The sequence below is a fragment of the Poecilia reticulata genome, linkage group LG1, assembly GCF_000633615.1.
Source record: "Poecilia reticulata strain Guanapo linkage group LG1, Guppy_female_1.0+MT, whole genome shotgun sequence".
In the NCBI taxonomy this organism is placed as follows: Eukaryota; Metazoa; Chordata; class Actinopteri; order Cyprinodontiformes; family Poeciliidae; genus Poecilia; species Poecilia reticulata.
Window position 1 is genome coordinate 19,099,071 of NC_024331.1, and position 71,509 is coordinate 19,170,579.

The 71,509-nt window shown below is 38.4% G+C and overlaps 3 protein-coding genes and 1 non-coding gene across 8 annotated transcripts; 2 read left to right on the top strand and 2 right to left on the bottom strand.

Moving 5' to 3' along the window:
- Window positions 1-15,237: 15,237 nt before the first annotated feature.
- klf3 (Kruppel like factor 3 (basic)) lies at window positions 15,238-31,736 on the top strand. 2 transcript variants are annotated; one of them, XM_008412568.2, is made up of 6 exons: window positions 15,238-15,529; window positions 23,601-23,661; window positions 24,116-24,575; window positions 25,552-25,687; window positions 28,515-28,681; window positions 29,301-31,736. In XM_008412568.2, the coding sequence occupies exons 2-6, from the start codon at window positions 23,620-23,622 to the stop codon at window positions 29,480-29,482; spliced, it is 987 nt and encodes a 328-aa protein (XP_008410790.1). In that variant the 5' UTR covers window positions 15,238-15,529; window positions 23,601-23,619; the 3' UTR covers window positions 29,483-31,736. The 2 variants fall into 2 exon arrangements, with proteins under 2 accessions (XP_008410790.1, XP_008410782.1); XM_008412560.2 differs by lacking the exon at window positions 15,238-15,529 and having other exon boundaries at window positions 23,566-23,661.
- Window positions 31,737-32,518: 782 nt separating this feature from the next.
- On the bottom strand, window positions 32,519-32,590 carry trnap-agg (transfer RNA proline (anticodon AGG)). The gene has a single exon. It is a non-coding gene; the product is annotated as a tRNA-Pro (tRNA).
- A 401-nt stretch (window positions 32,591-32,991) lies between these two features.
- On the top strand, window positions 32,992-44,191 carry fam114a1 (family with sequence similarity 114 member A1). The gene is made up of 13 exons (XM_008412581.1): window positions 32,992-33,068; window positions 34,865-35,182; window positions 35,479-35,563; window positions 36,591-36,820; window positions 36,982-37,116; window positions 37,273-37,425; window positions 37,507-37,693; window positions 39,148-39,233; window positions 40,783-40,980; window positions 41,098-41,237; window positions 41,426-41,498; window positions 42,246-42,299; window positions 43,102-44,191. Exons 2-13 carry the CDS (start codon window positions 34,871-34,873, stop codon window positions 43,225-43,227), a joined length of 1,779 nt encoding a protein of 592 aa, XP_008410803.1. The 5' UTR covers window positions 32,992-33,068; window positions 34,865-34,870; the 3' UTR covers window positions 43,228-44,191.
- A 1,885-nt stretch (window positions 44,192-46,076) lies between these two features.
- Window positions 46,077-52,606, bottom strand: LOC103466771 (uncharacterized). 4 transcript variants are annotated; one of them, XM_008412593.1, is made up of 8 exons: window positions 52,216-52,606; window positions 49,700-49,996; window positions 48,570-48,863; window positions 47,904-48,008; window positions 47,271-47,818; window positions 47,099-47,137; window positions 46,979-47,011; window positions 46,081-46,279 (listed from the first exon to the last, which is right to left on the bottom strand). In XM_008412593.1, exons 1-5 carry the CDS (start codon window positions 52,301-52,303, stop codon window positions 47,739-47,741), a joined length of 864 nt encoding a protein of 287 aa, XP_008410815.1. In that variant the 5' UTR covers window positions 52,304-52,606; the 3' UTR covers window positions 46,081-46,279; window positions 46,979-47,011; window positions 47,099-47,137; window positions 47,271-47,738. The 4 variants fall into 4 exon arrangements, 2 of the variants coding, with proteins under 2 accessions (XP_008410815.1, XP_008410824.1); XM_008412602.1 differs by having other exon boundaries at window positions 46,979-47,028; XR_533984.2 differs by adding an exon at window positions 46,558-46,605 and having other exon boundaries at window positions 46,077-46,279; window positions 46,979-47,028; window positions 47,271-48,863; window positions 52,216-52,603.
- Between the last annotated feature and the right edge of the window lie 18,903 nt (window positions 52,607-71,509).

Below are 71,509 nucleotides of genomic sequence, written 5' to 3' on the forward strand. Positions count from 1 at the left end.
TTCTGTAGATTATTTTCCTCATGGGGGCAGGAGGGAGGCATCGCCCAGGGCCCCATCTATGTCAAGAACCACCACTGGTTATAGATAATATGTTTTATTTTCAGGAATAATTTTTTTGTTTCTGTTTTGAATAGAATAGATTAGGTCATGCTATATACTTTGGTCACTATTGGGTGGCTTCTTCATTTTTGACTTTGCAGAATTAGCAGCAGCATTGAGAAGTTTTGGATTTTGAAGCACTGTGATGCACATGCCTGACCATGTAGAGAAACCCTTTAATCTAAACACAGATCCAGTTCCTATTTGCTCCTGTGACTCAGGAAGTTTATGTTTGAATACATGGATTGTTTAAAATCGCCCTTAACATCATGCAGTGAACAACAGATTAAAACTGTTCCAGCATCAACATAAAAATAACAGGAATGCAAACAAAATATGCACTGCATGTCAAGAACAAGGACATTTGCAAAGGTTACTCCTAATATAGTACAGTTTTATCAAAATTATATGAAAATAGACAATTTCTGGATTGGCAGGAAATGTTCCAAAGCTTCACTCTGTTGCAACACCAGTCAATCTGCTTGAACTTTTTCATGTTGCAATCTAAAATTTACCTTTTATGAGATTTTATGCTATAGACCAACAAAGCGTAGCACATAGTTTTTCCAAAGGGTTATATTGGTTTTATTAGTTTGCATTTGTTTTCAGCTCCAACCATTTTCCTTTACTCTCAGACTATCTTCCCTGTTCCAGCTGAAGAAATGCATGCTGATGACATAATGCTGCCACCACCATGCAACTCTCTGTAAAAAATTATCCAAAAACAGTAGATCACACAGAAACATTGATCACGCTTTTTCTGTCGTTTGACAACCACAGGTAAACAGATCGTGTATGAACAGACACCTGCGTGAGTCATTCTTATTCACAGACACAGAGCTGCTTTTCACAATCTGGACTGAATGACTTCCCTTCAGGCTGCCTTCATCGTTGCATTAGTTTGATTATCACCTCGAGGCAAGCTCTGTGCACCACTGGGTATAGAAACAATCAGGCGCTGCCACGGCAACAAACGTGCGCTCGGTGTTTAACGTAACGTGATCTTGGAGGATGGAGATTTTAACAGTCGCAGATCATGACTTCACATGCGCCTCGGTGGCCACTGATGTTTCTCACATCTGCAGCTCAGCTGTCGGAGAAGAAAAGGCATTGTGCTCTCTCGCTCCTGCAGCCTGTTCGGTGACGCTCACACAAGCATTTTACAGGTATGTCATCAGAGCTTCTTCACCTGTGCTCCAGGCCTTTCATCCTCATGGATCTGTCGCTGGGAAACAGGTTGCATCAACACAAACCAGTGTTTGTAATTCATTTCAATCATTGTTATCAGTGTGAGATCAAATATAAGTAAAAAGAAAAAAAGAATAAAAAGGGAGGGCTGAGAAAGGGTGTGTCTATAGTCTGAGTTTTACAATTTATGTTGTTATTCTGAGATGGGAGATTTAACATGACTGGCCTCAATGAGACGTTCATTTGTTGCTTTAAGGGAGGATTAATTTCCAACAGAGATAAAAAAATAATAATAAAGGCAGCCGTTATTTGGTCTCAGTGCAAAAGGAGTTCTGTCATACATGACAGTCTGCAGGCAGAGTGTCATGTAAAAGCATCCCAGCCTGTGACTGCAGCTCACAATGAAGTGATTACTGGGGTTTATCTTTGCTGTCCAGCTTCTGCCTGAACACAACTGTCCTCTGCACAGGCAACACCTTATGTTGTCCTTTAATTAAACTGCCTGAAAGCTCATAAATCTCTTCCTAATCATAGAGCAGGGATCCACCTATCTTATGGCAACAAAAAGCATGAGGCCAATTAACATAAATCATTCAACTCTTTCTAAATGATGGATGGGTCCCATCGCTATGATTAATAATGGCCTGGCACAGTTCAGGTAAAACACAAGGCTGGAATAGTTTCTGGAATCCTGTGTTCTGTCTCTAAAACACACGGTTTTATTTATAAGTTGCACACGTGTTCATGTCATCTGAACTTTTTTGCATTTTGGCAGATTACACTCACAAACATCAGTTCCTTCTACTTGCATGTTATTTTGAAAGAGCAGCATGAAGTTGTGCGTAGTGGCAAAGGGAAAAGAAAATGACACGTGGATTTTAAACATTTATTTGAAAATAAAAATCTAAAAAGTGTGTAAAAGTGTAAACTTTTACCACTTTACTCTAAATGAAATCCAGTGCTTCTTTTTAAAAGTCATTTAATTAGTAAATACAGTCAAATGTGTGTAATTTACACACAAATGTTTAAGTATGAATCAAGGAGTTTTGTAAAGGTCTGAGAAGTTTGCTAGAGAACATCATGAAGACAAAAGACGACAGCAGGCAGGTCAGGCACAAACCTGTGGAGACGTTTTAATCCGGGTTGGATTATGAAACAATACCAAGCTTGGAGCAAATGTTCAATACCTCATGGGAAGTGGAAGCTGCATGCCTACCAAGACAGGAGCGCCCAACCTCTATCTGAGAGGTCAAGCAAAGAAAGTAGTGATCAAAGAAGCTCTGGTTGAGCTGCAGAGATTCACAGCTCAGGTGGAGGAATCTGGAGGTCCAGAGGATCACAAATCTGGCCTTCAATGCAAAGTACTGAAAGTGGGGAAAAAAAGCCATGGTTGAAAGAAAATCTGCAATATTCCCAAGTGGGGAATATGAAGTTGCATGCAGTAAATTTATCACTACAATGGTCCAGTCAAAGTACAAATGTTTACCTTATTGAGAGTTCATTCTAACAGATATTTTCTATCCAATCTGACTGAGTTTGTGCAAAGAAGAATGGAAAGTTTTAGTTTGTTCATGTGTAAAGCTGAACATTCCCCAAAGCTCTGGCAGCAGTGATGGCAGCTGCTTCTATGTTATATTGAGTCCATCTGCTGCAAGTCTGTGACTGGATGCATTCTCCTGCGTTTCCTTATATAGAAAACATTTCTACCAATTTCAATAACAAACTGAACTTGGCTGCATTGTTTGACAAGAAGGATCAAATAGAAATCATGTAATTGCCTTGAGACTTTATTTATTGTGATTTGGACTAAAAGTACGGTAAGCTGAAATGAATTCAGTTCTACTTCGGTTCTGGTTTGTGTTATAAAATCACCCAAATACTCACAAATTTGTGGTTCTACTTTGATTCTGCATGCAAAAGGTTGCAAAGGAAAGGACAAGCATAAATGTTTTAAATGTTCAACTCCACAGGTGTCATGTTAAAACTCTGAATTGTTGAATTTTCAACAATCAAAGCAAAATCTTGAGTTCCTATCTCATCTCTGAACGAGACACCGATAGGTATGATGTTTTTCTTTAAGCTACAAAACTAGTCTGACACCCACTCAGTCTCAGAGTGACAGCCGCCTGCTGGGTTCAGTAAAATCCCTCAAACATAAAAATAAAAAAAACTGTGTTTAAATTAAAGGATGATCACACATGATTACTCCAGCAACACTTTGAAGACCTACTGAAAGTTTTTGCTTTCTATTTTACTTTTTTTATTATTATTTGCTGGATCTGAACTGCCTTCAACTTAAAAACGGCATCATATGAACTTCTTCTTGTTGTTTCCATGAAAAGGGGGTATGAGTTTGAAGAAATTTATCCTTCGTGCCCGTTGCTAGCATGTGCTTGTAAATGAAAATCCACACTTTCTTCTTTGATTTCCAGTTTTGACTTCCAATGATTCACTTCCGGCTAAAGAGCCCCCTGGTGGTTGAAGAAAAATCCACAGAAAAGCCGCACCGGGCCGCATGGTTCAAAGCGTGGGGAAAAAGTAGCGGCTTATAGTCCGAAAAATACGGTAGATAATTTTTGGTGAAGGAAACAGATAAACACTTTTTAACATCTGGTGAAAGCGCTGCTTATAAAGGTGATAAACATTTGCACTGACCTCCTGAAAACAATACGTGTGTTTGCTGCACCTGGCAGCGTCAGTGCAGCCTAAGAGAGATAAGGAGATAACTTTTTTGCGTCTCTTCATTTAAAAGCGGCAACAGAGAAGACAATGTTATGACAACGTCAAAGCAAGTCAGACAATCATTACTGGCATGCAGAGTGCAATGATCATCAGGAAGGAGCTGATCTGTGAAGATACTCGTCCAAAGAAAACAAAACATCAGCATCCAGTTACTTTTTGGTTAGGATAGCGGGGGAGAAATGTTCAAATGAGTAGATTTTTGAGAAAATATGCAAAACTTTTACTTAAGATTGAAATATGAAGGGTTAAAAGAAACTCCACAGTCGCAAAAAAAAAAAAAAAAACTAATGAAAAGCATAAACAATTGTCCTGTATAAAAGCATAATTTGCTTATTTGCTTTTGCAGCTGCACCTGGAAGTCGTGCTGGGTGCTGTTTTGGAATGAGGTTATCACTATGTCTCATCACACCTTTGTGATTTCCAGAGAACTGATTTTCCTCCCCTCCCTGTTTTTTTTTTTTTTTTTTTTTTGCCTGCGCCATCCTCATACCTGAGCTGTTTTTTTGCTGACTAACTTTACCTGGCGAAGAACTTCATTAGAAAATTTGCATTTGCTAACAGGACAAATGAGTCTAGGTTTTCATCTGAATTTTGTGATTTCTTCAAGAGTTTTTCTTCTGTTCCAACTTGTTGTCAGTGTGGTGGATCATCCAGACATCTCAGACAGAAGATAACCGGGTCTGATGTAATTCCTTTCTCTGATTATCTCTGCAGTCATTAAAATGAACATTAAAATGTAAGTTCACTGCCAGATGCAAAAAATAAAAAGACATGGGAGTTATTTAATTAAATTTAGGAGCAGTACATAGAGATGTGTTTCGTTCAGGAAAACAATCCCTGTGCAGCAGGATACACCTTTTGAGTCAATTCGAAGATTGCATGTTTTTCTTTCAACGTAGGGTGTGATTTACCTTGGGGACTGCAGCTTTCTTTAACTCTGACCCAGCCCAATGTTGGTATGCCTGCATGTCAGTTGCACTTTCATGAACTTAGCGCTTCACATGTGAGCCAACCTATGCAGAGTCAAGCTCAACCTATAAACTACAATCAGTCTCCACCTAACAATTATTAGCTCTTGCCAAAAGAATTCATTTCACAAACATTGTGTGCAGCACCAAACTGCCCTGTCGGTACGTTTTGACTCTGCTGTCGCTCCACACTCCTGCCAAATACACACATATACAAAATTATTAGCACAATTAATGGCCAAATCACCCGCAGTTCCTGACCAAAGTGTCCACAGTGGGGCTTGAAACTGATAAAAGTAACAATAAAAAATACATGACTGAAAATTAACCAGTGAAAATCAGAATTGCTTTTGAAATGTGGTTCAACAGAAAGACAAAAAAATAAAAAAATACACTGATTAAACAAAATGGGAAATGTCAAACTAAGGTGTGTTCTCTAATTAGAATCATAGGTGTTTTCAAGATTGTAATCAGTCAGTCTGCCTTCTTAATGGGTGACAAATGCATTTGTGTTTATTAGTTTCAAGTTATTTGGTCATGAATTTGCGGGTAATAAAAATTATGTCCACATCTGGAAATACACCTAAAGTGTCTTAAATTTCATTTTTACTTTTTAATGTTGATCACTCAGTCTAGAAACCTTTATCTGATGGTAAATTACCAGCTGGGTTCACTGGGGTTTAAATGTGACATGAGACAGAGGCCCACTCTTCAAAATGGGAAAGGCAAAAGAGCATATCATCTAAATAATCACACATATGGCAGTACTTCAAATGTTTACATAACTTCCATTAAAAACATGTTTTATCTGAAACTAATTGTCTTTCTGTCTTTCGCTTTCTTTTCGGATTCTCTGGAACAAGGTGGAGTGGCTGGTAATATGGACCCTTTAGGTATATAAGGTATATATATATANATATATATGTCACACAAGGAAGTAATCTGTAATCTAGGTGTTGCATCGCTGGGTGTGGCTCCAATCAGAAGCTTGCGAAGCCCTGACATCATATCCTGGATTTTCCCTGGATTGTTTAAATGCTGTTGGTCTATCTTTCTTCCTAATAACTTGGAAACCTCGCTTGTACCGCATGCCATCACAAACTCTGATAACGTCAGGGGATTTAAAGTAATCTGGTGGAATCTACCAGAGAAACCGGGTCATCATTGGGTCTTTCAGCAGAACAAAGATATAAAACACATGATCAAAATTATTACTGAAACTGATCCTGGTTGCACGGTAAAAAATGTAGTAGATTAAGGAACCGTTCTTGCAACATTTCAATGAAATGGTTTAATATTTACATTAATCTTAATATATCATAAGGCAACAATGACTGAAAGCAGCAGAGACTGTGAGCACAAGTGACATGCTATCTGTAATACTTAGTCTATCTTTATGCACGACCTGCTTAGAAACTCTACACATTGAAATCTATGTAACTGTCAGCTACTTTCATTTCAAAATCTCAAAGCAACTCTATTTGTTTCCAACAAAACACAGTAGTATGAGGAAGAAGTGCTATTGTATCTATTGTAAAAATTCCAGTGCCATATCTGTCTTCCTTTTTGTGCGGGTGATCTACCTTAATGTTGCCTGGAAGTTTGACTTCCAGACTTTATTGGCTGCAGGCCGGGCTTTTAATGAGCAAAAGTTGGATGTGCAGGATGTGGCTAAAAGAGTACATTGTCTTTTCCTTTATGCTTCTTTAATTTGATATGACAGTTTATATTAATCCTAAATGTAATAATAGCTTGGCTACAAGTGTAGTGAGGCCTGTTTTCTTTCTGAACGGCCGGTCCCGGGTTGCATGGGACCCTGAGAAAGATTGGAGAGATTTTGGTAATTGAAAGTTTATTCACAATTAATCAGTGGGGGAAAAAAGGTTATTCCTAATTGATCTGATAACAATGTACACCGAATGTACTATGCTTAAACTCAGAAACTTTCTTCTGCTGCAGTCCAAACAGCGAGGCAACAAAATGCAAAGTTTGCTTATACCTCAGTCCAGCTCTGACTGCATGTAGGACACAGATGCAGCTTGTTTGAGTGTTTGCAACACATTTCTGTTTCTAGTTGGATTTAGTTACAAACTGCTCTCTTTGTTGGACACAGCCCATGTAAGACAAATCTGGTGTTGTGTAAAAGAAGGAGAAAATGCAGGGGTTTTTTTTCTTGCTTGCCTGATATCTGAATAATAAACTACAGACTATAGATTTAATGAATTGAGACGCATGATAATTCATGCATGGCAAATATGGTTAAAGAGAATACAAACAATTTGCTTTTATTTTTTAAATACTGATGCAGATTACTATACCGAAGACCTGGTTTAGAGTATGTCTGTGCTAAACCAGGTTTGCAAGCAAACATCTTGTGCTTTAATCTTTGATGTCATACATTTTCTTTCTCCATGATCTAATCTGTCCTTATTTACATCACAGTTAAGCGCAACAGAGACAGACCCTCACAGTGGGGCTGTTTTCAGTCGAATTTCTGGCTCTGTTTAACTAGCAAATGTAACATGATATCGCAAAGGCTGAAACTAATTGTCTTTCGCTTTCTTTTCGGATTTTCTGGAACAAGGTGGAGTGGCTGGTAATATGGACCCTTTAGGTAACAGAATGTCAGAAATGCTGTCATGGCATCATCAGTTGAGAGGCCTAAAGTATCCGTGGACAGATTCCACTTCAAAGGTCCTGTTCTTGAAAAGTGTCTGTCACACACAACTTAATATAGACATAAGGGATATTGCGTAATCAGGAAATACATTGCTGTTTGTTTTATTTTGTACATTTAAATGAATTCAAATTTAAGATTTGATGTTAAATGCAGGTGCAGATACGATGTAGATTTATTATGACTTTTATCAATTTATCTTTGAGCACTTAGTAACTCAACTTTTATATTTAATTTCTAAGTACCTCTGTATTTATAGTTGCTATTATTAGTAGTTATTACATAATTTACATCAAATATATTATTGCAGAAATTGCCATGAAATATTATACTATCATGCAGGTTTGTATATGATCATTGCATAAACGACATTTCTTCTTTCTTTTTTTGTTCATATTAATAGGTTAATAATAAAAACTTTTATAGATGCAATTATTAATCTTAAATGTTGATCATCTTCATTTTAAGCATTTTTTTACTTATTAAAAATAAAATAAATGATTTTAAATAACCACTAAGATTTTATTTTGAATAATTTTATTATTAAGACATGGACCTGTTTGTGTTTTTATTTTAAATTTTCTTGATTCATTATAGTTACAGAGAGTTACTAAGATAATCAGCTAAGTCTGGTCATCTTGCTACGGCGTCGCCTAACAAATACAGTTCTGAAAAATCCCACATGAAGGAGCTCATAGCTCCGTTTTACCTCTGCCGAAAGCAAGCATGTTTACTCTCTCAACAGAAAACAAACTGACACAATGGATTCGCCTGAAAACAATCGACAAGTATCAAGTAAGTGCAAAGTCAAACACACCCAGCATAGTCATAAGATCCCTCGCTGTCATGCATAAAGTATAGTTAAAAAAAATCTGAGAAATGAATCCTCCTCGTTCCAACAAGGTATTTGACACCAACAAACAAGCTGATGATGGATGGATCACATTCTGTGGAACTCATCTGGGTCTTTTTCTTCCTTATGTAAGAGTGACACGAGCTGATCTCTGCAGGAGATTGCTCATGATTCCTTGAGCACCATACAAATCCCCAAAAATGTCTTTGTCGCAGTCAAACTTTGTGAATTTGCGCAGCTAAGGTTTGTTTGAGAGATAATTCAGGCTGGTGGTGTGTGTCGTGTTGAGCTGGTTTCTACCTTAACTTCTGGTTTAGTGAATGCAGTTATTTACGGGCAGCACTGGACTGATGAGACAAAGTCTTTGTGATTAATCTTAAACCTTATCACCTAACCTCTGCAGCGGCATTACATTGCACTTGTGGTGTGCAACGACATAATAGTGTTTTCTGGACTGCATTTTTACTGTAAAATCTCTTTGTATCAGATGACTTCTCTTGGAAGGAAAACATGTTTTGCTTGAGTACATTAAGCTGAGAGACATGACATGGGTTTCCAGTCATGGATGTGTTTTTAACAGAGATTATCAGCTTTAGTGAGCAGATAAACTGAGAGGATTATGTGAAGTATCACTTAATGTTTAATCTAGAGTTACAGGACCTGGGGTTGTTTCATTTTTGTGGCATTTATTTCACCGTAAGGTATTATTTAGTTGTAGTTGTCACAATAGTAATCCTGATTGTCACTGCTGCTGCCAATGTGACGACTGCAGATTTTGTTAATCATTTTGGTGACTGAGGTCAAGTTTTCTGGGCTTATCCGCAGAGTTGAGGCAAAAACTTGAAAAGTCAAAGGAAAGTTCACAGGAAAACACTTTGATCTCCCGACTGCCACATTGTAATTTTATGTACTATTTTTATAGTTATACTTCTAATGTAGATGTTTCTGCGGATCAACTAAAAACAATGTGGAGTTAGTCATGCAAAACGTTTAACCTGAATAACAGGAAGCTTTGTGTGCACATTCATGTCTCTGGAAGTTACACTTTACATTTTCATATCCACATCACTGCTGGCCCAAAAAACCTGAAAACGCAGTTCTTGTCATTGATGAGTTTTTTGGTAGCATTATATATGGAGAGGTGTGCATAAGACTCACCAACTGTCATAAGTTGGTGACAACTTATGACAGTTGTCACCAAGTGTAATTTGGTAAATAATTAACCTTTTCATTCAGATTTGCTTTAGAAGTGTTAACTTTGCATTAAAAGTATCTACCAAGTAAGACATAATAACAACTATCATAACCATTCACAAACACTCCATGTTTGTGACAGCATCATGTCGTGTTTGTGACAGCATCATGCCAGTCTTAGGTGTGTCCCGTCAAAGTGTTACCAGTTTGGGTACTTAATTTTTCCAAACAAAGACAGCCCTGGAAAACTATTCATTTTTTCATGTTATAATTCCAAATTTCAGAGTATATTACTCAGATTGTATGCACTTTTAAGTAAAGATGATGTAGAAGAAAAAGTTTTTTCTATTTTTTGGGGGGTTAAACTCCAACTTTCAGAGGTTATTACTTGGATCTTATGCACTTTTAAAGTGTAGATCATGATGAAGAAGAAAAAAGTTTGTTTTTTTTAACAAACAAAAATCTGTCTCTTGAAGTTATTTTTGTGCCATAATATAACTGGTCATCTAACACAGATTCTTAAACAGACTGAGGTCTGGGCTTTGACTGGTCCATTCTAATACATGGATATGTTCTGATCTAAGCCCTTCCATGTGTGGAGTCGTTGTCCCTCTGAAAGCTGGAGCTCATCCCAGTCTCAAGTCTTTAAACAGGGTTTATTCCAGCATTGTCCTGTCTGTAGCTTGATTTGTCTTCCAGTCTGATCAGAGAACCTTCTTCTCTGTTCAGACTGGAAAGTATATTCCTTCAGCATGATATTGCCACCACACACAGCTGGGATAGCTGTGGCTATCACACATAACATTTTATGTGCAGACCAGAAAGACTTCTGGCAAAAGTTTAGTTTTCGTCCCAACAATGTCACTGACAAACCCCCGACTGAACCTCTTCTGGTTTTCTTACATCTTTCTTCTTGATGTTCTCTCATGGGGTAGATTTGTGAAATGCAAAACTCATTTCTTTCTTGTCAACAGATTCTTCCCCCTGAGCTGTGGATTGCTTCAGCTCTTTCAGGGTTACATTTGACACCTTTGGCTGGATGTCTGATTAGTACCTTATAATCTGTAATAACAGCCAAAAATAATCGTGCTGCAATTTTTTCACGTTCAGATGTTTAACTGGTCAGAGCTCTGGGAGATTTTCAAAGCTTAGAACATTGTTTTATATCCTTATCCTGCTTTAGACCTTTGTACAGCTGAGGTTTAATTATATACTGATACAATCTGTTTACTGATCAAGTGGCTTCTAAAGGCAAGAGGCTGGTCTTTACTTTATTTAGGAGTATTAGAGTAAGGCAGGTGAAGGTGAATGTACACTTTTTTATTTGTAAAATAATATAATTTTTCTCCCACTGTGCTGGTCTATCACATACAATTGCAATTAACTATATTGATGCTTGCTGTTACAGTGTGACAAATGTAAAATGGTAAGAATTGAAATCCAATTTCTATGTTTGTTTATTTGATATTTGATCACAGACAAAGAAAGTTATATTTATAAGAAAGTTGATTAGAAATTGAGCTTTTGGCATCGCGTTTTGTTTCTGACTGAAAAGATAATTGGAGTAAAATTTTGCTTTGTTTGTTCTCCTTCCTCAAACAAGGAAGTTTACCCCAACATTTCTATGATCACAAAGAAAATACAAGAAACCAAATAAGAACTTTGATTGTATCTTAGCGCATTCTCAAAGCATATAACAAAAGACATTAGAAGAAAACATAAAGAAAGAAAGGAAGCTTGTTCATTGTGCAGACTGCAGGTCGACAGTGAAGCCAGACTCACTGAAAAACATCGCCACACCCAGACCTCCATACCTCACCGACACAGAGGTTGGCCGAGGTGATGCGTTTGTGTCTTTTTGAAAGACACATACGTCGGCTACTGAAGAAGTCATCCAGAAATAACAGCAGCCTGTTTCAACATTGAGCTTCGCGTGAACAGCAGCTGCCACCTTTACTGTCACGCTTCAATACACAGAGCAGGTGAGCATGAAGGGAGCGCACGTAATGATGTCACAAGGCTTATAGTAAAAGGCCTTTAAGTCGCCGAACGAGAAATGCTAATCCAGCTCCTTGCCCAAAATCCTGTCTGACCATTTCTGAAAACAAGGGAAACATTTACATTTATGTTTGTGATAAATAAATGAAACTGAAATTATCCATTTTCTGAGACTTTAAAGCTTAAAACAGTTGAATCAAATGAACAAAGGTATGAATTTGCTTCTTTTTTTTTTGCCTACTATCCAACAAAGGTCTTTGTTGATTCATTGTTGTTTTAACTGATTGCCAAAAACAACAAAGAAAATTCATCGGAAACATTTGTCAGGTTTTGTGATGAAAGAGAGATTTCATATATTCATGCCGGCTCTATCTTTTTAAATTCTTCAAACACTTTTAGGTCTCTGCTAATGTTACTCAACCTTTTCACGCATTTTGCAGCTACTTTTCTGTATTTATTTCAAAGTGGAAATAAATCGGAAAGAACAGAGTACAAAATAAGCTCTAACAGTTTAAAATAAGCATAAAAAAACTAATTTAACTAGTACAAGATAAATACATTGTAAACATATCCAAAAAAGTGTGTTCATCAGCGTACAAATGCCTGACATTCTCACAAATCAACACTTATAACACTTATATTCAGAGAAAGACTGAATGAAACTTTTTTTTTTTACAAACTTCTTATAAATTAAAATTGTTTTAAATCTGTAAGGGCTCTGAATGATGTTGGGCTCAGCTGCATAAAGGTGCCTGAGTTGAGGTGAGATTTTGTTCATATAACTTGATTTACCGTCTAATCTTATTCTGAAATGTTTTTTTTTTTATTTCTTTTAGACATTCTTTCAGTTTCAGCATCAATTTGTAAAAGTTTAGCCATTGAGTTATTTTAAAAATGAACAAAATATGCATTTTGTTTTACTTAGATATGTAGTTAAATTGACATAAAGCATAAGCTTTAAGTTATTTACTAATTCTTCCACTGTTTATAATAAATGTAGCTTTCCAGAAGAAAAAATATTTCTTTGTCGACTGTAGAAATTTGTTTGCAAATATGTGTAAATAAAAGATAACATAAAAAAACAAGGATCCCAGGACTGAACTTTGGTGAAGAAAAAAAAAAATCTACAAAGTATACATTTTTATTGTTTCCTTGAACACATTAAAATCTATTTCTGAAGTATTTTTTAAATCAAGACAGTAACACCCCTCAGGTTCCCATCTTTGCAGCTCACCAAATAAAAACACAAGAATTACACTATTAACATTTGTTCCATATGAATTCGATGATCGTCTCTTTACTTCACTTAACTTGAAACTCTTAACTCACAAAACAATCTCACACCAAGACGCTCTCTGTAGTCTCATGCATCTTATCAAATCATCTTGCTGTAAATGTTTTGTCATACTGTACTTCTTTAGATTTTTTTTTCTTCTTCGCCTTGTACCCCCTGAAGGATTTATATGTTAAGGTTGCTTGTGCTTTTCAGGTAGTAAAAATATCTTGAATAAGTGCTAACTTGTCAGATACGTGACGCAGCACCTGCAGCACAAATCCGTGCCAACACTCTTGGTTCAGCTACTTTACTAGACGCAGAAATACTTTCACTTTATTGTACATGTCATCAATTTCTGCTGTGCAGTCAAAAAGATTTCATTTAAGCATAGCATACATGTAGCCTGATGGCATCACGCCTCTCACCCAATTAGCTACTTCACCCAATTAACTACCAATTAGCTATTAGGATGTAATTGATCCTGTATAATCTTTTCGTAACTAATTAAGCTCTGTAGTTACAACCATGTCCTCTACCCTTTGGCTGCCAACAAATTAGTGTATTTCTTGTCACAGGGACTGAATCTAAACGCTGTCTAATGTCAGCTCTTTACCTGGTAGACGTGTCTCTGCCCCTCCTTTAGACAGCATCACAGTTCCATGTAAGACGTTTTCTTTGTCGTACTTTCCAGTCATCCTCTTCCTGCTTACATCACGCTAAGCTTTTTCTGTTTGAGTTAGGATTATCAAAACTGTTTTTGTTCTCTAAATAATACCAATAATGAACTACAATGTCGGAGCATTAGATACATTTCTTTAGTTTTTGGTGGAGTTGTCTTTAAACTGTGACTTGGGTTAAACAAACGTCTCATAAAGAAGGAATTTTGGCCCATTCCTCCCAACAAAACAGCTGTAACCGGATCTGGTTTGTTTAAACTCTTGCTCTCATGCACCATTTCTGCTCTGCCCACAAACTTGGACTGATAATTGGGTTTTGTGATGACTATTCCAAAACATTGACTCTGTTGTGTTTAAGACTCTTTGTAACAAGTTTAGTGCTATTCTTAGAGTCATTATCCATTTAGAAAATCAAAGAGTGCCCCAGCTTCAGCTCAGTGATGTTCTTTCCTCAAGAGGCCGTCTGTTTTGTGAAACGCACCATGGAACGCAGCATAATGCTGCCACCCTCGTACGTCATAGTTGGGATGGTGAAATCTGTAAAAAGTTCTCCCTCTTTCTCAATATTTTAACAACCAATTAGTAATTCAAGTTATCCTAACTGCTTCATAACAAAAATGATTGGTCTTATTTAATCTGAGGGATATGTGTCCTTATAATGAAAATATCAGGGGTGATTCTTTTCTTTCTTTTTTGTACTGTTTATTATGCAAATGTTTGAAATAAATATTTTCACTTATTACAAAATATTTCACAATATCAAATAAAAACTTAAGGAAGCAAAGTAAACATAGAACAATGAAAGAACTTAACTATTTATGTTTATTTAGTGTTATCTGTACTATACCTGCCCAATTGTTTGCTGTGCAGCCACAAAGATATTATTTAAACATGTATATTATTACATGTTATAACATGTTGTCACCATGGAGATAATTTTGTTATTGAATTTAATTTATAAATATTTAACATATTTTAACTGATTATGGTCATTTTTATATTATTGGCGAAATTAAATTACAGTATATAACAAGAAGAAAAAAAATATATAAAATGAAAAATTCTCCAAAACAAGGATACCTTTACCTCAAGTAATAAAAAATTTTTAAAAATAACTAAAATGCAATAATTGAAAGATGTTTATATTGAGATAATATGCTAATACTGTATATTTTTAAAACATATGTTATCACAAAGTATTTATCTTCAACCTCAACATTTCATAACAGCTATTATTGCAGGTTTAGCTTTTATTGCAGGTATCAATCAATCAATCAATCAATCAATCAATCAATCAATCAATCAATCAATCAATCAAATCAATCAAACGTATTTGTATGGCACATTTCAGCAATAAGAAAGAACTTAGCTGTAAAGTTCAAAGTGCTTTAAAAAAAAGCCGCCATAAAATCGTCGCAGGATGACTGAATATTAACACAGGCGAAGTGTGAACCACGCGCGCGCACACTCACACATACACACGCACGCACGCACCGGACCGGGCCACCCCGCCCCGGTCCCGCCCAAACGCCCGACCCCTTGAGGCGAACAGACAGGATCATATGACGGCAGCTCAACCGGAGCGGCTCACTCACGCAGCAGCTCAGTTGTCACAGCTACACGCAGAGAAAGAAAGAGGACTTTCGTAACTTCCAGTTTTGTGGAGCCATCGACCTGTTTTTCTCCGAGCCTGATGTCAGTGGCACCGCGGGGCACCGAGCGTCGCGTTTTTTTCTCCAGAGTTGCCTAATTGAGTTCCTCCACTCACCGAGAGGTCCGCGTTTCGCCGTTCAGCAAAGCAGCTGTGATACTAGCGTCTCTCCGCAGCGGGAACGGACCGAGAGGCTGAGCGGAGAAGTAAGTCTGATGTCCCCGCAGCGGCTCTGTTGGTGTTGATGCTTAAAATCATAAAAACATGTGACTGAAGCGACAAACTGGCTAAAACGAGGGGGATGTGTGATTTAAATCTACAGCAGGCGATTTATTTGATTATTTATGTCATTTTATAGTTATTGACTAATTTCGCAAAGTAATGTCACTTAAAATATGTATTTTTTGCCTTGCATTGGAGTAAAATCCTTCTTGTGTTCAAGTTTTTTTTTCTTCTTTTAACTGGGGATCAATATGCTTTTTATTACCTGTATAATTTGAAAAGACAATTCCGAGTTTTAAAAAAATAAATATTTTTGTAAATCCGTCTATTATATGATTAAGATTCATAATACTTTATGTTGGAGAGGCTGTCCTATATATAAAATATATTTTTAGCTGCCCAATAAAAACATGCGTTGCAAATCAAGGCAGGACAAATTTTTCCTTAATTACATGACCAGATTTGGGATCTTAAAGCTTTTTATTTCAGGGATGCATGAGAAACATTAAAATAGAGTCCAATAAAAAAATATTTTGTTGCTAATCAAAACAGAAAAGTTTTTTTTTTTCCCATCCTTTCTATTAAATATCAAAGTAATATGAATTTACTTTGGTTCTATTAAAAAGCACCCAGTTTGATCGTATTGTATTCCTTATGGCTGCTAGTTTAAGAAACCCAACGTTTGTTAAATCTTTGACATTTTTTTGCTCTTAATTTATTCAAAATAATAAAAATTCACAATAAATTAGACCGGTGTATTAATGTAGCCGAGATCAGATAAGAAGGTGAAACATTAAACAGAAAACAGTGTAAAGTGCAAAGTTTACTTTTGCGTATCATCTTTTAATATTTGACATTTTTGCTTAATGGCAATCACATCAGCAATGTTAACTCAATTTGTCTGATAATTATCAATAATTAAAGTAAATTGAATGAGCGACAAATATTAAGAACTGTGGTGAGAGAATAAGACTGTGACTGTGTCACACCTGAACCGTCCTCTCAGTTCTTTAGTTTAATTAGATCTTTTACAATCTGCATCTCCTCCCCTGTTGGTGTGTGTGTGTGCGTGCGTGCGCACGCGTGTGTGTGTGTTTCTCTGTCTCTCCCTGTTTCCTGTGCTTTGTTTCAAGGCCTGGGCTTGCGTCACACATTCCACTTGGCATATGAAGCCCTTATCCTGTTTAGAGCCTGGAGAGAGAAAGAAAGAAGGGAGGAGAGAAAGAAGGGAGGAGAGAAGGATGTTGGGGGTAGAACGGGTGTAACGAAGACAACATCTCTCCTCTTTTCTTGACTTCTTTTCATCTTTTTTTTAATTCTTTCTACTCCAGTCAGGGAGCATAAAGAGAAAACTCTTCTGTCCACTCTTATTGATTTCTTATTATTTGCTGAAAATATCGGCAGCACACACACCCACACGCCCTGAATACTCCACCCATCCCAACGCCTCCTTTCCTGAATCAACATGCTGATGTTATCTGGTGGAACAAAATGCGCTGGACTGCGTGTACACACACACACGCACGCACACACACACACACACACACACACACACACACACACACACACACGGCTGCTCAAAGGCCATGTCCTAGGGAACATTAAGGCTAAACATTAAACTCCTGGATGCTGAAGGGTTGGTGGTTCTCAGTGGGAACTTACGGGAAAAGGACACTGTGCTCCTCAGACAGCCATAAACTTAAAAAGCTGTAAGTAGTTACACAACCTCATGCGTGCCAGCACACTCGCGCACACACACGTTTATGTCATGCTGAAGCACACACACGCAGACACTTATGTTGGTGTGTTTCAACCACTGGAGTGAGCCAATACGACTATCCCACCGCCTGCCCCCCTCCCCATGTCTGAGGTTTGTTGAAGTTTTGTCATATTTTGGTTGAAACCCACCTCATTTTCTTCTCATTTTCTGTCTCAGTCTTGTTGTTTCCACTTCCATTTTGACATAGTTTGGTTACAGCGGCTGTTTTTTTTTTTTTGCTCAGTTCCCCCCTGTTCCCCTCTCATTCTTGGGGCAGGGAGGTGCAGTATGTGGTGGAGGGGAGGGAGTCAGACAGGAAACCACAGGCCCCCTGCAGCAGCACCCCCCATTTGGCTTGGCTCTCCTACTCCTCCTCCTCCTCCTCCTGCTCTCCTTCACACCCCCCGACCCATCACGGAGTGTGGAAATAATAACAGTCGGCCTGAACTCTGAGGGGCTTCCGCTTCTCTCCCCGTTCCTCCTCTTCCCTTCCCCTCTGTCCTCAGTTGTCTGGAAAGCCTCAAAAACTGCGCTCTCTTTGACAAGCTCAATTTGAGGTGTGTGCACGCGTGTTTTGCCTTTGTCGGTGCTTGACAGCTCCGGTTGTTTCTTTAAATGCGCGCGCGCATTCACAGTTTTGTGTGTGGATGTGCGTGCAAGACGATGGATCCTGTTTCCTCTCCCCTGCTGATGGCCCCCTCTGGCTTCCCCCCCTGAGGTCTGCAGGCCTGTAGCCTCACAGTCTGCCGGAGAGGAGCAGAGAGGATCTGTATGTGTGCGTGTGTGTGAGTGTGTTTTTGGGGAGTAGGGCCTAGGCAGCTCCAATGGGGGAATTGGAAGCCAAAATAAGACGAGAGAGGGGCCTCAAACTGAGAGGAGTCAGAGTTTATGCTATTTGTGAAGTCAAGGAACCAGAAGTGGGAGAATAATGGTTTGGTTTGGTGCAGCTACCAGTTTCAAAACCATGTTGGCTGCAAAAGGCTTCAACATTTGAGGGAAGAATAGTTGTCTTACATTTAAAAAAAAATTGCAAGTATGATTTAAAGTTTCCTCTTGCACCACATGTCAGTGTATTCCCAGCCAAGGCTCTTCACTCTAAGCTGAGCTGTGCATCATGGGTATTGAGGAGTGTGGCTTGGTGAATTTGGCTTCAGTGTAAAAGCGCTTTGAGTGGAAAAGCAGCATATTAATTCAGTCCATTTAAAATAAAAACTTCCGCAGAAAGATTTCTAGTCACAAATAACACAGAGAGTCGTGGTTAGAGCAAAGCTACATAGCATCAGGAACACAAACAGCTGCTGAATATTGAGATTACAATAATGATTATGATAAACCCACATTTTGTTGTTTTCCTTTGTCCCCATCATTATAATATCCCTCCAGTTTTCTGTAAGGTTTATCATCTCTGGCTGTAAGAATATATAACATATGGGGGCAGTTAATCCCCATCAGAATGGCCAAGCTTATTATTGGAATATTTGGATACAAATGCATATGACTTTTAAAATATGATATTTAACTAATTATTGCATCCAATCAGCCCTTTGCATTTGGGATTTTCCTCAAATTGAATATGCAAACAGATGAAGCGTTAGCCAGCACGCTTATGACTGGAACATTGGAAAGTACCCGCGTTTTTCAGTGCTGCTGGTAAAGCTATTAAAATGTTGAATCAATCAGTCAGCTGTTTAATGTGGCAGCTGTTTAATTAAAAATGTTGGTGTAACCTGGGTTTTTCTTTATGTCTGAAGAAATTAGCAACTAAGCACTACTACACCTTATGAAGTCAACCCACCAATGTTGAGCCTCTGACCTGGAAAGCTAAGCTAAGCGACCAGCCGCACAGTGAAAACGCTTTAGGACCTTCGGTGATGCAGAGTACCACGCGTAATTTCTGCCTGTAAACACTGGACAAGTCGTGCTGAAGTGCACCTGGACAGATGGCTAGATTTCAGCCAAGTGGCTGTGCTAGGAAAAAAACTATTAAGCACTTCATGCCACTGGTGAATTTTACCATTTAGAATAAAAAGTAAAGAAGTATCTGGCCTCAGGCACTTTTCTCAGGCCCTAATCTCATCTGTATGTAAAGAGCTACCATGAAACTGTGATATTTTTGTCTTACGGTTATCATGCCATGAAAGTCTCATTCTGGCCAGGCGCCTATTTGGTGCCGAGAGACAGAGAGCAACAAAAGCCAACAGGCAGGAAGCGTCCACTTAGAAGCTCACAAGAAGTGAACCGTTGGAATATTAGCTCACCACCTGGATGAGTAAGGCAATTAAGACAATTAAAACCCTGCAATGTCAACAGCAAAGTTTGAGTCAGTGTGTACTTCAAGTTCTAGGTTTGCAGGAGATGAGGCAATATTGCTGTAAGATGTGGAGAAGAAGTTTGGCAATCTGGCATCAAAGTGACAGTCATGAGCTGAAACAGCAGAGCACTGACATGAGGTGATGCTGACGGGTAAAGGAAAAAATAGGGTTTAAAGTAAAGGAAAAGTCAGAGTGAGGAGCAGGGAACTCATGGCTTTCAGTCTGTGTGTGTGTGTGCAGCAGTGTGTTCTTGGACAAAGACGTTGTCTGGAGGTTTCTGGTCTCTCTGGTGATCTCATCATCTCCAGCCTGCTGCCATTAGAGCATGTGTGCGTGTCTGTAATAATTTAGCCCTTTAGTGATTTAGTGTGTGTGTTTTGTTGAGCTTGCAGAAAGTTTTGTGTGCTTCTGTGATCATGTAAAAATACGTGTGTGCATGTGTGTGTGCGTGTGGTTGAGTCGGTAGCCAAGGCCTGCAAGCCGCAATATTTTCCCCTTCAGTCATGTTTGTTTTATATCATTCATAGAGAAGGAGAAGAAGTAGAAGAAGAAGAGCAGCAAGGAAGTGGGGGGGTGAATTAGATAAATATGGTAGCAACATGAGTGATTGCTTGGAGAGCGAATGGAGAGGAGGTGCAGGGGAAGAGCTGGAGTCCAAGTGTGGAGAGGAGATGCAGGAAGTGTTTGCTGAGTGGGTTGGGGTTGAGTACACAGTAGCTTTACTGACCTAGAAAGACAATATTTGCAGACATGCTCAAACACACACCCACTTGTGCACAACAGGAAAAAAACAAATTTCCCTCACACCATGACTTAGGCTTTTATGTCCCACTCCTAAATTAGTTCCTTTACCTTTTAAATCATGCCTGATTTCTGTCCCGCAGAAGAAGGAGCTTAAAGTCTTTGACTCAAATCTACTTAAAGGGATCACTTTATTTTACTTTCTTTCCAAGTTGTTCACACATTTATCAACTTTTTGAAAGCAACACACATTGTCCTCAGTTATAGTAGGTTTCTGCAACTGCATGCAGGTTTTTTTCTAAGAATTTAACCTGCATTTAAGCCCAAGGCATTTTTTTTTTGAAAGACTAACCTAGATAAGTAATGAGTTTTAAAGAAAAAACCCATTCCTCAGCTTGCACACATATCAGTGAATGCTGTGAGGGGTGCATACTGGAGGTGCAAATGTCTCCAGGGCTGTTCTTGCTCAGGTGTTAAGAGATAATTGACATTTACAGTTCGTACTCTGAAATTCGACAGAGGCTCGGCGTCACATGTGTGATGTTGGTATGTAATTTTTACCTTCCAATTTTGCCTGACTTATTTTCAAAAGTTAGGTAACGCTGACATATTTCTACACAAAGCACTGAAGACAGGACAAGAACACCGTGACCTAATTTTCAAAATTCAAGAAGCAATTTCTTGTCTTGACTGTAGGTGGAGCAAATGAGCAGGTCCCCAATTTCAATTAATTTGCTTTAATTCACAAATAATTAACTATCAAACACGTGGATAAAAAACTTAAAGTCTCTTTTTTGTAAGGATTTACCAAAATCTATAGAAGTTCAAAGTTGTTAGAAAGTTTAAGACTCTAAAAAATTAGTGACCTATTTCATGTTAGGCTTAATATTGAATGAAGAGCAACTGATACTAAAAAAAGTCAATTCATTAGATCTTCTTTACATAAAAAAGAAGGATTAATCCACAACGATGGAAACACAAAATGATTCACAAATGCTAAAAAAAAAATTCAACATGGAGGGAAAAACTAAAACATAACGAAACAAAAAGATAATATTGATTTGCTAGATGGAGGTAAAAATTTCAATAAGCACATGAAATCTTGAGAAAAATGTTTAAGTGCAGTATTTTGAAAGTAGCCAATACTAAATTAACAAAATAAGAAAATAACAATTAAATAAAATCTGCATTTATTTCACATAACTGATTTGGAAAGTATATTGATCACTGCTTTAAAAATATATATAGGATAAATAACTATCTTTGAAATCTTTATCTTACAAGAAAATTGCAATAGAACCACTGGTACGTTGTGATTATTTTAAGATAAAGAGTAATTGGAAATAGATAATTGTAGTCATTACGCAAATCAAAGAAGACATTGTCTCAAGTTAGCTTTTTTTGGTTTGGATAAAATATGTGCTAAATTTTTCTCTGCTGAAATTGTGACAGACATATTTACCATTTATCTACTCCTTTTTTGTTGTTTTTTTGTTAATGTTAAGCCTAAACTTTCGACTCGCACAAAAAGTCAGACTTTAGCACATTTAAAGTTTCTGGTTGCCGTGGTAAAAAGTCCCTCTAAAGTCCTTCCTTTGCCCATTTCCTGTTGTCATGATCTGTTTGTGCTTTATACTTGCCTGTACTGTCAGCGCCTCGTGTGATTCACAACCACAATAGGAAAATAGTTTGACCTCTGGTTGAACTGCCGTACAATTCAAACCTGGATTAGAAAACATGCTCCCACAGCACGCAGACACACACACGCACACACACGCGCGCACACGCACACACACACATACACACACACCTGACTGCCAGGCTTTGTTTCCCTGAAGCCGGGCAAAGGGCGAGGCTCCACTCGTCATGTTCACACCCTTCCTGACCCAGCTAGCAAGCATCCGTCTCTCTCCCCATCTGGAACCTCAGTGTGTGTGTGACTGCCTTCCTGTATGTGTCTGTCTGGGCGTGATGGCTGGTGTTCTTACCCATTAGTTAATAATTAAAGGCTAGCCTATCTCCAGACTCTGGACTTTAATCAGGTCGTACACACACACACGCGCACACACACACACACACACACACACACACACACACACACAGAGTCCCTCAGGGTACATTCTTTGACAGTTTGTGTTGCTTTAATGCTCCAGTGAACAAACATACACACACACACACACTTACAAACAATCACACTCAAAAACTCCCATTTAGGCCCAATCAGCCAACCCAGCTGCACCTGGCCATTTGAAGCCAAGGTAACTGAAGCCAGAGTGGAAACCTCACACTCTTTTATCCAAATACCAGGCGGTTCTCAGTGTTAATGTGTGATCAGGTGTCTGAAGTTTCCAGGCACATCAAACCTGCAAAATGTCTTCTGTGGTCCCAGGAAACTTTTATTTTTAGACATTTTGAGTTTTATATCCCAATATGTATCAAAATATTTAGATGTCATGTGACTTAATGTGTGTGAACCAGTTGTCAAGTAAGGATTACATAAATGAAATATGTAGAATGAAAGGAGTGTGCATGCTTGAAATGTCAAAGTTAAATTTCATCAGACGAGAGGATTTCAAACTTTGTGTTAGAAGTACAGCCTCAGTGAACACAGCTATTTATAATAAACATTTTATAGATTAATCAGTCAGAATGACGGGATTCCTGATCTCCGGTTTTCTTATGTCTTGTCAGTTTTTTTATTTTTAGGTAAACACAAAATTATTTTAGATTTCAATATTGATTGACACGGTTGGCATTTCAGAGAAAGCCATCATCATTCATGACTCCAGCATGACAGGACAACTTCCATGTACTTCTTTACTCTTTGTTCTGGATCCATTTTTGTTTTTCAGCAAATGCTTTTGCAATAGTTTGTTTCAACCACAGATTAACATGGTGAAACAACTCGTCTCTTTTTGTGTTAAATTAGTTTAGGCACAGAGTAACGTATTGACTAAAAATAAAAAAAACGAAAGCCTAATAAAATCTTTTTTTCAAGGTGTGGTTTTCCGTTTATTTTTTTTATGGATCATTTTTATTTTTTAGAAACAATTGTGGTTGTCGTATATAATTCAGTTAGGCCTTAACAAAAACTTTAATGGATTGTAGCTTTTAAGACCAGGATTATGGCTCACAGATGTTTCTATTTTTCTGAAGCTCTTTTCCTTGAGTGCAAAAGGACGAGGATGTCTGACAGTGTGAGCAGGATAAAGTGTACCAATGCATGTGTGTTTTATTTTGTAGGAGCCTGGCCAGTGCAGCCATGCTGATGTATGATTACCCTCCAAAGACCGACATGGAGACGGTAAGGCTGGTGTGTTTTGCAAACATCATTTTTAGATGCTTTTTTGTGCTTCCATCTTGCCCAAACATGCTGCTGATGCCCCTTCTATCAGCCCACATACTCCAACACACACACACATGAAAAACAGCTACACACACTCCTGCTAAGTGTCTAGACCAACTAGTTCCCACATTCCTTCTCTTCCTGGACAAACAAGCTGCTTACAGTAGAGATTTGCATACAATGCCTGCACATTCTGCCAGGCTAATGAACACACACACATGCACTGCACTTCACAGTTATCTGCTGGTGAGCAGAGTGCTGCGTTTCAATTTTTTCAGCCGGCTGTGGTTGTTTGTACGGCAGAAACATGTTTTCCATGTTATTCAAGGCAAAGCGGAAATGTTTACCTCTCTGTTCTTTTGTTTCCCTTCGCCACTTCCTCCTCCTGCATCCTCTCTTCCCCTCCTTGCAGTCATTCCCAGAACCATACGGGGTGATCTTTCACCATCCCAGTGCCTTCTACCGGGTGCCCATGCCACACTTCACCCCTTGCAATCCCACGCAGACCCAGCAGGAGCCGGTAGATCTGTCGGTCAGCAAGCGCTCCTCCTCCACCTCGTCCACGCCTCCAGCATCTTCCCCGGCCTCGCCTCCCAGCTCTCCGTCCTCCACCTACAGCTCGGCGAGCCGCGCCTCTCCCTGCTCCCCGCACTCTCAGCTCCACTCGTCGCCCACCCACTCCCTCCAGCCGCCCACTCACATGATGCCTTACCCGTCCATGGTCATCCAGAGTCCCGGGGTGATGGTGTCGCCGCTCGTGCTCCCCCTGCCCCTCATGTACCCGTCACCAATTCCCCTGCATCCGCCGATGATCGTGAGCCCGCCGGTCCCGAGCGACGAAGGCCATCCTCCCAGCAGAGAACATAAGTATGGTGAGACCTGCTTCTGCTCGACCCTGCCTTGCAGCCACAAACATCTGGGTATTTTAAAGGGATTAGACTAAAATAAAGTAGCTAATAATCATGAAATGGAAGCAAAGTAACGCAAAGGTCGTAAAAGCTTTTTTGAATATAAATCTTAAGAGCATGGCTTTTTGCCTTGGTGAGTCAATTTTGACTCTGATCATTTAGAAATATCCAATACTTGGAAAGATTTTGTTTTTGCAGCGTAATGAACACACTGCTTCTGCCCTGAAGTCCTCTTCTATTTCTTATCTATTTCAGTCTGAAATACATTTGCATGACATCCGATGTCTATATTGAATACACGAAGCTAAGTATGTTAAGTGGCAGGGCTGGTAGTGTCACAGTTGGAGGTAAATTCAACTTAACCCTAATCAGAAAAGCTTCTGATCAAAAAAGATAGAAGGTGCTATATATCTCTTATCTTTGACTAGCTCACTTTAAATGTCTTCTCACAAAAAAAATAGATTATTGTGATAATAGTAAGTTGGATTCAAACAGACGTTAAATGGGCTTTGCTATTGCCCTAAACTGGTTCCTTCTTCATCGTCTATATTTGTCTCTTACTTATAATGAGGAAGCACTTTTTCCACTCTGCTGTTAGAAAAACAATTTCAGCAAATTTTCTGTTTTTTATTCTGGAAGATGTTTTATTTTTGCCCTGCTGCCTGTAGCCAGCTGGAGGGCACCAGGAGTTACTCAGTTCTCTAAATTTCCCACTTTTGGCAGGCATACGTATTATGAAAATAACCAAATACTAAAGCTAAGCACACAAAAACACACACAGAGTTTAGAAGAGCCATTCCTTTGGCTATGAAAGCTTCATTATTGGGTATTAATCTTGATTTCACCGTCTGGGGATAACCATTTACGTGTGAAGAAAAGTTTCCCAATACGTAAACAGAAAGAAAACTAACAAAATCGTGTATCTCTTATGTTTTACTAGTCCACTCTACGAAGCACGGGGAGATCCATGACCTGCACAAGTCAATCAAAACTGAGCCTCAACCTGATCTCTCCCATGATGCACTGAGCAGCCATGAGATGAAATCCTCTGTCATCAGGATACCCCACGAGTACGAGTGAGTGACACACACACACAGACGCCGGCTAAATGCACGGATTCTGAGAGAAACGGCAAAAGTTGCACAAGCTGCTTTGTGTTCTTCCCCTTTAGCTTAACATGGAAGTGTTGTTCAGAGACCCGGTTTCAACATGATCCATGTTGAGATTTGTTCAAAGTCTCGATGCTGTCCCGCAAGTAGAGTCAATAAAGGTCCTTGACACTGAAACACAGGTTATAACAGTTTTGTTCCTTCATTAGTAATGCTTTTCCAGCAAATACTATGACAAAGATTTCTGCTGGGACAAAGGCAACGACAAATAATCAGAAAAACAAAAACTGTGGTTTGGATTAATAGCTGGAAATTAGATTTAGGTTTGATGACATTTGTCAATATAAATCGTAAGTTGTGCAAGCACAGCAGACCTTATTTGTGAGCAGCTCACCATTCACATCAGTGCTCCCATATTTTCCTTCTAACACGTGCACTCACTGCATGTTCCTTTGTTCAAATAGATTGTATTTGCAAGATAATATTTTAATTACACCAGGTGTCAAATGTTTTGCATACTGTACATAACATCTGCCTTTCCTCTATACGAGTAATCATTCTCTTCTCACTCGCCACACCTTCAGTAAAAAAATACCTCAGATAAATGACAGCACTTTTCACTTTTACTGCCAGTAAACGTACCGATAAAACTTCCTCCTTTTCTTCTGGATCGTATTTTGTTGCTCTTTTGTAGGCTTCAGTGTCGCTTTTAGCATTTTTATAAGCAGGGCTGTAAAGATGAAAGATCTACTGCTTCACAGCTTTTAGAAATCCTATACATAATGTGCTGTTATGAATAGTATTGTGTAAACAATCTGTGGTTCCTCCGCGTGGATCATCGTTCTTTCCCTTTTCATTCTCTTCCCGCTCACCAGCCACACCCTTTCTGTAGAAATACTGATCGCAATTTATATTCCTTTCACTTTTATTGACAATAACGGCAAAGTGTGTTCAAAAAAAAAAATCGTAAATATAAATTAATCTTTTATTAAAGTGGATTCATTCATTAGGAGAAAAATTATTCTTCCCTTCTTAACAATTCCTATAAAATAAATGTAAATAAAGAACTTTTAGTCATTTTTACGTAATCTTTCTTTAATTTATCACAGTGTGTTGAAACTTATCATTTTTATGCCAATGACATTCTGCTTCTCTGGAGTATAAATAAGATGCAACACAGAGGCCCATTGATTTTTACCCACTCTTCAAAATGGCAAAGACGAAAGAACATAAAATTCAAGGCAGATTGAAGGCAAATTACTGCTGATCTTCATAAGCTGGAAAATTGTAACAACAACTTGCCCCCGGCTACAGCCAGAGCAATGATTAAAATGTTTAAAACATCTGTGGCAAAGGAGGAGGCTAAAGAGAAATATATCCATCCAGTTGCTTAGGAAAAAAAGACTTTTCTTTTCCACCATTGTGAAATCTGCTAAACTGGGCAAGGACTTTTTACCCAAAGGTAATTTTAAAGATGAATGCAAGAATGTGTAATTATTGGGTTTCAAGTTGGATAAAAGTCCAAAACGTAAAGTCAAATCAAGACAGAAATGGTTCCCTAGATTTAAAACCACATTTTCTCTACGACAATCTCCGTCTGTCAGAGATAAATGCTACAGAAATAATTTGGGTTAAGCCGAATAAAAGAGTTGACCCAGGATGTTCTGGCATGATTGTTCAAAGAGGAATTATCAAAGTTAATTTATTATATGCCCTTTGTACACATCTTTACCAGAGCTGCCAGTGATAGTGGAGCGGCTGTACGTGTGTCCATGTCACTTCTCGTAAACTTTTTCCCTCCCTCTTCTTCCCGCTCCTAATCTTCCCCACTTCCTCGGGTTTTTTTCAGAACCGTCTTATCTTTCGCTAACTAGAGGCCTTTTTTTTTTCTTTTTCCTCTTAAAGAAATAATAACAGGTTTTCTTGCACAGGTGATAGTCAAAAAGGTACACTGGCAGTTGGTTCTCACCTACTTTTTTTTTGGCTGTATTTTTTTTCCGTGTGTAAGTTGAGAGCAACCCATCCGTTTCTGTTGTCAGCAGGGTGGCTGCCTTTACAGGCTTGTTCTTGTAGCGGTGCCAACTGAGAAATAAATGGCCCCTTAAGAAGGCATAAGTAGGTGTGACTTTATCTGTCAACATCTCCTCTCTACGTACACACACATATGTCCTATACTATAAACTATAACCAAGCTGTAAATGTGTCAGAGCTGTCTAATAATGATGGGTTTGGTTCTGTTCTTTTGAGCGATGTGTGCTGCAGAGCGATTCTCTGCATTCCTTTATGCAAAAATTGATTCACATTTTAACACTCGACACCTGCTCCCAACTGCCACTTACTTAAATACGCACCTAGTTCTTCAGGATAAGGTACAAAAGACACACCCTGCTCTTTTTTTTTTGGCATGTATCCCTTCTTATCTTTTGGTTTGTATTCTTTTGCTCTGTACGCTTTAGTCTCACTTGTAGGATTTTTATGCACCCTGCTTTGCAAAGACCAAACGATCTACTGCTTCATAGGTTTTTAGAAATTATTGTTTTTCTTATGTATGGGGTCAATCTCTGAGAGAATCGAACTGTGAATAGACAGATATGGTATATCCTTATGGTAAAACTACAAAGCAAAGAGAAATAGATGAGGAAAAATGAGCTATTCCTCAATAGCCTCCAACAAAATCAAACGACTATAAATTTAAACATTTTGAAACAGGACTCTGGTGCCCTCTGCTGGCCACCTTAGGTAGAGAGGGGATAACATTATCTAAATTTTTTCTCCCCTTTTTTGTCTGTCTTAGGTGCAACAACCCATCAGTGATAGTTCGCACGAGCTCCAAGCATCCTCTACCAGCTGAGTCGCCTGACACGCAGAAAAAGCGCCGAATTCACTGCTGCGACTTCTCTGGCTGCAACAAAGTGTACACCAAGAGCTCTCACCTCAAAGCGCATCGCAGAACACACACCGGTAAGAGGCCTCGCTCGCAGACGGGCTTCACCTTTTCACTGCTGCCGGAAACCGTTCAATGCTCCAAGAACATCTTGAACTTTGAGGCGTCCTAGGAGAGCTTTTAATGTCAGAGGGAATAAAGTAAATACCGTTGTTTTACCTTACGTGTGTTTGGTTTTGCTCTTTGTTAAATGTAAATGTTTCAGATCGGAAAATACTTTTAAATATCAAAGATAAGTTAATACAAAAAACAGTTTTGAAGTGATGACTTCATTTGATACCAACTTATGAGAAAGTGTGTAAAACTGACCGACTTCCTGTTGACAATTAATTAACGGAAATTAACCACATTTTATGAAAGCCGAGTTCAGTTTCTCAAGTGACACCCAGGCAGCCCAATTGCGACCAGGCCTGTAGAATCTGTTTAATGAAACGGAACCTGTTTCTCAACATGAGGTTGGCTTACAGGGCTTAAAAAGCAACACATGACTTCCTGACGCAGCTGTTTTTAGGTACTGTTGACCAAAACCTATTATGTTGATCCTGACTGCAGCCCCGTCTCAATGCCAGCACCAGTTGTTCAGTCTGATGTGAAACTTCCTTTCATGCCTTTGTTCTCTTCTTCTGTTTTGTGTAGGAGAGAAACCTTACAAGTGCGTGTGGGAAGGCTGCACATGGAAGTTCGCCCGTTCAGACGAGCTAACGAGACACTTCCGCAAACACACGGGGGTCAAACCGTTCCAGTGTCCAGACTGCGAACGCAGCTTCTCACGCTCAGACCACCTGGCTCTGCACAAGAAGCGCCACCTGTTGGTGTGAAATCCTCCACGCCGGCCAGGCGACGCGTATTTCAGGCCGAGGTTCATTGTTGGGACTTCACCACTTTGACTTGACGGTGTTAAAATGGCAGACTGAGAGGGATTGGGGGAAATATTCCTCAGGGTGCATGTTTTGAACCCTTTCACCTCATTCGTAAGAGCTGGTAACGCCTTCCTGCTCTCATTTAGACATTTATAGTTGCTGTGTCAGACCTCTGATCAGCTGTGGAAGGTCCTGAGCGGCTGCAGCATCTCAGCTGGCTTGAGAGCAGCGCCCTCCTGTCTGCAGAAACAACCTGCCTCATCAACCAAGTCTTGGCATGCTCAGACTCTTTAGTGCAACATCAGATCTTCGTATTTACTTTGTGGGCTTGGACACACACTTTCATAAATGTTATTTGCTAGCTAGGACAATAAAATGTGAAAACCTTCCAGAATGTATCACATCACACCCACTGTGCATTGTGTCATACACCTTAAGCTTCTTATTCTTCCTTCTTTTTTTTTGTCGTCTTGCTTCTTCTTGAGCGCACCTAGCTGTGACTAACGCTAATGCTAATTCCTCCGTCATTGGCCACCACGTTACACCACACACCACATCTGCCTCTACAAGCTTACATGATGAAGTGAAGACAGGTAGCTAAATGCTTGCTTTCCCTTGGAGACACACACGCACGCACACATGCACGCACACACACACGCATGTGCAGAGCGAGAAAACATGCACTTACTAAAAGCAGCTCAGTCTTGATTTGGTCTGCTTTTGCATGTTAAAAAGTGGGACTGCAGGTCTCATTCATTTTTAGGAGTGAAGTGTTTATCAATGTTTTCATTCAGAAATGTGAACATAGCTGCACAGGGGCATTATTGTGTGAGTGAGAAAAAAATCACCCATAAAATGGTTAAAGGGTAGAAGAATATTATGCTTTGTGTTTTAAGACATGTTTTTATGTATGTTTAAACTCTTCTGGTTTTTGATGTCACACCGCGGTAGCCTTTTTTTTAATAGTATGACACTTTTTATAGTGCCTTTCAAAGTATTACTTACTCTTGAACGTTTACACATTTTGTTGTGTGATAGCCAGCTACGTCCCTGTATTGTAATGGGATTTTATGTGATAGAGCAAACTAAAATGTTGAACCTCCGCCTTAGCTTTTAGTCTTTTGCAGCGTGTAACAAGGTTTTATATCAGTCCGTGCTGATGAAAAGCACCCCCACAGCGTCATCCTACCACCACCATGCTTCACCATGGCGATGATGTGTTAGGAGTAATGTGTAGTCGGTTTGCCGCCACACATTGTGTTTTGCAGTCCTTCCACTTTACAAAAATACACTACTTTCCTGTTGCTCTGTTACATAAAATACATTGAAATTCATGGCTATAATTTGACAAAATGTGAAAATGTTCAAGGGTTATGGGTACTTTTGCAGGGCACTTTGACAAAAAAAAATGCAAAGTGCAAAGCGTGGAAATTTGCTATTGGCATTTCAGAAAGTTCTGTTTCATTTAGGCATTGCTTGCAGAAGATGTAATTGGAAAGTAAATTAGTACATTTCCTCTATATTTATAATCATAGGATACACAGTAACAGGTTTTACTGCAACGAAATGCCAGCAAGATTTTAGAGCACATTTTTTTACACCTCCCGGAGAACAAAATAGTTTAAATAGTGTCTTTGTACATCTCCAATGTGCACTTTATATATAAAAATATATTTGTATATAAAAATAGTATCTTGTATATCATTCCCAAAGTCGAGCAATTTAAAATCACACATTTTTTTTTCTGCTTATAGAGTTGCTGATTGGTTTAATCTGAAACCTTTTACAGGTGTCATGGCTTGTCATTTTGTAAGTGGTGCAAAGCCTCATTTATTCATATGTACACAAATACTATACCGAATGTAGCAGCTCAACTGATCTGCATTTGCTCCCTGATACTCAGTGCAGTTCTTTGCTTTGTACACGTTTTTTTTTTTTATCTATGCACATGCAAGTTGTGATATAATTGATTTTTAAACTGAAAGGGCAATTAATGGTTTTTATTACGCATGATTTTTGATACTCTACTATACATTTCTGTCATGTTGTGTCTTTAATAAACCATATTTCTTTTTAATCTAAGCGGTGGCAATTCAAAGGGAACTGTATTAAACTGTGAACATATATTTGTACATTACAGGTCTATATGTAATTTTTGCATTTTTTAAAAAAGAATATTCAATATTCCTACCACTCAATAAATATATTGGTAAAAAAATTTGGAATGGAGTTCTGTCTTTCTACTTTCCTTTATTTCTCTCTTTTTTTGACAGGCGTCAGTTCTTTTGAGTTGCATACAGTGCAAAGAAAAATAGACTTATGTTTATCTAAACTTAGCCAAATGTTTTAATTTCATCCTGTTTAAAACCCCTTTTAACTAGTCAAGCTATTTGTTTAGTGATGAAAAATATTTAGAAGCAATACATTTTAGGTGTACAGAAGAAATGTTACCTTCTACATTCACATCATAGTATATGGAGTATTTTCGAGCATGTTAAGATTATTGTGGTACAAAAATATAAAAAACATACTTTTGCTTTGTTTCTCTTTACCATATTTTTAAGTAAGAACATATAATTAAGCTAAGTTTAATTTGTTACTCATTCATGTTTGACCACAAAAAGAAAAACATGTTGTGTAGTAGATAAAAGCAGGGGTGTCAAACTCATTTTTGTTTTGGGCCAAATCAAGATCATGAATGCTCTTAAGGACCAGTGGTGCCACAATGCATTGATAAAACCTGTTCACAAACTGATCATTTAAGCTTGATACGTGCATTAAAGCAAAAAATGTAATTAACATACGTTTTCTCTTTTTCATTACCGTACTTGTTTCAGGATAGTCCAGTTACTAAAACACGCAGCAGCTTGGTTTACATTACTTATGCATTAGGCCAACTAAAGCAATAATATTTAGCGCTAATATACTGATGTGTGTGAAAATTCTAAAAACACATTCTTTTTCGATTGCCGAATTTATTAATAAAATAAAATTGGGCTCGTCCGGGATTTGAACCCGGGACCTCTCGCACCCTAAGCGAGAATCATACCCCTAGACCAACGAGCCACGATGTGAGCGGATACAGAACAATCCAATCTAACCTGTAACCGACCGCTGTATACTTAGCATGGTGTAAATACATAAATAATCGCTTTTAGAAAGATAATTTATTATCTCGTTGGTTTTACTGTGCTGTAGTAGTCGAGCACATTCTCATTTACTTCAAACATTTAAGCTCAATGGAGATGAGATGATTCACTCCTGTCTGCTTGCAGTTTCACACGCTGTGGCATCTCTCTTGAACGCAAGTTTTTAGTAGTAGACATATGACAATTAATATAGCGAACCTTTCCTCTAATTAACATCGAAATTAGCTCTTTTTTTGCTGCAGATGACGTCCGAGCTTTTGACATTTGCTTAGATACCTGGGGGTGTTGTGGCCGCAGTGAACCATCTTGACCAGCGTGACTCTCTGACGCTGTCACAGACCCCGGCCTGCCGACGTGGCGGGGCGGAAGAAGAGCCGCTGGCTGGCACCAAACGGGTGAGCTGTAGCTGCTGTCTCTTTCTGGGAAAACAAAACACTGTTTGTACTTTTTGTTGTAGAATTTAGTATGTTTACCTTTTTTCTGCAGGAAGTTAACTTACAATTAAATAAACAATTACGATTGTCGTCACTTAGATTACGTCTCAAAAGAGTTACTAGTTTAGGGAAAGGTACTTTTTGAATTTGAATGACTCAGAAATACTTTGCAACAATATTTGTTTCCAATTTTTTTTTTGCGTTGCTGTTAAAGTTGTCATGCTGCAGTTGTAATGTAATGTAATCCGTGTTATAAGTAGCTTTATCTTATTTTATGTTTGCATTTATTCACAACATCTCAATGATAATTTCACCCCCATCTTGGTGTATAGATAGGCACATGTTTTATTTTACCAATGTTTAAACACCACTTCGTTATAATTATCGCTTCAGGAAACATTATGTTTATTTAAACAGTTTGACATGCCCTTTATTGTTCTAGTCATAATGGAACTATGTATTGACGCAGTTAACTACCGTATTATATTCAGTGTGTAGAACTTAGAGCAAATAGTGAGTTACTTAGTAACTTTTTATATTCTGCAAACAAATAGAGGTTATGTTGAAAATGTTGGGTTCTAATAATAAAAATGCGAGTGTACTTTTTCCTGCTAATCACTAGATGACGACTTTGTTCCCTATATTTACACTGGCTATTTAAAACCCTTAAACTTTTTCACATTTTTCATGCAGTTCGTTGGAATTTAATGTGATAGACCACAACCAGGTATTATATGACTCCTAAGTGGAAGTAAAATAATGCCTGGTTTTTCAAACATTTTACAAATATAAATCTGAAAAGTGTAACGTGCATTTGTATTCAACTCCTCCCTGTCATAACTTTATAGAAGTTTTTAATTAGATATAAGGCTGTGCTTTGACTGGTCCATTCTAAAGCATGATCAGCTTGTGCCCTCCTGTATGTTTGGGCCCGCTTCTCTGCAGGAAAGTGAATCTCTGCATTGGTCATATGACCTTAACTTAACAGGTTTCCTTCCAGGATTGTTCTGCCATCAACTCTGCCCAGCTTACCCATCTCCTAGACATAATGCTGCCACCACCATGGATCATGGTGAAAATGGTTTGCTCATGGTGATATGCAGTGTCAGTTTTCTGTTTTAGTATTTTTCATGTGGTTCAAAAAGTTCAAGCAGGACAACTTCTTCCTTATATTCGCAATGTCCTCTAGGTGGCTTGTGATAAACGGCCAGCATGAAGCACACAACTATTAGCTGTCAACGGTTTTTTCCACCTGGACTGAAGACCTCTGCAGCTCCTCTAGAGTAACCATGGGCCGCTTGTTTGATTCTCTGATTAATGCTTTTTGTCTCCTCATCCAGTCTGTCAGTCTTGGTGGACGGCCATGTGCTGGAAGTTTTGCAGTTGTGTACATTTTTAAAATATGGACTGACTTGTGAAAGTGGCACTGGAGTTTATTTTGGGGCATCGGAGTAAATGGTACTGAATACAAATGCACATCACATGACATGGTAGCGTTTTCTTCCTACTTGACTATTATGAAAAGTTTAAGGGGTATTAATATTCTTGAAGGCACTGTAATGTAATAATTACTTAATAGAATACTACAAGTCAGGATCATTAACAACAAAGGTGGGAGACCTTAAATTGTGGTTCTTGCTAAATGCAGGTTTGTTACGCTAATCTCACATTTTAATATTTGGATTGTGAGTTTACGACGCCGTAAATAGATTAGATTATATCAGTCGCTCGTCTCAGAAGGATCTTCCCTCTTCCAGGTCACCATGTCTCAGGCTGTCCCCTCTGATGCGGAGCCCTGCACAGACAGCGGACCTCCGTCTGGACCTGCTCCCCTCGCTGATCCTGGCCCTCATCAGGGCGAGTCGACGCTCCCCGATCATCCGACGGCACCGCTGCCGCCTTCTCTCAACGCAGATTCCCATCACGAAGCCGAGCAGACTGCCGTGGAAGACACTACGACCAAACCCGAGACATCTGAGGGTCTGTCAGAGCCCCTTGCTGGGAATCAGGTGGCTGAATGTGACCAAGCAGTGAGCCTGGAGCCAGACCCAGAGAGCCTGGAGGAAGAGGAGAAGGTTTGTGGTGAAGGTTTCCATACATGCTGTTGTAGCGTCTTAAAACACTTTAAAGAAAGCAATATAACTGTACAGTAATACTTGGAGTTTCTACTATCTTTCTTGCCCTGATCTTCGGGTTCAGCCTCAGTCCCTGTAAAGTTAATTCAATTAAAGTGTTAAAAGCTCTTTATTTCTTCGCATTTTCAGCATTTCTAAACCAAAGCTTTTACAACACTGTACCTAATAATGAAGCTTGTTAAACAGTGTTTTACTACTGCTGTGCTGTGTATAACTGTGTGTCCTCATGTCTGCAGGTGTCAGTCCAGCAGAAAGACCAGGGCTGGGGAGGTTGGAGTACCTGGGGAAAATCTCTTCTGAGCAGCGCCACCTCCACCGTTGGTACGTCTTCCTGCTCCTCAGCTTTTTCTCCCGAACTTCTGTTTCTTCTTCTGTACCACAGATTTATTTTTGCCTTTTGTTTCTGTTTGTTTCTAAGGACTTAAATTCATCTTTCACATCACCGTCTAAAAAATGTTAAACTTTCTGACTGGTATTAGGAACTGTTCAATTGTATCGATTTTTAGGCCTGGCGGAAAGACCTCGGTTCCATATGAAGAAAAGTAGCCCCACAGCATGATGCTTCCTATGCCATGTATGGCTGATATTGTGGTGTTTCTTAGGTGATGTTCAGTGTTGTTTTTGTGCCACACTTGACTCTTTGAACTGTAGCCAATAGTGTATTAGTTTCATTAGACCATAACACTTCGTCTCAAAAGTGTTCTGAAGCCGAACCCAGATGTTTTCTAATGGAGGAAAACATGTAGCGAACTCGATTCTCACATTTTGTTACCTTACTAAAATAACAGCCTAAGTCATTTTTTGCCAAACGTGATTTTGGAAATAAAAGTCAACCCCTTTATATTGGCAAAAAAAAAAAAAGATTTACAAAAAAAAGATTATTTTAGGAAGGTGACGATTTAGAACGTCACATAAATTCCTGCAGCTCCTTCAGAGATGCTGTCGGTCGCTGCACAGCCTCCCTAACCAGTTTTGGAGAAACATCCCATTTTTCTAATATCAGGTTGGCTTATAATTTTCTCCTCTCTCCTGGTCTTGCTAAATATTAAAATTTGTGTCTTCTTATAAACGCTACACACCTTAAACTAGATTAAACCATTTTCACTTTGAATTGGCCAAAAATTGACACTGAGATTATTATTTAACCATGCAACTGGAATTTGTATGTGTTTATTTTAAATATAATTAAAAAAAAGAAAGTCTTCCAAAAGTAATTATTAAGTTTGACTGTGTGCTGCTCCAACCTGATTCTCAGAGCTGGTAAAGCAACACGTTGTCAAAAACAACATTATGAACCTGAAATAAAAATTTAAAAAGTCTGTTTGTTCTCACATGCCCATCGCTTCAGGTCACAGCCTGAGCTCCGTTAAGGTGAAGGCAGGTGAGGCTCTCCGTCTCCACAGGACCTCGGTAGGAGAGGAGGCGGTGGAGGAGGAGGACGAGGGAGCAGGGGAAAAGAAGGAGGGAGCAGATCCTGACAGAGCCAGCTTAGAGGAGTCGGCCCCTGCGAGCGCTGCCCCTGCTGCTGCACCCAGTAGGGGGGTTTTCTCCACAATCACACATGCTGTACAGAACACTGTGAGTGAACAGACACACTGCAAAACCCGATACGTATGAATTCACTTTGATGAGGAGCTTCCCAAGCCACATTTCTTCAGAAACTACAGTAATAAAACATGATAAATGTAATTTAAATACATAAAATGTCCCATTAGTGAACTTTTCCCTCTGTCTTCAAGGGTAAGTCGGTCATCAGTGGAGGACTGGATGCCTTGGAGTTCATCGGGAAGAAGACCATGAATGTTCTGGCTGAGAGTGACCCAGGTTTTAAAAAGACCAAGACTCTGATGGAGAAGACCGCATCTCTGAGTCAGGTTTGCAGCCACATAATTATCTGGACCCGTAGAAAAGTAAAAAAATAAATAAATTTCCCAGCCTGAGGAGAAACTTTGGGGATTCAGGGATGTTTTTGTAGTTTTACCAAGTTTTACCCTTTGTGCTGAAGTTCTGACGGGACTTTGATTCTTCAGATGTTGAGGGAAGCCAAGGAAAAGGAGCGTGCGCGTCTCAGCAGCCAGCCGCTGAGTGCGCCCACGGCTCACTACGGCATTCTGTTTGATGACTACCAGGGCTTGTCCCACCTGGAGGCCCTGGAGATCCTGTCCAATGAGAGCGAGGCCAAAGTAAAGCCCACTTTTCAGGAGTAAAAGTCGCGTCGCAAACACATTCTGTTTTCACGCTGAGCGTACCGCCTCTCTTTGTAGGTCCCAGCATTCCTCTCTTCCCTCACGGAGGAAGAGCAGGAGGAGGTGAAGAAGGAGCTGATTTTCATTAAAGAGATATTCATAAAGCAAGAAGAAGAAGAAGAGGATGAGGAGAAGGAGAAGGCAGGAGGAGAGACGGAGGATAATGGTGATCTAAGTTCCCAAATACACTGTTCCACCCCCATATGTGAGTGATCCAGAGCAGTCGGAGGTAGAGGCAGACTCTGAGCGCTGACCCAGGATCAGGCAGTCTTTCATTTTTTATTGCAGACTTCTTGAATAGAGAAGCACATGAAAGTTTTAGCATATTTTTGTGTCATAAAACATCATCTTAAACTAGATTAAATCACTTTAATCTAGTTTAAAGTGATTTAATCTAGATTAAACTAGTTTAATCTTGATTAAATCACTTTAATCTAGTTTAAGATTAAATGATTTAAAGACATTGTGCCATCATCATTGAAACATTGCAATGTAGAATGTCTCCATACACCTTTATAAAAAAACATTAAATCAAATAATTTTAGATAATAAAAATATGTTAATTTTTAAAGTTGTTAAATATTATTTATAATATTTCCCCTAATCATTATGGTGCCATAATAATTAGAATAAATAACTTAAAAGTTGTGTAAATACCTGATAGTAAATTAATATTCAATGGCATTTTCATAATTTCATGCTGAATTTAAAAAGCTGCCTAATTGTGAGAAGATTTCCTTAAAGCCGTTTCCTGACTTACAACAATAAGCACACACACCTGCTTTACTGGAAAGACATGTTCTCTCAATTCTATTTACATTTTATTTATTTAATCTGTTACACATATTTACCCTTTTTTTTCTAAAGTAAACTAAACAATCTGGCCTAAGTAAGTATATGGCCATCTATAGCTGTCAGTAATGTGTTTTTTACTCCAAACATTTCTGTTTAAAGTGAAAGTCCCCACTTTTTCTGTTTGACCTCATACACTCACACTTAAATTACAAATATCTACTAAAACTTCAAGTTTTATGCATTGTAGTGTAATTGAAAAAGTAGGTGATTTTTGAGAAGCAACAAAATTATCTTCCGTGTTCAAAAGAGATAGAAAAGCTCAATTCCCTGTTAGAATCCGTTTTCTCCGGATTAGGTTAAAGTTCTCCTTGAACGGACCTTGAGTGTTGACGCAATGCCAGGTTTCAGTCTTATCATACGCCACCAGCCTGGCATCCTTTTAATGTTTTAAAGGTCTGAGTTGTGTGACGAGCTCCTTCAGGCAGTGTCACAGCTGTGCACAGTTCAGAGTGGGCACCTGGAGGGATACACATGCACACGCTGCCTGATCCAGTGTCAGTGTTCAGGGGCTGACGACACATTCGCATTCACCATCTTCAGGAAAGATGACGGCAATCAGACCCGCACTCTGAATGTGCATGTTCGCTGAGCATCTTCTGATCCCGTCGTAATTTTAGCACGGAAAGCGAAATTAATTCAGCATGCAAACAAGAATCAACTCTCAGGTGAAAACATGTTAATCGCAGCATGAGGAAATCAAAGCATTAATCTCAGAGTTTGTGGAGCTGCATGTTTCGTGTATCACCTTCATGTTTTGCTGTGTAAAATCTAAACGTGTCGAAACAAGTGTGTGTGTTTTGTCAGCTGCTGACGGTGAGGAGTTTGTCAGCGTTCTGACTGAGCTGCTGTTTGAACTTCATGTTGCTGCGACGCCAGACAAACTCAACAAGGTGACACAAACATGCATACGTCTTCACTTTCAGTCGTACTCATATGTGTGTATCTGCACGGCTATCAGTATTTGTTGGAAAGTTTATTGGCTTTAATGACGAGTAAATCAATTAGTCTGGGGATTTAGAGTAAAGTTCAAATCTCTGATGTCAAGACACAAACACAGGATTAGCATGGCCGTATTACACCATTATATTTCATTTGAAGATGGTTTAAAGTAAATAACCCTCCAGCTTGACCTTTGACCTGATAGTGTAGCATACACAACTTGATCTCAAGCGCAGCCAGTTTGAACATTAAACATGTTGATGTTAAACATGTCTGCTCGGATTAAGAGTCACTCACCTCGGCATTATTCTTTTTTGGAGTCTCTTGTTGATTCAGCTAATTATTATTTGGCCACTAGGTGGCGATCAAAGGTTGCCCAAAGCTCCTTGAACTTCCAGCCCAAGATGGTCAGGTGGTCAGTTCATTTTTGTTTCAAAATGAAACACATATTTTAGGTAAACCCACTGACGTGGCCATCTCAGAAAAATCCGACAGCAGGTTAAGAAACAAAGAATTAACCAAGAATTTAAAATAAAACTAAGTTGTTTAAGCTTTAAAATCTTTTGAGAAGTTTCAACACATGATTTACATAAATGTTTTATTAATTTGTTTGTGAAATTTCATGAAATGCCTAAATGTGTGTGAGAAATGTAGTCTGAATTTATTGTTAGAAATGGTAACAAGATTAAGTTTTATTTTTCAGGGCTTCTTTCTTTGCCCTATTCTTCTTCATTGACTCAGTTTTAGCAATTTTTCATCTGTTGACATGAAATTGTTCATCTGCTATTACCTTTAAAAATTACTTCAAATTTTGAAGTGTACGTATGTTCTTGTGGTTTTTCGAAATACCCCGTGACACGTTTTGATTAGGGCAGTTACCCAGAGTGGCATGAGTAAACTTATATATACTTATTTTTTAATCTGGTATACTGACAAATAAATTAGGTTTTTTTTGTCAGTTTCATGTTGAAGAAGTTTTCGAGTGCTTTAATGAGTAATTGTTGCCCCCATGAGCGGGTGCTGCTGGAAAATGGGAGATTATGTTCCGTACTTTGTGTAGGACTCATATTTTATTCTGCCCTCAAATCTCAGTTGATTTCTTGTTTGCTTTGTGGGTTTTTTCGGTTTGGGGTAGCAGAAGAACAAGAACCACCACTAGAAACACTTCAGACATTATTCCACATGGCAACAAGTGTGTGATCCTCATCACACAGTTACTCGGAAATACAAGGATGACTGCTAAATATTAGCTGAAGCCATTCTGAGGAATGTTGTTCTCCAACCAGAGCAAATACACATTTATCTACAACCCTAATGACATCCTGCTGCAGGCATTGTGGAAAAATAAAGTACCCTCCTTCAAAGACCCTCTGCATAATCCATGCTCTCTTTTATAGACAGGCATTAACGTACAATCGTGCTCATGCATCTCATTAGCATCCATCACTACAGTGATTTCTCGGCACACAGAGCTGATGGGTGGTAATTATGCATCTGCAGGCTCGTATGAGAGCCCATGAATGGGTGAACAAAGTGGAGCAGCCAGGAGGAGTAACGTTTTCCGGAGAAAGTGCAGAGGATCAGAAGGATGATGGCCAGAACAAAGAAGAAGAGAAGAAGAAAGATGAGGAGGAGCTGGAGGACAAGAAGAGCGATGGGGAGGAGAAGGAAAAGGAGCGCGACCTCCGATCTGTAGAGGTGAAGTCATCTTAACATTAAGATTTTAATGCTTTCCTCCCAGCTGTCACAGCCTGATTTGTTTTGAGTCGCTCTTTCAGAAAGGAAGCTAAACGTTATTTATCTTCCTTAATGCAGGCCATCTATCTGTCATCAGTGGGCAGTCTGGCAGAAGTGACGGCTCGCAGTATTGAACAGCTCCACAAGGTGGCAGAGCTCATCCTTCATGGTCAGGAGCAGGAGAAGCCAGCCAGGGACCAGGCACAGATCCTCACCAAGTACGAGTGGATGAGTGGAAGCTCAACTGTTTTTGTTTTTGGTTCTTAGATTTTCTAGACTGTAGGAATGGGAGCGTTACTACAAACAATTAAAATTTTGTTATTGCTTTGCTTATTGCCTGGAAGCACCAGGGTATATATATATATATTTTTGCTAAATAATAATTGATGTTTTCTTTCTATTCCAGGTTGACATGTGCCATGTGTAAGGAGGTAGATTGCTTGACCAAGCGGTTCTCTGGTACGCTTCTTCTAGTTGGGGTAAGTGGGAGTTTGTGTTTGGATTGGACTTTTGTCATTGTTACTTACAGGCCTGCAGAGGTACATGCCAAGGACAAACTTGGTTCACTGAGGGCACTGATGATGCCATTCCAGGAGTAATTAATTTATGATAGGCTTGAGCCTCAGTGGTTTCTGGGATACTTCTTACGCGCCCTGACCAATTTCTTTTTTGCGTCAGGTTCTTGAAACTTGAATACGACTCAACAAGGACGCCAAACACGCATCAAAACTGGTTTTAATTTGGTTTGACTGAGCAGGAAACCATTAAGCTTCTGATATGGCCTTGACCACAAGACCACAGTAGACGTAAAAGCTGACTCATCGTCAATAAGCCGACAAATTCAAATGAGCTCTACCAGTTTTTCCAATAAAAATGGTCAAATACCCTGTCCGAATTATGCTATATGCATATTTTTGTACCTGTATGTGTAATTTCGAGCATGTGGATTAGAAAAAAATTTCAAATAAATTCAAACTTGTGTACTCTTTGAAAATAATTGGAATTTGTTGCATAATCAGGCTTCATTGAAAAAAGAATGGCTCAAAGTTATCATTTAGGTTCATGACTCTCCCAGTTATCCATAAACAGATCAGAATTACCGTCTTTGTTTCTGTTCTCGTGTTTTGCATCCGTACAAAGAACATACAAAATACCCTGGAGACAAGGTGAGGATTGCTTGATTTATCGGTCTTGTAATCTCATCTGCTTTGCTGTTTTTCTTTCAGCCACAAAGGAAAGCAGAAGAGTTGAATCCACTTGTAGACAGCGTCCTGCAGGAGGTGAGATCTGCTTTTTAATAAAAAACAAATCCGTCACAGTCATAGGCGCGCGGCATCTGATAGAAGATGACACCTCTCAATAAAGCTGAGGGTTTATAGGAGCTGATAGGAGACAAAGGTGGCCGCTGCTGGCGTGAAGCTACTGAGTCTTTGTGTCTGTGCTGCTTCAAACTCAAGACTCATGATAAAATTATGCTGAAGCTCCATGGATCTTCACCGTTTATCTGAGGCTGATCTGCAGACATGACAAGAAGGACTGTTGGAAAATAAACAGGGATTTTTTTCCATACTGATCTGCTCAGTTAATTTTTCATGTGCTATTATGAACTTACTGAAGTTTGACTGCAAGAGTTTGTGTTTGTATAATCCCTGTTCTTACAGACATTTCCAAAATCCAGCTGTGAAAAGGGATTTTACCCTAATTTCAACTAAATCGTGAAAAAAGGGGGAAAACTAGAGTCAGTTTTTTTTTTACTATTGCCAATATAATCTGCTTTTAAGAATATAGCTTTAAAGAGGCTTAAATAAGACGGGTTTGGTACTGTAATCCTGTTCATGCTGAATGAAAATACATTAACGCATATTAGATCAAGAACTTTTGGACCTATCGGATTTTCTTTTAATTCAGTCATTGACTAAATATACAAACGTAGGATCTGTTTTATGCATTTTATTTGCACTTTGCATCCTTCCTAATCCTATATACTAGCGCTCTTCTTCGTTTTCCCCTTTTTGCTGCTTTTAGAGTTCGTTCTCATTGATGGTGGTGAAGTATAAAAAGAATCTTGTCTCGTCTCTGCAGGGGACCAACAGCACCAACTACATCCATAATGCATTTCAGCTGCTGCTGCCAGTCCTGCAGATCTCCCACATCCAGAGCCAGCACCGCCAAGCTGCTGCAGAGCCAGCAGCACAGCCGCAGCACTGACACCCTCAGTGCATCTGCTTGCCTTAATGTACAGTTGTAAAGTAAAGCACAGTGCTTTCATGTGCCATAAAGCAGGAGATGCGTTGGCGGGAGAATAAAAGTTCCTAAAGGAAGCAGACAAATGGACTAATAACATACAACAATGACCCAGATGTGTTTATCCGCTTCTTATTTAATAAAGCAACCTGTTATGCTGATAAAATGCTTTCAAGCTCAGCGAAGACCAGTTAGCAGCAGTGTTACCATAGATGAAGTCCTGCTCTGGCACCGGCCTCTCCCTCTACACAGATCACACTTTTCTCATTGTTTAAGTTTACTACATGTATAAAATGTGCTTTTGCAGTAAAGTACAACCTGCAGCTTGTGCAGACTGTAATTAAACAGAATGCAGAATGGGTTAAAACAAGAACAAAGCAAAGGACAACAGGCACAAAGGAAATTGGTAACTACATGAACACAATGCTCTGATTGTGGGTGATCATTTTCTAATTTTAACACTATTGTACCAAAGAATTATCTTTTTGTCCCCATGTCTCTACTGAATCTTTGGAAGATGGGTTTCCCCTGCTGCAGTAAAAAAATTAAAAATAAATAAAAAAATCAGGTGCATCTATGCAAAAGCTGAAAATTATAAACCATTATGAAGAAAGATGATTTCCATTAATATCAATCTTTCTTCACATTGCTCACATTTATAGAAAAAGACATGAATAGAGAAGTAAACCCTAACTATTTTCCTCTGGATTGAAACTACAGATTAGCATTATTGAAAATTTACATTATATTTGTCATGCTGCCGTTTTGTTTCTCTGTTAAATTATATGTGAAGCAACACTACCTTGAGTTTTGTTAACGGTTATGCTTGGATTCCCATATTATATCCACTGAATGTTTAAAAAAAGACTCTAAATGTTTATTGTATTATGTTTTGGTGCTGCTGCAAATAAAAAATGTGTTAACATCACTGAGAATTGTTTTTGACAGAAATAAACAATAATCCTGATTAAAAATGGAGCTGGACCTGCTCAGCATAAGTAAACAGAGGGACATCTAGCGCAACTGAAGTAAGAAAACAAATCATACAAATGATACAAAACACAAAATAGTGTGATATAAAATCCTCAGAGAATAATGCATTATAGATTAATATTATATGGGAGATTTTAAAGATTAATTTTAAAATATGTTGCATATTGTTGGAATACTTATCGATCAAGATAATTAAGCTGATACATTTTTCAGTACATAAATGTGTTTTTAACCCCTTAACCTGTAACGAAATGCCCGTGTGCCATTTTTCCATTGTATTTTTCCGGATTGAGGGTTAAGGGGTTTTAATAACCTAGACCTAGATGAGTATTATGCAAAACTGTGTAAACCAGCATCTGGTTTAGTAAAGTTTGTCTGCTGCTGCTGCTACAGTCCTGCCATAGTGCAGCCAAGATTACAACTATAAACATCTGCAGCAAATTCCTATTTGTTCTCTCCTCTTTCCATATGAGTTATTTTATATATTTTCAGTGGTGCAGCAGGTTATTTTGACTCATTCATGTGGTAAAAGTGCTTCTGCTGCTCAAAAATAAAAAAATAAGTGAACTATTTATTGATGAATAATGTTTTAATGGATGAAAAATAGATCAGTTGCTATTTCTGTAACATTATTAACATTTGCACAAGTTACTGCATTTCTCAAAACAATAAGTACAAACTGCAAACCCAGTCGGTAATCTGCAAAAATGTGTCACTTGCTCAAAATGAATAGTTCAAGTATGGAGTTCATTCCTCAAGACCAAGTGCTTATGTCAAGGAAAGTGTCTGTGTCAAAATGAAAAGCCCTGACAAAACGGTTAAACGGCTGTGTCCCGTTTTCATTATAAAGTGTTTTCTAATGCATAAAAAATCCCATGTTGGCAACACTCCCCGAAACTTCTCAAAGAAAGCACTATGCAGTATTTGGTTAGCCATTTGAAATCTACAGCTCAGTTCCACATTTCTGTAATTAGTGAGGTAAATGAGTACAAGATGCTGAATATGTACAGTATGTTTCACTGCGTCCGCTCCTTGCAGTTCAAATTTGTCCGGAGCATTGGTCAAAGGCAAAGTACAAACATGTTTACAGCAAACACACGTTGTGTAAAGCTGTGCACTACTTTCAACAATATCAAGAGTGGAAGCTGAGATTCACTTTTTCTTTTAGTTCCTTTTGACTGACATGACACAAGCAAGTAATGTTATAAAACAGCAGAGAATTGCATGGAAGAAATTAATGCACGTCCACAAGGATTTGTAATGAGTCATAAGAAATGGGAAACTGCTACTACTACGAGCAAAAATAGATCAATATTATGGAAGCTAAACTAGCAGTTTAATTGTAATTCTTACACAAAATTTGTCCATTTTAGCTTTTGGTGATGGAGGAATGGCAACAAATGAAACTATACTTTTTCTTCATTGAGTGGTTTTATGAATATATGGTGGCTCATCCTGGACTTTTTTACTGACTAAAACAACTTTAAAAGAGACATAGAAAGGAAAAGAGTAGAGAACGTGTCTTTCATATATCAGGCTAACCTGGACAATGAATTTCTGTCTTTTCTCAGAATCAGCTAAGAACAGGGACCACGCTAAAGCAGAATGGTTTCTAATTTAGCAGGTAGATTTGTTGTTACCTCTGAAAAACTTGCAGATAACTCCAAACAGGCACAAACTGCCTGAGTGGGATGAAGGGTTTTAAAAAGTCTTGTTGAAGCAGCACTAGTCTGCTTTCAGATGGTGAACCTGAAGCACCAATATCTGTACTCGAAGCTGTACTCTTATCCATTGACATATCCAAAGAATGGTTTGTAAAATCCATCAAACTTCACTGGGGAGGTTTTAATAATAAACGGTGCTGATCTTTGCATGCTGCATTGTGTGTCTACAGAGCAGGCCTTGAGGTGATGGAGTTTTCTTGTTTTCTTGCCTTAGTGCTCCTTTTGTTGTGTGTCTATCAGCACGGCTGTTCTTCTGTGAGGGAGGAGGTAGGAGGATGGCAGCGATGATGAAGGGTTTTCTGAAAGTTTTACCAACACACACATAAAATCAATACTTGATTGGCATGTTAAGATTGGATTTTACTCTCATCACATTTACATTTTTATTCTTTCCTGAGAGAAACAATAAAGTGTGATTGATTTGCAGCTTTAGCACATGCTATCATTGCAAAAAGATTTTTGAAAGGGTTTTTTTTCCCCCTATGGTTATCAATGAAACCAAACTATAAGTTAATGCATGTTGAAATTGTGACTTTTACAGAAAAAACAATGACAGTAATGACGGTATTGTGGTTACCTGTAAAGCAGCTAAGGGGATTTCCATTCAGCAAAGTTTCAATGTTCTCTAGAAGAAATCATGTTTTTTTTTAATTAATTGTAATAGTCATTCCAATAACTGTACACTATCTGTCATTTAAGATGCTGCCTGTAAGTTATTGTTAAAATTAGGACCTTTTAACAACAAAAGCAATGTCCAAAGCATTCTTTATTTTTACAAACACATTTTTTCCTTTTGAAAAGAATATTAAAATCACCCCTAATCCTGACTTTAACCAGATATAAAAGCTATGGTGAGACGTTCCAACAACGATATAAACAGGTTTTTTAAGCAATGCTTCATTCACATTGTTGTGTTTTGAGAGACGGCTGTATTGTGATTAATTTTAATTTTAAAGTATGAGCATCTCTAGGAAGATCCAACATTAGTGTTTCCTTACCTCTGCTTTCAATTTCTAGAATGGGCGAAAGTCCTGACATAAAAAGACAACTAGGCATCAAATGACTACACAACCTTGTAAATTACTTTTAATATAAGCTGCATTTTTGTTAGAACTTACCAGTCCAAGACTGAAGCCTATTCAAATGGTACCTTGTTTCTGTTGGGTAATACATTTGTTAGAATAGCTCAAGATCGAACAAGTAGTTTTGAGAATTTTAATTCTTGTCTGAAAATGCACTAAAGCAATTTAGAGAAACTGTAATAGATACTGCATTTTTGTTAGAACTTACCAGGCCAAGACTGATGTCGATTTAAACGGGACGCTGTTTCTGCTGGATAATATATTTGTTAGAAAAACACTTTGGTGTAAACATATGACACTGACTGCTCTCTGTCCAATAAAGCAACATTAAAACAAATTAATATTTTGGAAAGTTTGCTTTTTACAAAACAACTTGTTTGAGAAACAAAGCCACAAACTGTTGCTAGATGTATAAGTATTTTTTTAAACTGCTTAGAGATCATCAAAAACACATTCTAGACTTGCTAACTGGCTAGCTAGTCTAGCTAGCTAGTCTACCAGACATCAGACCAGCTAGCTGGGAGAGATAGTCTAGCTGGCTAGCATAGAATGACAGCTGTTTCCTGAAAAATGCACCAAAGCAACTGAGAAAAACTGTAATAGACACTGCATTTTTTTTTTTGTGGTATCTAAATGTAGTACCTAGCTACCTAGCTACTTAGGTAGCAGTATCTAGCTAGATACTTAGGTAGGTTTCTTTACCTTTTAGCTGCTGATTGGGAGGCTGGTACTCAATATGATGCACAATAGTTTTATCTGTGGAAGAGCATATCTTATTTTGTCTGCTCTCATCAAAAATGTAAAGTCAATTCATGTGCTAAAGTGTGTTTTCCTCTCTTACTGTTTAAGCGTGTCCCCAGATAGATTTTTGCAATCACAGTTATAACAACAATCAGGCACACCATACACAGCAGAACCAGAAAGGTCCACCTGTAGCTGCACCATCCTGGAGGGCAAACAGGGACTTTTAGATAATTGGTTCGTTTACAGAACATACTTAATACACATGCATGGAGTGAAAAGAATCACACATAGAGATCAGAAATGAAAAATGAAAATGAAACGTGTTGGGGTTATGGAAAAGCTTGATGGAAGGAGAAGGAAAAAATGCTATCTTAAACGACATCCAATTTTCCTCTTCCACTCTGGAAAATATGACATGGCTCAGGCTTTAAGTATGGGGAGCACTGCAGAGCGGCACACAAGGAAGGATAGCCAAAATCAATACCAGAGATCCAGAGGATTAGGATGTAGTGTAGTCTTGGAAAGATCAAGCAGTGCAAAGGGAGGGGAAAGACACAGAGGAGATTCAAGTCAACACAAGGAGAATTGAAGGAAATTTGTCCTATTTAAAAAATGAGTCCAGAGAGGACTGAGAGACAGGGCAGTTTGGAGTGAAATGAAAACATAGATTTGTTTCTTTGTCTCTTATTGACTCTTCTCAGCTGCACTGACTCCACATGGAGAACTGAGAAAAAAACAAACTCCCCTTTATCCTTACACCAACCTTTATCTGCCTGTTTCCATGACAGCCTTTCTGTTTTATTTCCTGTCAAAACAGTTTGATTGGCAAGCCAAAGGAGGCAGTGGCTTTGATTGGTCGAGTTGGATGATTGAATGAGAGGAAGACAGCAGTAGAAAGCCTGTCCCTGGTTTGCCTTGTCACCCGTTGGGTCTTCCTCCTCTTCAGGTGGTCGGAGGAACAGGGACCTCTGACTGCTGTAGCCAAACAAAGTACGATTCACGGCCTCTGTGTCGTCCACTTGAAAGACGACTGACACCTCCAGAAGCACCACCAGAGCTGTCGATGAGAGCGGAAGTTATCTCATAATTTTAAAATTGGACTCTGCATGTCATGATTGTGGTAGCTTAAAATTTACAGATGAAAATAGATTGTGGTGCGCTGCCTGTCATGGAAGGACTCATAAATCAAACTGACTCCTGTTTGAAGTAGCTAGGATCATCAAAATAATTTCTATCTGATACATCCCAGAATAATGAGACAGAAATGACTGAAGCTTTAACATACCTTCAATAAAACATTGACTTTTTTGTCCTTAAGCCCCTTCATACCTAATTTGGAGGGGTTCAGCACATATTTCATAATTTGACGAATCTCGGCAAATTAGTAAATTTATCCCAATGGTGGCTGAAGCTTTTTTTTAAATTAACTTATCCTAAGAGACAGTGGTAGTTTTTGATGTAAACTTTTATTGTTTTCTGCCCAGGCCAGCACACTGCAAAATATTTCAGGGTGGTTTAATTTGAAAATGAAAGTTTACCTGCTGCCTTGAAAATGCAATTCAAGTCAACAAGAAAATTGTTTTGGTTTTAGCTCAGAAATTAAAGTTCACGAAGTTGATTAAACAACAAGAGACAAGTTGTCTAAACTTTGTTTTTTTTAAATTCATCAATCTTGAAATGTGAGTTTTAACTTAATGATGCAATTTAAATCAAATAATTATTTCACAATATACAAAAAAGCTGGCCTCGCCTAGTTAAGGCATGTGTATATTTTAATGCAACTACTAATATTTCTATATTTTGTTTAAACATTTTTAATATAATTAGTAGTGAGATATTTTAGTCTTGATGTTACTACTGGAACTGCACAGCAGCATCATTATAATGTGTTACCTGGTGATGAGACGTTGCTGTGAAGTTCCTCCATGTTCTTGTCTGTTTCACACATGAACAAGTCTGACATTGAGTCTCCTTGGACTTTCTGCGTTTCAGGATGTAACTCAGCTGCGTTTCCTTCAGCCTCTTGTGCACAGATCTGCTTCAACTGTTCAAGTTCTGGACTTGGAGTAGGATTACAGATGGCCTTTCTTTCAGCTTTACCGTTTGCTGGCTGCACATTTCCCCCTTTCCGTTCCTGATGCATCGGTTCATGAGGTCGGTGGGGAAGGCAGTGGAAATTCACCTTTGAAACTGAACAGATGGAGAGAAGGGAACAGTTAAAACGACGATCTCCCAGCAGCAGCAGCAGCAGTAGGCACAATAGGAAAACATCACATGCTCTCAAGTCAGACATCAGAGGAGGATCTTAAAATGGAAGTTGTTTCCGTCAGTTTGTATCTTTCAGGGAGAGACACTCAAGGGAAGAGCGAGAAGGATGAACAAGGAGAGAAACGACTGAAGGCAAGCAACATGAGAACAAAGGTTAAAAAAGGCACTTGTATAAATAACTGTGCTTTCACACAATCCAAAAAAAATAAATAAATCCTCATGTAGCTGCCAGTCACTGTGGATCTAATTTTTGACTCTTGAGCAGAGGTTCTGAAACTTTTGCAACAAACAACCTCAGTAAATACTAAAGTTTCTAAATACTGCAATAATGAAGGGAATTTCAAAACTGTAGCACAACAGGGACTCGACTTTTCAATCTTGTTGCATTTGTCAAAAAGGCAGGAAGGATATGAATTAATAAAATTTTAATGGACATTTCTATGTAAACTAGCAAAGTAAAAAGGAAATACCCGAGAGTTCAAATGGAAAAGCTGAAGGTTTTTCTCACCATCTAACCCAAACTCTGGTCTGGTGAAGAAAACCCAAACAGAAACTGCTCTTGCTTCAGAAAACATGTCGGTAGCAGAGGCTAGCCTGCTGCTTTATCACATGAATCCTACTAAAGTGTGACAAGTTAATTCCTCTGTTTTTATCTCATCTACTTGTCTGTGATTGCCACAGTTTACAGCAGTTCAGAAATTTTGTTTTGCTTATCAAATAAACATCTACATTGCATCACTCTAACAGTGGTGTACTGTTCTGTTCTGCATGTCCTCCACACTCACAAGCAAGAAGGACACTGACTAGTACTTAGTTTGCTGCTGACACCCTGCTCTGGGTCTCTTCTGAGTGGCATCTGACCAAATCACAGATGGATGTGCTGCAACAGTCTTTAAATGTTGGTTAACTCTGCATTCTACCTGGAAATGGCTGACACAAGCATTTATTATGAAAACAACTTAAGTCACATCAAGCAGCAGCAGTTGTGACAAACTTTGAAACCCTTATCATTAAAATGTAACCAAAATGAAAGACAAAAAAAAATTTTTTTTTTAAATGTACTGGGACTTTTTTAGGTTGTTGAGGCAAAGTGAAGTAAAATCCTCTGACACCATGTTTGTTTGTTTTTTTTAAATATGTGTTGCAACATTGTTTCCCATTTTCACTTAGATTTTGAAATTCCCATGTTTTAAACTATAAAATCAAACGGGAGCATTGCAGGACAAGTTGAGGGATTCTCACACCTTGTCCTCATAGTTCAAAATGGCTTGCTTAAAACTGTGTATTTGCATTGCTCATTAATTCCTTCATATATGGATAGTAGCTACTGAATAACGTCCCAAGTGTTAGTGTCTGAATGCATAAAATACAAAGAAGAAGTTGTAGTATCTTGTGTTGCTAATAGCAGTTGCTCATCTGCATCTGGCACACACTTCACCTTGGTTTGGTGATGTTTCCATATCCATGTTCTGACTTTAAAGTCAAATAAGAAGTCGTTGGCACTTGTTCCTGGTTAAAATCTACATATTTAAGTTTATGATGGAAGTTCTTCAAACATATCAATCTGCACTTGAGAAGCATTTCTGTTTTGAGCAGTGTCAGTTTATAGTAGAGTCTGGTGTTCCTGAACACCTCCTGTTGTGGATGCTAATTAGCTCTGTATATTTATTTATGTTTTTTTTTTTTTAAGGTTTTGTTGGCTCTAGTGGCCTTCACCTGAAAGTAGCTTGACAGGAAGCAGGGCAATGAGAGAGGGGGAAGACATGCAGTAAACGTCACCAGGCCAGGAATTGAACCTGCGACCAGTGGCACGAGGACCAAGACCCCAATGTATGGGCCGTGCTCCGCCCCTGCGCCACCACAGCCCCCCCATCAGCTCTGTATTTGACTTGAAAACTTTTGATACAAACATTTCTTATGACTGCCACTAAAGATGACCCAAGTGTCACCAGGAGTGCCTGGACCACAGTTTGAGAACCACAGCTTTAGAGAGAGACTACACGCAACGCCAAGGAACGCACACAAAAACTGTTTGATGTTAGCTTTGAGCAGATGAAGAAGTGGATCTGACTTGACCCAGTACAGAGAGGCATGTGGACAGAGTGAAAAGTGTTCAGTTCAAGTTGTTCTGGTTGACCCACCTGAGTATATCCTGAATAACTCTGGCAGGCAGATGATGAAGGCGAGGAAAACCAGAAGGAGAAGTTTAGTCACTGCAGCTCTTGCCATGGTTGTACAATCAGGTCACACACATTGGTTCACACCAGCCACGCTGACATGTGGCTCGCAGGAACTCCTTCCTTGTTCAGACACGAAATCTCCTGTGTTCACATCAGGTCTGCACCCATCAGTGTCTCTCTGGCAGTCTTCACGGAGCTCTAATGATTTCGTTCATAGATTGTGCTGTTGAAGGCGACTGAGCGGGTTTGTTATACAGAGCAACTTCACTTCACTTCCTATTGCACTTCCTGTAATCTTCTCAGAAAGACTCAGAAACAGAGAGAAGGGCGGATTTCAGATGGTTTCTGCCAGCTGAATGTAAGTACTGGAAACAAGTGTCTCTATTTGAGTCTTAAAGATGGCAAGTCTGCTTACAAGACATTTTCATTTAATTAGGATCTTTGGTCTTGTGTTTGCACATGATAGAGGTACTACTGTCATTAGATGTTTACAAGCAATGAAGGAAATAACGTAAATGCAAACTCAAAAGAACCTCATGGTAGTGACGTAGCTTTTTCTTTTTTGTTTTTTTTCTAAAACCCAAGCTAAAAGTCAGTTTGCATTGGATAAAGCATGCCTCAGTGCCTCTGCTTTCATTTCATTGTGGAAATAAAGAAGGTAAGAAGCACCGGTGTGCTGTTACTCATATGCATTGATCACCAGATCATCAGCATGCCTGAGTGCTTTAGAGAAGTGATTGTGTTTTTATAGCTGCACATCAATCTAGGATGGATTTTACAGCTACTGGCAAGCAGTTTAAGCTCACTTATGCTATAATGAGGAAGATTATTTGTGGCTGCAAACAGTTAGACAGCCACCAATTTCCACCTTACTTGGATGACCATGACCTTCTCTGTATACTAAAGTATTTAACATTTAAAACAAAAGCATGCCTCAGATAGCTAAATTGGCTAATGCCACAATCTTTAGAACAGCTATTAAAGGGGCAATGTGTGTTTTTCAGGTGCCATTTTACAGCATTATCAAGTAACAATGTTAACTTAAGTTGTTATAAAAATGCTCTATATGCATATCATATATGACTTAAAAGAAAATTTACTTAGTAATTTATCACCTTGAAATTGGGGCTGTGTCTCTTTAAAATCTTCTCTTTTGGAAACTCCCCTTTAAGGAAGTCATCACAACATCACTCCTCTGTTAACCCTTTATCAATATTTTCACCAATGTTGCACTGAGAAGAAGCTCGTATGATGAGATCAGCTGGTGTGCAGCTCCACCAGGTGTTTGATAATTGCTGCTAGTGAATCTGACGGGAATGAATGCGGGAGTTACAGAGGAGGGATGCTCTATGAAGCAAAAGCTCAGACAGAAACTTGGAAACTGCAGCTCTGAGGTGGAGCTGCGTCTTTAAGGCGGGGCTAGGTCCACCCAGGTGTTTTGTACAGCTGAATAGTCGCCATGGAGATTAAAGAATTTCTCAAAAATGCATGAAACAATCAAGGAAACACTCCAGGTATGGTTTTGATGAGGGAATAATATTATAACATGATGTAAAACTCAAAAAAGTAAATTTAACATAATACTGCCTCTTTAAATGAAAAGTAAAAGAATAAATTTGTTGTAGTGACCAGCAATAAGACCAGAAATCTACTTAGTTTAAATGATAGAAATTGTGCAAAAACAAATGTGCAAACTCCCTCACAACAACGTTCATACAGTCGTACACAGGATGGGATGGTCATTCCAGATTATTGCTACAAAAACTGGTTTTACAAGATGTTGTTTTGTCATGTTTACTTTGTTTTCTGTTTCTGCATTTTTGGATTAGTTTATGTTAAACAATCACACGGTGCAATCTGGTGTTGTATATGAGGAGTCTTTTTATATTTAATGTCAGATCAAATATCAAAACAGGCTGCGGATGGTCTTATCAAACCTATTGTTTTGCTTTGGGAAAAACAACTGCAGTAGATGTTTTCATCTCATTTTGTTGCTCATGCAGTTCTAAAAATGTAAGTAGAGCATGCTTAAGACTTGTTTATATGTAACATTGATGAAGTAGAGGTTTTGTTCAGCTCTTGTGAGGAGAGCAGGGTACCCAATCAGATGCTGGGGTTTGATGTTGTGAAAGAAAATGATGAACTTCTTCAACCACAAACGTCATACGATAGGTGTAATAGTTGCTGCTGACCGTAAAACAACTCTCTCTCTCTCAAATTTATATTTTCCTTTGTTTGATCCAACTTGATGGACTGCTGCATGTTCGATGTTGAGGTTTGGACCTTGAGGGTCTCTTATCTGGGCTGGATTGCACAAACGCACACACTTAAATCCATGAACCGAATTATGAGTGTGGCTGGCAGGTGGAGCCTTATCTCTGTCCTACAGCAGCTTGGTGGACTCAGGACTCAGTAAGCAGTGTCTGAAAGAGGATGGAAGCTTCTAGATTAAATAAAAACATAATTTGGTGCTTTTTCTGTTTAGTGCTGCAGTAATTTCTAAATATGAAGAGCGTACGGCTAAAATACATACTTTTGTTGACAGTAAATAGCACATCACTGATTAGCATATTTTGTTGGTGGCAAAAACCTACATTAACTTGAAAGCTAACAGCCTCGACAGCAGCATTAGCTCAGGGAAAAATGCTGCTCAGCTGCCCAGAGTGCCAGAAATCTCATTAGTCATAACTGCTTTAGAGGACATTGAAGGTTCAAGCTAGCAGACAGTGAATTAATGAATTAGCTTTTCATTTATGAATATCCGTAAATATCCCCAGGGAAGCATACTTATATTTGGAGAACTCAACTCCTCCTTCCAAACCTCCCACAAAACATTAGGCTTTGGTCAAGATGAAGCAGATTTCAGTCACTTTACAGTCAGCTTGCAGATTTCTTCAAAATATTCAAAAGAAAATGCAGCTTGAGAAGCTGAAATAGTTTGGTGCGATGCTACGTGACGCTACTGGCTGGTATCCAGGAGGGCGATTTATTTTGCCAGTGTTGATTGGCCAAGAGTAAGGAACATTATAGACTTTAGCTTTTGTGGTAATGCTATGAATTAATGCATGTTAATTGGTGTTTGAACTATTAAAATAGGCAGTTATAAGTGTTTTTCGAGGGGTTCTCAAGTATTTTTTGTCATCTTTGGTCCCTAACACGTACAAATACCTGGGATCCACAGAACCTTCCGAGGAGTTGATAGTCAATCTAAATTACTCCAAGAGCATTTTGATATCTCATCCAGCAGTTCATCAAAGCAGCCAGAACAAATAAACCCCTGCAGGCCTCACTTACTGCTCCATTACAGTATAAACATGTAAGGGGGCAAATACTTTTTCAGGACACTGCAAGGCATATATAGAAAATATCTGCAGCAGAGATTACCCTCACTTGAAGACCGTTTCAATTATTCATTGGACCAAACAGGTGCTTTGCTTTGTTCCAACTTAATCTGTCTTGCTGCACAGTTTGAAGCACCTGTCATGGTCAGCGGACAGCAGACATCTATCATTTCCAACTCTGCTGTCAGAGGGTGTAATGAGGAACACAACACAGCTGTGCAAATGCCTGCAGGATAAAATGTGTGTGTGTGTGTGTGTGTGTGTGTGTGTGTGTGTGTGTGTGTGTGTGNTGTGTGTGTGTGTGTGTGTGTGTGTGTGTGTGTGTGTGTGTGTGTGTGTGTGTGTGTGTGTGTGTGTGTGTGTGTGTGTGTGTATTACGGAGTTTTGGTGTAATAATAAGAGCTAAACCTTTCTCTGAGGCCAGAGTGTTTTCTCAGTGGTGAAGATTAATCACAAACCCTGTTGGATGTGTTGATGGTGTCGTTTTGGACATGGTGCTCCAGGATGTTTCTGGAGCTCTGCATCACATCACAGCAGAAATCCAGTACAGAAATCCGACAGACGGAATGAGACAACCTGTTAATTTTAGGGATTTAGCACAAGATCTTAAAGCGCAGGCGAGGCTCAATAGACTGTGTGCACATCATTGTATGAAGAATTACTTTTATTCTTTACATCATGTTGTCAATGTGATGTTAAAACTAATCCTCACATCTACACACGTCGGAGGAAAGTTAAACAATCTCTTTGAACACAGTTTGAACACATTCCCAGTTGAACTTTAGTTGACAGCTACATTGTTTTAGAAAGATTAATTATGCAATTATTTTTGATGCATGTCTTCCTAAGTTTAAAGGTGTTAAAATAAAACCAAGCTATGAATTTAATTGCTTAAGAAACCACTCCTTGCATAAATACTCATATTGGTTTGTACAAACCCTTTATTTTGTACTATCACAGGATAAAATAGATTCATTTCATCTATTCTTTGGTCTACTCAGAGTCAGAGTCTTACTTTGGTCCAGGCTGAAACGTCTATTGACTTGACTGACATATGTTTTATTTTTATTGATCCCTGTCTTCCCATTAAGTTGCACATCAATGAAGGTGACCTGGGTCTATTTGACTCAACTTGCTATTAAATCGGCATATAAGAGTGAAATCCATTTGTAAATAAATTGATGTCATGGACTGTCATTTAATTTAGTAGAGACATTAGAGATTCAGTTACATACCTTTGGACATTTTGGCTGCCAAAAACCTGCAACTAAATTACTTGGTCCCTATTATGCTTATTCATGCTTTAAGTAAGACATTAACTTAAGGTTATGTAGAAAGCGTTTGATGCTCATATGTAGGTGAACCAAGATCTTTTTTATGCAAGTGTTAAAGATACTTCATGTTTTTCTTTTTTCATTAATCAGCCACAATTATGATAAATAGGTTAAAGGACAGAATAAAAAAGTAGGAATACTGGGAAATAGAGTGAGTATATTTATCTTTTCAATACAGGGAGGGTGGAGAAGGATATGCAAGAGGAGGGCTGAGAATGAGGTGATTTAGAGCTGTGTCAGCAACAAGGCGTCGTCTGGCTCTCCTGAGACGAAGCTTTATGACGTTTTATGGAGAAATTATGATCTTTCATGACAGAATTATCATTATGAGCAATACTTTAGTACTTTAGAGGTGACAAAGAGTTCCAGACTGCTCTAATCCATGTGTCTGTCTGAACCGTGGAGCTTCATTGTTCTCATTCTGCTCTTCCCTTCTTTTTTCCATCAACAAAGAGTGAATTCACGTGCCGTCAAGATCCTGCCTTGATGAGTGGATTCTCATCTTTCAGTCCTGTGCTTTAAGCTGAGGACATCATTTTCACTGTGAAAGAATGACATCAGCACTAAATTGGACTAATATGAGGTGAATTCCCTGGCAGCACCAGGCCTGCATCTCTATGCGTTTTTCTCCTCTCCCTAACCTTTCCAGTGAGAAAATGCCATGTCAATAAAAGCTTTTTAACACAAGAAAACAAAAATCAATGTGCCTCTGCTGCACCTTTTTTTCCTCTTGAGCTGAGTGCTTCTGCTTCAGCGCTCAAGCTGTTAGGTTCGCAAGAGTCGGGTTAAAAAAATCTAAATCTAAAGCACATTACCTGCAATTTTGCTTACTTGACATTGACATTAAAACACAAATGAGTTAAAGTCCTGAGGACGGTAATGTATGTTAATTTGAAAACTTTCCAGTTTAAAAAGGTTTATTGGTCACATTTCACACCATCAGTTTTTATGATACCGAGTGGAAATCAAGGCTTCCAGGCTGTGTCGCAATAAAATGGCCAATAAACATCCCACCATAAAAACAATACAAACACAGTCAATCAATTTATATAAAAAAGGCTCAGTAAAAAAACAAAGACGACACATTAGGCACTCGATCTACGCTGGATAGGTAGATTATAAAACTAAAACTTTTTTAAATTTGAAAATCAGGAAGTTTTATGTTTGAAAGATGGAATATTTTCACTCTTTAATGATGAGATAAAAAAATGCTGCCTTTCAGTATCAAAATATCCAAATTTAATGTCAGTTTTTCCTATTAAAAAATAGTTTTGTTGTTATTTTGTTAGGATCCTGAGTTGTTGAGTTGTTTCGTTTATTGATTCTAGTTTTATTCTGTTAGTTCCTTAGTCCCTTTCTTTGATTAGATCAATCTTTTTGATCTAATCAACAATATTAGTGTTTAGTTCAGTCTTTAGTGTTTAGTTCAGTCGGTAGTGTTTCTAGTTTATCATGTTTATTTCTTGTCTCTATTTATTCCTGGTTATTTTAGTTTCTTAAACTAAATCTTTAGTGTAAGATTTATTTCCTAGTTCCTTCTGCACTCTCCTTCACCCCTGTGACGTTCTCTCTCTCTCTCTCTCTCTCTCTCTCTCTCTGTCTCTCTCTCTCTGTCTCTCTCTCTCTGTCTCTCTCTCTCTCTCTCTCTCTCTCTCTCTCTCTGTCTCTCTCTCTGTTTCTCTCTCTTTCTCTCTCCTCATTCTCCCTTCTGCTCTCTCCTCTCTGATCTACAAACCATTTTCTGATCAGCCATCTGTTTCTTGTTTAGTAATCAACCTCCCCAATATATGTACAACTCATTGTCAGTTCCTCCTTGCTGGTTCCTCCCCATTACATTCTCGTCAGTACCCTGCCATCCTTTTCTGATTGGATTTGATTTTTGTTCTGCTCTGGCTCCCTTGGTTCCCTGAAATTTTTGTAGGATTTTTTGGTTCATAATTTTTTAATTAAATCTTATAGGCTACTCGTCACCTCAGTCGGCCACATTTGGGTCGACCAACAAACACATTATGACATATTCAGTATGAAACTATCTGCATCTGTACTTATGATAAAGCATGTATTGGAAATTATATGAAAAGTCTTTCATAGTTTCACAAATAGTTGAAAAGCACATTTGTTTTCCATCCTATAGATATCGGTAGAGCTGTCATAGATTTTTTTTTAACCATTTTTTTAAAGTTATACCACAGATGTCTTTAAAGTTTGGTTTACTGTAGTTTTGTGTGACTCAATAAAACCAACTGCTGATTATATTGCTATAAATTTAAATCTCCATATTGAATTCAACTCAGTAGTTTACTTTTCTGAAAACTTTGTATGACATTTCATTCTCATTTATTCTGACTTTGATATGTTTTTCTTTAATCAAATCAAAACACGGTAGCAGGAAGTCACTCCCGCTGACCACTACCAGCAGTAGTCAGCATAAAACTATCACAGTCAGTGACCTCCTGCTGGGAGACTATTTATTTAAAATTATTTAAGCACTTTTCATACAACAGACAATGAATCGAATAAAGAAAACTACCCTAACTCTTCTGTTGTGGATGATTGTTATGATCTTTGGGTGTTTGAGTTTGCACACCACTGAAGTTTTCTGTTTTTTTTCTGCAGCTTTTGAGAGGCTCCAGATTTCATAATCAGAAGTGAAGTCTGTTGTAACTTCCAGAAACATCTACAACATTTTACTCTCAATGGGATGAAAATGTCCAAAGAGAAGCATCTTGAGCTGATGTCCAAACCTGGATTGTGTTTCTAATCCAGTCCAGCCTGTTAGATCATGGAGTTCCTCACCTTATCTTTAAGTTTTTGGCTGCTGGATGATGATCATTTTGAGTATTTTGCTCCACATATACATCAGTGACCCAGCTTCCTAGCAACAGATTTTTCCTCTTTGAGTCACAAATATGTCCATGTTACTGCAACATCCCAGCTGCAGTTTTGTAAATATGTGTTCAACCATGTTACCATCACAGCTTTATCAAGTTTCAAATCACCCAAATAACCATCATATTATTTACTACTCAAGCAATGAAAATCAAGTTTCTGTCAGACATTAACACTGAATACACATCTGAGAAAATAAGATGTGAATTGTTCTTTTTAGCAGAATTACTTTGTGATTTAAAATTTCAGAGGCAGACGTTTTATGTTTTTTTTAACATCATCTCCTGTTAGTAGGCGGCATGAATTTAATTGTGTGCTTGATGAGACATTTTCACCCAATAGATCTTGACCGCAGGTTTGTCTTCAGTCTCCAGGCTTTCTTTGCCACTTGTTAAATGCTTTATAGTCTCTGGACAAGTTAATTTGTCTTTCCCACAGTCCGTTCACCAGATGCATGCTAAAAGCTCCTTTGTGTTTGAACAGTGGGATCTGATGGCCGTTTATGCGCTGATGAGCTGCAGCGTCAGTCTCCTCCAAACGCTCCCCCTCCTGTAATTATCCCACCTACTGCTGATTAATGCGTCGCCTACGTCTCCAACAAGACCTCGCCTCGCCCCGATCATTGCGCCTCATTTTCATTCTGAGTTTGTCTTCCGTTTCCTTTTATCTAAAACCTAAACCAAAGATATACTCTAAGATATTGAAATACAGAGGCTACATTGACAAAACATCTACACAATTTGCTGTAAAAAAAAAAAAAAGTAATTATAAACGCTGTTTTTTGTTTTGTTTTGTTTTTGCAACATCCATAACTTTTAGATTGTCTAACAAATTTTAATCAGCAGAGTAAAAACAAAAAATCAGTTTTCAAATGATTTTATTTATTTAGGGAAAAAGATATCTAAATCAACCTTACTGCGGAGAGCAATACATTATTGATTTTTACAGCCACTTACCTGTAATGGATGAAATAATTTTGAAACAGCAATGCATTTACTCAGGTTATCTTTGCCTGACATTAAAACTAGTCGGATGATCTGAAACATTAGTGTGACTAAAATCTCCTAAGGGATAATCTGCTGTCCTCATTGATCCATTCATTGAATATCTTTGATTGGTTTTATTTTCTGGCCATTCCTGATAAAAAGAAGCTTAAGGTTAAATACTGCTAATTGTATTCTCACATTTACAAGTATATTTAGTCATGCCGCTACATTTGCATTCAGGTGGGTTCCCCATAACGCATCTCTCATTTACATATTTTCTTGTCAGCTCTAGTCTTGAATATATAGTGTGTTGTGTATTACCAAGATTAATACTGTTGTTGCTTGGCTTGCATGTTTACATTGTGGGTTGAATTTATCCTGTTTACTGATTCAGTGGGTGGAAAGAAATTGTCTCTTCTTGTCAAATACTGTTTTGGAAAGCTGCCATCTTCATTTGAAGTGGAATATGGATCATATCATGACTCTTGTTGTCCTGCTTGTAATAATATGCTACATTTCTGTAATACCGATGAAGGAAGAACCTGCAAATACAGACGTTTTTCTTCATGCCTTCTCTTCCTCTTCTCATTAATCACTGTCAGGTTTATTTCCGTTTTTCTGGGGTACAATAGTGAAAGCAAACCAGAAATACATCAGTCTGAAACACTCACAAAAGGCTGAGAATTGATCTGGAATTGATCACTTGTTTACTGGCTCATTAGACGCTTGAATAGGGGTTTTGAGGGCAGAGTCTGCTTTTTAATTAAGATTCAGACCCAGCATTTTGCTGTGTTCAACCACAGTTAGAATATGAATTGATTTTGTTTTATTCTTCATATCCAGTTTGTCTGTTTGCCCATCCACCTGCTCTAATGACAAGCTTTTGGATCATCGTTAGTGGAAGTAGTGACCTTTATCTCTGTGATTGATGAAATAATCTGTTGGGTAATGTACATCCTAACACAAGGGATGAAATATTCACGCTATTAAAGGCGGTAATGTCGTGTCAAAAGGAAAAGTATCCAGAGAAGAAAATCAATCTTGGATTTCATGATTTCTTTAGCAAAATATTTACGTTTTAGATACATGGTTTGTGGACATTACCCTCGAACTCAGTGGATACTTTCTTGGAACTTGCTGATTATTTTTCAAGAAATTATTATTAAAAACTCTTCTAGAACTTACTGGATACTTTCCCAAATCATATTCAATACCCTCCTGAACAATCCTGATCACTTTTCTGGTACTTTCCCAAATGCTCCTGGAATTTTTCCTGGGACTTAATAGGGAGCTTCCTTCAATTTTATGGCTGCTTTTCTGAGATTTACTTTTTTAAATATTCACTGTATATCTTTACAAAATTTTCCTGCAATTCACTGCATACATTTCTGGAACTTACTATTAATTTTTTTTAACTTTCCAGGAACTTATTGTACATATATTCACATCTCTGAAGCGTCCCAGAACTCAATGGGCACTTTCCTAGAATTTCCCACTTCTTGGATATTTTCCACTGTTTACTTTTGTTATAGTTATTGGTTAAATTCCTGGAGATTTAACCACTCACTAGTTATTTTTGGAGCTTTCATACCAGGCACTTTCCTGGATATTGACCAACAGGTTCAGTTTTTCCATCTTAATGGATCTAAATGTAAAATTCTACACCAGACGAAGTTTATTTCATGCATCCATTTTAATCAATTTGAATTTTTTCCCTCATGTACAAATTGTAAACTAACACAGGCCTCCTATACAGTGATGTCTCTCTCAGAAGACATCACTGACAATTTTTTTTTTTTTTTTTGCCGTCTGTAGCTCTGGTTTGTTTAGACAGAAGGTGCAAAGTAAACCATAGTAAGAGAAAAAAAAAGTGTTTATCATCCATGCCTGGAAATCTTTTTTCAACATGTCCTTTAATTAAAGTTTATACACTATTGAGCACTGATTTGTATGAATGGTTTCTGCAGTGGAATGAGATATGGTTGGATAAATCTCTCACTACTGAAACTTGCACATGATGCTTGGGAATCATCATTATATAGTAATTAAAAATCATATCCGCCTCATTAAGCAAAAATATTATCAGTCTCAAGTCTTTAAATATCTTATCTGAACAGTAACTGGCAGAGAGCCTAAATTACAAACATTTTCAAAGAGATGAGAGGAAGATATCATGGATATATCAGCTTTAACACCTTAGCTGGGAATTGAATGATCATATTGGATCTAGCCTCTAAAATAATCAATGTTTAAGCGGCTAATCATCACAGTAAAATGATTAACCAAGAAGACATAAACAAACAACCAAACATGGACTCATACTGACTGGATTCTAATTGTTGGAGAAGGTACTTTCAGTTTTATTTAGCTTTATCTAACTTACCTGATCAAATGGTTTCTCTCTCTCTCACTGACTGACTGTCAGGAGTCCGAGAAAAAGGTTTAAATGGTCGCAACACGTTCCAGTATTACTGCTGTTTTGAGTCAGATGCTGTTGACTTTTTGAGAACGGCCCCGAGGCTCCAGATGCAGCCAGGTGTCTCGGCCTTGACCTTCCTGGTTGTTAAGGATCACCAGCAGCGGCTGGTGAGAATACTGGAAGGATGTAATTCAGAAATGTAAACAATCTGAAAAATTATCTTCCTGAAAGCTCAACAAAGTGGACCATAACAAACTCAAGGACACAAATCAAAGTTTGTGTTGGGTCTCTGGTGGTCAGAGGATCATCATTGTGTCTGAACCTCTGGCTTTCAGTGCAATCTCTTCTTCTTCTTCTTCTTCACTTTACTGTGTTAGCTATGAGAACTACACAGAAGAAATTGTTTTTGTCACATCTGTACTAGAAAACTGTCAGGAAAAATAGATTCTAATTTTTTTTTTTTTACAGAGTCTGTAAGATATAAAAGATGAACACTGTCTGGAGGTACTTGGAGTGCTCTGAAATATTCTTACCTTGAAAGATGAACAAGGTCACATTCTGTTCAGAGTTTTGAGAGATTGTCAGTATTGTGTACAGAGAGTTTGTAAAGATCCACAATCAAATAATTTCACAAAATGTTCCTCGGGAGTTTATCCTGCTATTTTCTTACTAGGAAAGCCATTTGCGCAGAGAGAAATTGAAACATTGATGATGATTTTTGAGCGTGGCCTATGGCTCTCAAGTGGCCAGAAAGGTGACTTTTAGTGCAATAAACTCCACAGGGTTCAGGACTCTTTTGACAAAACCAACTGGCCCAGTGTTCTTTCTGACCTCCATGACATCGTCTATCACTCCGCTCATTAATATTTCACTTTATCCTCTGAAAGCCTACAAGCCTTACATGCTGTCAGGGATTTAATCACACTGCTCTCAGCTTTCTCAACACTTTGACAGAAAATGTCTGAATACTTTTTGAATTGTTTGAGCATCACCTCAAAGAATTCATCACAAGATCAAGGGATTGTCTGCTCCAGTGTGAAAGACTCTCTCTGTCTCTCTTGCTGCTCTCATTTCTGTGGGAGCGATGAGTTCTCGTTGGCTCATGGCTGCGGGGCAGAGTAAATTATTAAGGCCTGCTCTTTATTTGTCCATAAATGCTGCCTCCCTCCTGCTTTTCCATCTCCAAGTCCCACATGTTTTAATCTTCCTCTCCTCACTCAACACTCTGCCCGTTTAGGGAAAACTGAATAGGAAAAGAAGGCAGAGTGTGAGGAAAACAACAGAGGATGGGAAAAAGACAAATGAAAGTTGCGGTGGTGGACAGGAAGGAAGACAAAAAATGACATGGGGAAATTGGGGAGGGGGAAGAGCTGTGCAGACAGAGGTGCAGAATAGACAAAAGGGAGAGTTTGGAAATGAATCCCCCTCTCAGGCTCTTTGTAATCCGTCACACCTGCAGGCGGCTGTGTTTTGACACCCATGTTTGCCACAGGAAAACAGGCGCTGACTGGACTCTGTGTGCTCTGTAAGCGTCTGCTCGCAAACTGAAATGGAGAGGCTGCCGTCATTAAAGAGCTGTTAAACTGCCAAGTGTCTCAGGGAGGAGAGAAGACTGAAGGGAGGAGACACAGAGCTGAAAGAAAACAGAGTGTTGTTTTCATTTCCATCAATAATTCAGGATATGTATCATCCCCTGTTGTGCACGGAGGCAAACTTCATGCCTCAGCAATTTTAACAACGTCTGACAAGCCCACACATGCCTGTGTTCCCACACACCCAAGCGAACAATAACCCGAGGATTAGGAACTGTTTGTGTCTGTCTGCAAACACAAATATAACTTATGTAAATGTAGGATTATTCCCCGAGGAAGTCTGGCAATAGAAAAGATGTGTTTTCTTTATTAGCACGCTTTATTTAGTTGCTGATGTTGCTTGAATCCTACAGGCAGCACTTGCTTTATCATTTGGACCAAGATCTTCGTCATCTGACCATCCCTTTAGTTAAACATATCAGGACTGTAGTTGTTCTCTCCTTTTGTACTGTATTGATCTGAAAAGTACTACCAATGAATTGGACTACACAACATAGTTTAAAGACATAACTTCTGCCTTTATTGTCATGAAACTCTGTAGTTATTTTTGGTTTTATGGCTTCATATTTTAAAGCTACTAAATCAGACTCATTTTAGATTGTTTTATTATTTAAAATATGTCATCATCTGCTTTATTATTTTGTGGTAAATTGTTAGCAAAAATCTACTCTCCCGTTAACAATCTTCCACACAAATGCAAAGTTAACCTGACATGATGATCCTTATAATGAAGGATATAATCTTGTTCAACTGTTTTTATTTAACAACAAAGCTGGGAAGACTATTTTGTTAGAGATTTTAGACATTGTTGTGTACTATTTTTTAAGTAGATGTCCAATTCCCACGGCTCGGTTGTTCTCCTCTTGTGTCAGAAGAAGCTTCCTCTTCCTGTTCAACTGTCAATCACTCCCAGTCACAAATGGTTGATGTTCATCAAGTAAGGCTGCAGAAATCAATGCAAGAAGATACATTAGGCACTGAGTCTCGACTTATTGACAGTCCTCAAAATATAGGTACAATATTCCTTGGCTTTGTGTAAAATCATAAATCCAGATGTGTTTTGTTTTTGTCAAGACAAATCACTGGAGAGTTGCACCAGTTAACCTATAAAATCATTTATAAAATCAGTTCAGTCGTGTTAAAAAGAATTCATTCATTCATAGTTAGCCAACTAAACATTCTGTTCAAAACATGAACTAGTTCTCGTTCATTTACCACTATTTTTCTTAAATTAAGTTTATAAAAATATAAATGTGGGTTATTTTGGTTTTTTCTGGTTTTATGTTTTTGATCTTTTATTGCATGTGTTTGACCATATAGTATTCTTTATTTTCTTTTTCCTTGTTTTTACTATATCACTGTGATTATTGGTTATTTTAGTTAGATCATGCCTACTCTTTATTCAATGTGTTTAGCTACTCCTTCTAGATTTATTTTCTTGTCTGTTCCAGAGTTTATTTACTATTCCTTGTTCCACTGGTTAATCTCTCTTATACGCTCCTCTCACAGCTGCACCCTGTTTTGTAATTATTACCGGCCTATTTTCTACCAACCCCAGTATTCAACCACCTCTTATTCACTCGCTGGTTTCCTCTGTTACCTTAATGCAACTCACTCCCCATTTTGTTCCTGTTCTGACTTCCTGTGTTCTTGTGTTTTGTAAGTCCTTATTTAATTATTTTTCATTAAATCAACTCTCCACTCTGTCTAAATTTAATACATTTTGGGTTCAATTATGACCACAAAATCATGACAATATGCAGGTCATGATGCGATTCTCCAGTCAGCATATTGATTATGTCATTCAAAAGCATTTATAATCTATTTTAAAACAGCTCAACGCTCTCCTTTAGTCTTTGCTCACATGAAGTGTATTTTATAATGGCTGGGTTCCCATAGTATCTGCTTTCATTGACATATTATTATGCCTTTCTCATCATGACACAGGAAGGCGAAACTCTGACTGAAAAGTGGCCCATTTAGTCTAAGCTTGTACTTGCGTTGAGTTTCAATCTTTCCAGTTCCAGTCCTTACTGGCAGGATTTAGCAAAGATCTTTTTTGCCTTTGGACTGTTACTGCACAGTCACAATTTCAGGGTAAAACTAAATAGACACCAAGTACTGAGTATGGTCCTGTAACTGTATTGGAGAAATAAGGGAGAAATGCACTTGGCAGTGAAAAGGCTGTAGTTTTCTTTTGTAAAATCTTGATTTTGTTAAATCACATTAGCTGAAAACGTGTTCAGTCGTGTAAGCTAAGGCAGAATCTGTGCTGTTGTTTCAGCTAGTCTTGTCTGTACAATTGTCTAAAATAAAGGTAGGACGGGATGCAGCTTCACTAGTCATCTCTGCAGTATTTCCCGAGTACAAAAAATTTAATTTAATATATTAGTTAGTATGGTTAGGGCATGGGACTTACATACTTATTCTTACATTTAAGTGATGTGAAAGGCTTTATAGTAAAACTTAAAGCAGGGTTAGAGGCAGAAGTTATATGTTTGGAGTTCATAAAGACGACACAAGCAGTCACTTAGGCCCCATCTCAAAGGAAAAAATTGTGCATGAAATATTCAAGGTTTTCCCGTGAGTAAAGCAGTGTAAATCTTCTTTCCACTGCAAAATAGAAAGTTCAAATCAGTCCAAAGTTGTCAAAAATAGGGGCATCTGTTCATCCACAACACTGACTGGCAGCCTATGAAATCAGAGCTGAACTGAATTAAGTATTCATAGATGACAATCTGAATATGCACATTATACTGGACACATTTTTTTGGCAAATGGTACATGATTTTTGTGTTTTTTAATTTTTAAATCCAAAAATCATGTTGTGTTTCTATTCAACCCCCTTATTTTGAAACCTCTAGAAAATAAATCTGTTGTGTTGTCATACTGATCTTTGTATTTCCATCACGCAGCTGGAGCGGTGTTCAGTGTCTAAAAGTGCAAGACACTTCTAGACAAAACATTTGCAGATGCAACATTCAACAAAGCCTGGTTCTAAAAATACACACAATTTCCGATTTTTCTTAAGAAACCTAAGAAAAAGTATCAGTTTCTTTCTACGTCACATTCAGGCTCTATTTTGTGTGTCACACAAAATCCCCAAACAATAGGCGGAAATGTGGTTGTTGTAATTTGACAAAATGTTAAAAAGAAAAATCAAAAGGCATGACCAGTTATACATGGGATTGAATTGTGACAAATTTCTTTTGCAATAAATACTGTAGCTTAACAAGTGCCTGAAGAGGAAGAAAAACGCTTTTAAACAATTTAAAAATAGCAACATCTAAGAAGCCCAGAGCTTCACAGAGAAGTCACATGGAGCAGTTTTATTTTTCTACATTAGGGATTTGAATGTCTGTTTTTCACTGCTGCCAGCTTCATCCTCATCATCACCTCATTATCATTATCATCCTTCACCTTCTCTTGCTTTAGAGTTGCCTTATGGATGCACCCCTCAACAAATGTGGTTACATTTGGCCATTTTTATTTTCCCTGCCTGCTGTCGGCTCTCTCCATCCTCTCAGGCAATTAGACGGGAACCAGAGCAGGCGAGCCAGACCCGAGTCATTATGGCGTGTCTGTGTACGCGGGAATGCATGTGTACGAGTGTGGGTATCTACCCAGGTGATGTGCTTAAAGGAAGAAGAAAGAAGCTATTTTCTCTGCACACAGAAAAGAAAGCATGGATCAATGTAATTGGACAGTTTGGTTCACACCCAGGTAGCACAAAGAGTGTGGTGTGTGTGCGTGTGTGCGTGTGTGCGTGCGTGCGTGTGTGTGTGTGTGGGGGGGGGGGCGTGCGTGTGTGTGTGTGTACGCGCGCGTGTGTGGATTTTGGCCTCCATTTAAGCACATGCGCCCTGAGACTTTCCTGCTTTGCATTTGTGTTAATAAAACATGGCAGTAAAGGTGTATCAAGCTGTGGTTGGGTGCAGAGGGAGACCTCGGCTCTGATACAAGATCAAATAAAGACTGCGTGTGTTTGTGAGAGCGTGCCTGCGTGTACTCGTTTATGTCAGCCATTTAGGACCTTTTCTGGTAAATTCACTAACCTCCTAAATAGTCCTTATAGGAACCAAAGCCTGGCCCTGGCCCAAACACCCATCTTAATTTTTGCTTAAAATTAGGGTTAGAGATATCCTGGTAATGTTCTGATTGGTGCTAGGAATAAAAAAATTTACTAAAATGAATGGAAGTCAATAGAAAGTCACAATAAGAGTGAAATATATAAAGTCTCCATGTCTCTACACCTTCAGTCTTTTTCTTGTGCTGCCACTTACTTTTTTATAATGATCTTCATTCACTAACGTTTATTAGACATAAACTGTACAAAATGAGACAAATGATAAACAAGGGGGAAAAGTAAACTGGATATGATGTAATAAAATGGGATATAAACAGAACAGAAAGGGGTGAGCAACAGGAAGGAGTTTAATTAATCCTGCTTTATGGGTTGGCTGCTGTTTGCACTGTTTGATGACAGACGGGAGACAAAAGGTGGAGAAGAATCAATTAAAAAACCCATTCTTATTTTTTCTTCATCTCTACTATTAGTTACTCTTAGGGGAAAGGAGACTTCACAATCCGTTAGGAGTTTAAACCCACTCTGCCTGAATGCAGATGAAGACAAATACACACTCACACACGGATATCATTGAAGGCATTCTTTGATCTGTGTGGTTTTACTATTGACTGATGTGATGGAGGGATGAGAAAGAAATTAGCAGCTGAAGGTGGTCTGGATTGTAATCAAATCTGACTCAGCATTCCCTGAGGAAATGAACATATGTTGTGCTTAAATACCCACGAGGACCATTTTTCCTGTCCTCATAAGTTTCTTGCTGAAAGTAGTCAGTTTTTGACATTGATGCCAATTTGAAGATAAAAAACTGCTCATTTTTGTGAGGGAAAGATGTTCTAGACAAAGGCAGAAAGATTAATCATATCAAATAAGTGTTCACCATGCTAAAGTAAAAACATGCTAAGGTTGGTATATTGGTATGGCAAGAAAAAAAGTGTCTCGGTTTTTGATTAATTGTGTTTTCAGTGGGGTTTTGTTTTGATGGCTGTTTGGTTGATGCAGAAAATCCAGTAACACACAGTTGAAAAAAAAAATTGAATACACTGCATAAAAAGAGATGTAATCTTTGCTCAGTCAGCTGACATTAAATCAAGCTAGTGTTTTCCTGTTTTAGAAATGTTCTCTATGTGTCAGTTCAGGAAGCAGACAGGTTCTGTGTTCCAGAGATAAAGGTTTTTTGATGTCAAACGTGTGTACTTACCCCAGAAGAAAAGCAAAAAAAAAAACTTGTAAAATGGCCGACTGGAGCTAAGAGAGTGAATGTCATTATCCAAAAGCAGGTTCTGTACCAAAATGGGCTGAAAGGTCATTCAGAGAGGAAGACAACAACATAAAGTCAGTTTTCAGATGCACTTGGGGTCAAAAACCTTAATTTTTTGAAGAAATATCTTGTTGCCTGATTAAGATAAAATTTGTGTGTTTGGACATGATGACCATTATTACATTTAAAGAAGAAAGAGGGAAGTTCAGAAGCCTGATAACTCCATCCTGACTGAAGTTCCAAGCTGCCAGCATCATGTTGTAAAGTTGTTTTGTTGCAGGAGGGACTGGTGCGCTTCAGCAAATTAAATTACATGATCAGGAATAATTATATGACGACACTGAAGATACCTCAATATATTAGCCAGAAATTTAGGATACACAACAAAGTCAATTATTGGAGTAGCAGTGAGTTATTCCAGTTTTGTTTGGAGAAATTGCCAAGAATTGCCAAGAAATTTGGCAAACTATTGTGAAAATGTTGAGGAAGGATACGGAAAATATTTGACTCATGTATGACAAGTCAAGTCAAGGGGCTTCACATCATAAAATCACAAAAATACAAAGTCATAGAGCACACAGTCAACAAGTGAATCTAGCTTAGCTGTTAATTAACCAGCTAGCTTTTCTACATCTGTCAATTAAAAAAAATTGTTTAAAAGGCAATCCTTTCAATATAATCTAATTAAAAAACATACTATAACGTATTCTCTGCCATTATTCTGACAGAGAAAAAACTCTTATTTAATTTAGGGTATTTAGTACTCAAATTAAAAAGACATAATAATCTTTGATTGATTTATCTGTAATCTCACTTACTTGTGAGGGTTTTGTCTGTTGCTCCTCCATGTGTCATGTGGGGGCTATAATAGTGTGGCTCAATGTTGAGAGGTAATTATTTGCTTGGCCAGTCTGAGCCTGCTTTAAATCTCAAGGATGGACTACCCGACGGTTACACAAACAAAATGAGGGTGCGTATGTGGTCTGAACGAGCTGCAGGCTCTGTGACCTGACTGTTAAAGTGCTTTTTTTGTTCTGTGCATGCACACAGTGAAGGTATGTTAAAGGCACAGCTCACCCATTTGGTCAGATCGATTCATTGTTATACAACTACGGTTTTTGTGGGGTTGAGCCTTCAGAAAATGAGCGGCAAGTTTGACAATCGCATATACATTCGCACAAATGCACTTGTTCCTCCGTGTGTCACAGTATAATAGCAGGGATGGGGAGCAGGAAATTGAGATTAGGAAGGAGACTGAGGACAAAAGCAAAGAGAAAGGTGGTGAGAAAAGGGAGGCTTTAAAATGAGAAAACAATCCATGGAAAAGAATACGGGAGAAAAGAGAAGTA

Excerpts from the sequence above, each read along its gene's own strand:
- fam114a1 (XM_008412581.1), top strand. The coding sequence starts at position 34,871 with ATGTCTCAGGCTGTCCCCTCTGATGCGGAGCCCTGCACAGACAGCGGA. Across the intron at positions 35,564-36,590 it reads CAGCGCCACCTCCACCGTTG|GTCACAGCCTGAGCTCCGTT; the intron begins GTACGTCTTCCT and ends CCATCGCTTCAG. Across the intron at positions 37,426-37,506 it reads CCAATGAGAGCGAGGCCAAA|GTCCCAGCATTCCTCTCTTC; the intron begins GTAAAGCCCACT and ends CTCTCTTTGTAG.
- klf3 (XM_008412560.2), top strand. The coding sequence starts at position 23,581 with ATGTGTGTTTTATTTTGTAGGAGCCTGGCCAGTGCAGCCATGCTGATG. Across the intron at positions 23,662-24,115 it reads CAAAGACCGACATGGAGACG|TCATTCCCAGAACCATACGG; the intron begins GTAAGGCTGGTG and ends CCCTCCTTGCAG. Across the intron at positions 28,682-29,300 it reads GCATCGCAGAACACACACCG|GAGAGAAACCTTACAAGTGC; the intron begins GTAAGAGGCCTC and ends TGTTTTGTGTAG.
- LOC103466771 (XM_008412593.1), bottom strand. The coding sequence starts at position 52,303 with ATGGCAAGAGCTGCAGTGACTAAACTTCTCCTTCTGGTTTTCCTCGCC. Across the intron at positions 48,864-49,699 it reads CAGCAACGTCTCATCACCAG|CTCTGGTGGTGCTTCTGGAG; the intron begins GTAACACATTAT and ends TCTCATCGACAG. Across the intron at positions 47,819-47,903 it reads TCTGGGGACACGCTTAAACA|ATAAAACTATTGTGCATCAT; the intron begins GTAAGAGAGGAA and ends GCTCTTCCACAG.